This window comes from Bombina bombina, chromosome 4 (genome assembly GCF_027579735.1).
Source record: "Bombina bombina isolate aBomBom1 chromosome 4, aBomBom1.pri, whole genome shotgun sequence".
Taxonomy (NCBI): Eukaryota; Metazoa; Chordata; class Amphibia; order Anura; family Bombinatoridae; genus Bombina; species Bombina bombina.
Genome location: NC_069502.1, coordinates 368,696,824 through 368,768,912, shown reverse-complemented (window position 1 = coordinate 368,768,912; position 72,089 = coordinate 368,696,824). Strand labels below are relative to the sequence as shown.

Here is a 72,089-nt window from a genome sequence, read left to right as displayed (position 1 = left end):
GAAATTCAGCTCTTTTGCCTGTAAAAAAAAAACATACAATACCCCCCCAACATTACAACCCACCACCCACATACCCCTAATCTAACCCAAACCCCCCTTAAATAAACCTAACACTAAGCCCCTGAAGATCATCCTAACTTGTCTTCACCTCACCGGGTATCACACCGATCCGTCCAGAAGAGCTCCTCCGATGTCCTGATCCAAGCCCAAGCGGGGGGCTGAAGAGGTCCATGATCCGGCTGAAGTCTTCATCCAAGCGGGGCAGAAGAGGTCTTCCATCCGATTGAAGTCTTCATCCAAGCGGCATCCATCTGGAGCGAAGCGGCAGCATCCTGAAGACCTCCGACGCGGAACATCCATCCTGGCCGACGACTGAACGACGAATGACGGTTCCTTTAAATGACGTCATCCAAGATGGCGTCCCTCGAATTCCGATTGGCTGATAGGATTCTATCAGCCAATCGGAATTAAGGTAGGAATATTCTGATTGGCTGATGGAATCAGCCAATCAGAATCAAGTTCAATCCGATTGGCTGATCCAATCAGCCAATCAGATTGAGCTTGCATTCTATTGGCTGTTCCGATCAGCCAATAGAATGCAAGCTCAATCTGATTGGCTTTTTTATTTTTTGTACTTTAGCTAGTTTATTTAATTGTATTTATTTTTAGGAATTGTATTTAATTAATTTATTGATAGTGTAGTGTTAGGTTAATTGTAGGTAATTGTAGGTAGTTTATTTAATTAATTTATTGATAGTGTAGTGTTAGGTTTAATTGTAACTTAGGCTAGGATTTATTTTACAGGTAATTTTGTAATTATTTTAACTATTTTAGCTATTAAATAGTTCTTAACTATTTAATAGCTATTGTACCTGGTTAAAATAAATACAAAGTTACCTGTAAAATAAATATTAATCCTAAAATAGCTATAATATAATTATAATTTATATTGTAGCTATATTAGGATTTATTTTACAGGTAAGTATTTAGCTTTAAATAGGAATAATTTATTTAATAAGAGTTAATTAATTTCGTTAGATTTAAATTATATTTAACTTAGGGGGTTGTTAGTGTTAGGGTTAGACTTAGCTTTAGGGGTTAATACATTTATTAGAATAGCGGTGAGCTCCAGTCGGCAGATTAGGGGTTAATAATTGAAGTTAGGTGTCGGCGATGTTAGGGAGGGCAGATTAGGGGTTAATACTATTTATTATAGGGTTAGTGAGGCGGATTAGGGGTTAATAACTTTATAATAATAGCGGTGCGGTCCGCTCGGCAGATTAGGGGTTAATAAGTGTAGGCAGGTGGAGGCGACGTTGAGGGGGGCAGATTAGGGGTTAATAAATATAATATAGGGGTCGGCGGTGTTAGGGGCAGCAGATTAGGGGTACATAAGTATAACGTAGGTGGCGGCGCTTTGCGGTCGGCAGATTAGGGGTTAATTATTGTAGGTAGCTGGCTGCGACGTTGTGGGGGGCAGGTTAGGGGTTAATAAATATAATATAGGGGTCGGCGGTGTTAGGGGCAGCAGATTAGGGGTACATAAGTATAACGTAGGTGGCGGCGCTTTGCGGTCGGCAGATTAGGGGTTAATTATTGTAGGTAGCTGGCTGCGACGTTGTGGGGGGCAGGTTAGGGGTTAATAAATATAATATAGGGGTCGGCGGTGTTAGGGGCAGCAGATTAGGGGTACATAAGTATAACGTAGGTGGCGGTCGGCAGATTAGGGGTTAAAAAAATTTAATCGAGTGTTGGCGATGTGGGGGGACCTCGGTTTAGGGGTACATAGGTAGTTTATGGGTGTTAGTGTACTTTAGAGTACAGTAGTTAAGAGCTTTATAAACCGGCGTTAGCCCAGAAAGCTCTTAACTACTGACTTTTTTCCTGCGGCTGGAGTTTTGTCGTTAGATGTCTAACGCTCACTTCAGACACGACTCTAAATACCGGAGTTAGAAAGATCCCATTGAAAAGATAGGATACGCAATTGACGTAAGGGGATCTGCGGTATGGAAAAGTCGCGGCTGAAAAGTGAGCGTTAGACCCTATTTTGAGTGACTCCAAATACCGGAGGTAGCCTAAAACCAGCGTTAGGAGCCTCTAACGCTGGTTTTCACGGCTAACGCCAAACTCCAAATCTAGGCCTTAGTGAATGCATGGACATTATAATATGTATATACTGTAGATATACACACACATACTTTGAAGTTTTGTTAAGGCAATTAACTTTTCCAGAGGAAAAACTGTGTATAACGCAATGCTTTCTCAACTGGTTCTGAACACAGACACTTTTTTAAAATGAAAGGGGTAAAAGGATTCATATAAAACACATATCTGAAGTAGGAGAGTAAAGTGACAGACACACACTCTACCTGTCATTGTGCCTAGCTGTTGCCTTTTGCAATGAGCTTTCAACCAAACATGTAGTGTAGGGGGAGGGGCGTGGCACCTGTAAAGAAGGCAGTTATCTCTCATAACATGAGTTGATCTCTCCCAACCCCTGCTGCATCTTTACAGCTAGGTTCGACAGGGGTGTTATTTAGTAGACGTGTATTTGTTTAATTGACAGTAAAATTAATACTGAATATAAACGCTGCCATCTTCATTCAAAGATCTGAATTTGCAGCATCTACATTCAGCATTTGTTTTAGTACAGATAAAACTAATGCACATGCCTATTATTCAGCAAGAACGCTGGAAGTGCAAATTATCAGCAGTTGTCATTGTTAGACACTGCAGGGAAAAGAGAAGCTGTGAGCCCTGCACCTCTCTTCAGCAAATGTGTGCCTTGCATTTTACCTTAGGGCAAATTCCAGAGGGGGCAATTGCCCCTCCTTGTTCCCCCTCCAGAAGCCCCATGCCCAGCATCTCATACCTTTGCTTTACCTTTGAACATTATATTTAATATCATTCCTCACATTTATCATTTTGTTTTATTAATCCCTTTAAACCACTATTTCAGATATTTAAACAATAATTTTTTCCACATCACAATTATATCAAATTTGTTAAAGGGGCAGTCAAAGTTACATAACACTTTGGGGTATATTTATCAAGCTCTGTATAAGCTCGCGGAAACAGAAGTTATGAAGCAGCGGTCTAAAGACCGCTGCTCCATAACCTGTCCGCCTGCTCTGAGGCATTGGACAGAAATCAACCCGATCGAATACGATCGGGTGGATTGACACCCACTGCGTGAATCTGCAGAGGGCGGCATTGCACCAGCAGTTCACAAGAACTGCTGATGCAATGATAAATGTCGACAGCGTATGCTGTTGGCATTTATCAGAGTGCAGTGGCTATGATCAGCTATATCGGATCATGTCCGCTTGCACCATAGTAAATAGGCCCTTTTGTATTAATGCAATCCTCAGGGAGAAGAAGCTGTAATAAAACTGTTTACACATTTTTAATTTGGAATTTGTTCAACTAAAATTCACCTTTGAAATTGTATTTTAGATGGTGCTCCTGGCCTCTGCTTTTTTTAATTGTAAATTAGCAGTGAGTTGTTCTATTAATCTAAAGTTAAATCATTCCCCATCATTACACTCTGTTTACAATATGCCATGTCATGTGACAGGTTGAGTGAAGCTGCTGCGCATGATCACATGATCAGCTGCACTGTCTCTCTCTTTTAGCTCACTACAGGGAAAAGACTGAAGTATATATATATATATATATATATATATATATATATATATATATATAAGTTCCACATAGGAGCCACTCACCAGGATTTAGTAAACATATTTAAATATATAAACATATTTATTATTTATTTACTTTGAGAATGGAAACTGATCGATCATTCAGTTTCGAGACCAGCAGCCTTGTCACATCACCTTACTACTGTACTAGAGACTGAGTCACTTTGTGGGACATTTTATATTATTTTATGGACACTTCCCAATATTTTTTAGGCATCACCAGTATGTGTTGAGATTTTTTTATTTTTATGCCATTAAGGTTTTTTATTATGTTGTTTATCCATTAATTTTTGATTCACTTTTTTGTTGTATAATTTCAACTAGGCTTGCAGCTACATTGGCAAATATTGTTCATCAACACCATCATATTACCACTATTATTCTTGACCATTATATCATTATATTACACCATTATATTACCATCATTATTTTTTTATATATCTATATAGGAAACAATTGTCACAGATTACGCACATATTTTCACCATCAATGAGTTATATCAAATGATTGGTGGTTAAATAATTGTATCTCCACGTATATAACACGGTATTACACTCACATTTTACGATGCATTAGTGGCGCACTCTATTACTATACTTTCAGTATAGCTTTTCATTCATTTATTTACTTTGACCTCTCAGGGTCCTATCCCATTTTCAGATGTCTGAAGAGGGGGTTGGACCTCGAAACATCACAGTAAATAAATATAAATGTTTAGTAAATCCTGGTGAGTGCCTCCTACATGGAACTTTTTGTATTATTATTACATGGAAAAGCACATTAGTTACAGATACCTTAGGCGGTAATCCTAGTGTCTTAAAGACCTTAAAATCACATTTTACAACACAGTTCCACAAAGGAAACACTCACACATATTTTTGCTTATTTACTTTGACAAGTCCTACCCCATCTTCAGATCACAGATGCCATTTAGTAACTAAGACAAAAAATGTCAGGATTCTCTCCCCAAAGAGCAGATAAACCAAAATGACGTCCCTATAGCAAAGTTATCTCTTTCCAAATGAGTCTGTGTAAGTCAGTATAACTTATACAACCATATCCTAATATCATAATTTACAGACACTTTGCTATGAGGTCTTCTCAACTACACCAACCTCAAAAGCCTCTTTAGCTTCTGCAGTTCTTATAGTAGGAAATTCACTAAAGAGCAGAGAGATGAATCAACTTTAGGGAATCAGGTCATAGAACAACATAGGAAATAGAGATGCAGGAGAGACTGGTGAAGCTGGCGAAGTTCGAAAGACATCTTAGATGTTTTGCTTTTTCTTCTGGGCAAAATTGACTACAAGTCAAGTTAATAAGTGTAATAGTGTATATGATTTCAAATGCTATAGAATTTTGAATGAGTTTGACCCTTTAAACCTGGAATATCTCACAGTGTAATACACTGGAATGCCTACCATGAATTTAGGAAAATAATCTGTAATAGAGCTTCATGTTTGTACAGATGTTTCCAGTTTCTCATGTGAAACCAAATCTAGCTCTATTGACTTCTTGCAAGGAGACTGTTGTTCTCATTAAATGACACCAATCCACCCAGGCCTGATACTGTGAAATCAAACATCAAGCATGGAAAAGCACGTTAGTTACAGATACTTTAGTCAGTAAACCTGTATCTTAAAGACCTTAAAATCACATTTTTCCACACGATTATAACAGACCTTTTTGGTTGTAATGGTTCAAATATCATGCTGCATCATTTACTACTAGCTTAAAACAACAATGTTTTCCTTTAAAACATAAGCCATGTGAGTCACATTTTTTTAATAGCTACTGAAATCTGGCAGAAGGGAAGTCTAAAATTAAGAAAATGTATCTGGCAGTGACATGAAGTTATGTTTTTTCTTTGCAAGCAAATATTATGGAAGCATTTTGATATGTCATGTACATTTGTTGCAGTTAAAGTCCTGTCGATGATAAATTTTAATGTATCAAAGTAGGTTTACACTGTACTGAACAGGTTTACTTCTAATATTGTGGCCATACTGTAATTAATACAGAACACGTTTGGCACCGTGCGGTCGCAATATTTTTTTTTTTTTTTTTATTGAGGTAAAGTTTGGTATACAAATAAGATATGTAAAACATTCCATAATTGCCATCACAAGTAACATAGTGCAAGGTTCATCATATAGTAAAAATGCTGCAAAGTGTTAACAGTGATATAAACTGGTATAACAACAAAGTAAATAAGGTTAGAAAAATAAAAAAGTTTTGTAAGAACACGATACAGTCTTGCCTGTGATTATTTAAGCCTCTCCTCTTATAAAAAGGGCCACTCTTGGACCCCTGACTAAGTGTGAGTTTTACCATGGTAGGGGGCTACAAACTATGTAGGAGATCACTCATGGATCTTATGCTATTTACCTCAGTTTTATTTATTTTTTAAAGTTATAGTAATTTTATATTTCTACATATTTAAATGCGAAACAATCAAACTATCCTGCTAAATTAGAAAAAAAAGAAGGATAAATGTTGAATTCAGTTATGTAGCAGGGCATACTTATAGAGAGTTTGGGGGTGCGGTATAGGTTAGAGAAACCGCTTATTTAGTCCTCCTACTACAGGAGGCACATTAAGTAAAAAAGGGAGGGAGGGGGTGGGGGAGGAGGTGGTAATTCAAGTTTAATGGTCTAGGTGGGAGACTCGTGAGTGCATAAATTGTCAGCTGTTATATGCGATAGTTAGCTGATTGTATACTGGATTGTGATTGCACTCAATTTAGAGAGGTCTAAGGACTGAACTACACCAATTGTAATGGGTAACATGAGTCGCGGAGGGTATTATGGCTAGGAGATAGTAGGGCTTTGGCAGGTCCAGCCCGCGCTAGACATCTAAGGGGCGTTTTGATACAAGACTGCATGTCCCATTTTAGTACCTGTAGGACTAGAAAATGAGCTGTGGTGCCAATATTTAATTGATTTAATCCTCCTGCTAAGGGATGCTTATTATGTGGGGTGGGGGGGTAGGAGGTGATGAGTTGCATATGTTAAGCAGATAAGATGTCTGACTATCATCCGTGTGCACCAAATATTTATACATGTAAGAAAGTTTGGTTAGGACAGCTAATACAATATCAATAATCTTCTACAGCTGTTTGACATGACTGTCTAAAATCAATTTGCAAGGTGGGTTAAACTGAGTAAGGTATTATAGATGATCTACTGTACAGACTCTAAATTTTAGGAGTAGAATGCTGAAAATATAGTGCTCAAATCATTAAACCTGGGTATGTGATAACCTAATGCTATCTGGTAAACAAGAAGGGTATGTAAAATACAGGTAACAGTTCCCAGTATAAATAAGCAGTGTTTGGCATTATTGAGGGGCAGGGTACTGAACAGACTATAGGAGATCGGAACCAGGTAAAAATAAATGGGTGTCACTTAAACCATTAAATAGCTCCTCCTAAAGAACCAAAATACTCTAACTCCCGGATGTGGGCCCACCATCCAGGAACAGAAGGTCATATATGAACAGCACCTAGGGAAAGGAGGCTATAACAACCCATAATATGCTATAGTAAAGGATTAATACTTGTATGTGACACCCTAACTAGTATGTCCAGAGCTGTAAAGTGGGCATATCCTCAGACCTCACTGCAACCTTCAAGGCTTAACAAGGGAACTGGCAGTGTATTATAGAGATGATCTCAGGTTACAAACTCCATAAATTTAATGTTATGAAAAATAAGCACGATGTGGAGGTTTTAAATAACAGAATATGACAGCTTATTAAACAGGATATTAACATATTCACTCAAACAACTACATTAAGGATCAAAATTAAATTCAAACTGATAAGTATGTACCAGAGGATCCCATGTCCCCTAACACAAAACTTAGGCTGACATGCACAACATAACCGATAACTTTAACCAAACTTGTGAGTGTAAAGTATAGAGATAAAAGAGTTGGCTGAATTAAGTGCACTGTCCATTAACTCATGAAACAACATATGCAGTCAACTTAGCCTACTTCATGATAGGACAAGCACAGCGTTAACATACTGTCATCTTCGCTACAGAGACACAATAACATAGCATGTAAAGGATCGTGTACAGTCCATAGAGTCACTTTAGCAGTATTGTATATACTCCACATAGGTATAACTTTGATAGATTATGGCTAAATATTAGTGAGGCAGTTCCGTATAGCCAGGGCAGGCTGTCCATGTTAAAAGACATGCTATATTAAATTTCAGGCTGGGTGAGAGGGGTACTGTGATGTGGAATGTCAATGTGAGAGCTCTCTTACCCCACACCAGACCGGGAAGCTGAGCAGCGTTTCTGTGCCACCAGGCTGGAACTCTGAATTGTGGCCGTTAAGCCAGACCAAGATAGGCAGACCGGAGGCAAATAAGATTCCAGTAGTAGACTGGAGAAGTTTTGGGAAATATAAGCCAAGTTGTCACACTCTGACTCTCATCTGATAACATCCATGAGATAGGAAATATATAAAATGGTGCCATATATAGAAAAAAGAGAAAAAAAAAAAGAAAATCTAAGCAGTAATGGTTCATGCATACGGTGAAGGGTCAGGTAACTAAAGAGAGACCCGGTACTGTGCTCAGCATCTGTTTTAGCCTGCCTCAAAATAGGTCAGAGACAGCTTGCGACCAAGCGACACTCTGTCACACCAAGTTATGTAATTTGTATCGCCAAACGTGGTGAATCCGATGGTAGCCTTAGGAATAAGCCCATACATGGTGTTGAAAGTCAGATCCTTAGTATATAGGCGATGTTGAGGAAGACCCCCTGGTGAAAAGGACAACTCTGAGCATATTAGGTAAGCATCGTTCCATGTTACTGCTCGGCTGGTCCGACCTTCCCGCAACTGATCTCCACTGCGGATTGCAACACATGTTTGGCATCTCTTTGGGGCACATCGGTCTGCTGCATCGGATGGTAAGTAGGTGCCCACCTCGTTCATGCGGGTCGCTACTTTAACATATTTCACGCCCAAAGAGTTCTGTATATGATGCCAAGTAGGTGATGGACTCTGTGATCCCCCGACTCTCCTATTCTCTGGAGCGGTTAGAGGAATGAGTGAGTGGACGGCGTGTGCTGCAAACACCGATGCTGTCAGCTGGGGTTCCCTTGCAATTTGGTGTTCGAGCGCAACTTTGCACCTGTCCAAAAAGATATGCATCTTTTCCACAATGCGATCTGCAGCCTCCATGATCGGATAGAGAAGTAAGCCCCTAGTTGAGGGTTGCAAGGAATAGTTTTTGGGTAATCTTGCTCTCTGCTGGAATTGCCGCCTAGGCCGCAAGATGGTTGCCTCCGAATTTGTATTCGATGCTGAACGCACCAGGCTTGTGGGTGTCCGTTTAGGTAGGATCACTCTCCTCAAAATTAGCTGTTAAGAACGGCTGTGCATTTTAGTCTTCAATAGTAGCTAAATAGAGGAGTAAATGAACACAGACGGTCGCCAAAGTTGTTTTTTATATGTAATATAATCAGAGCTGCTGAGATGTGCGACCGTCTGGTTTCAGAGTTGGCTCCGCCCCCCCGGTCGCAATATTTTAACTTAACATGTACAGTACTTTGAAAACTTATAGCTGCTATAAAAATATAATATTAAAAAACCTGTCTATTTTTAAAAACATTTTTTTATAGTGAAAGCTTTAAAAAAATGCTCTGTTGTATCTGCAACTACTGTCTGCTATGGCATATTAATAACCTCTTCACAAAATCTTCTTACTAAAAAGAAAAGAAATAGAGTTAAATTTAAAGGGACACTGAACCTAATTTTTTTTCTTTCGTGATTCAGATACAACATGCAATTTTAAGCAACTTTCTAATTTACTCCTATTATCATTTTTCTTCATTCTCTTGCTTTCTTTATTTGAAAAAGAAGGCATCTAAGCTTTTTTTTGGATCAGAACTCTGGACAGCACTTTTTTATTGGTGGATTAATGTATCCACCAATCAGCAAGGACAACCCAGGTTGTTCACAAAAAATGGGCCGGCATTTAAACTTACATTCTTGAATTTCAAATAAAGATACCAAGAGAATGAATAAAATTTGATAATAGGAGTAAATTAGAAAGTTGCTTAAAATGTCATGCTCTATCTGAATCATGACGGAAAAATTTGGGTTCAGTCTCCCTTTAAGTAATGAGTTAACCCCTTAACCTAAAAGGACGTATATTTCCGTCATGAGGTATGTGCCTATTGTAACTTGAGATTGAAGATGATGGCACCACTTACTGACAATATCATAGGATAGGGTCTATAACCGTTCGAATAAAATCGAATGGCCTCCGATTACAACTTGTGTTGAGTGGTATAGGTGCTTAGTATCAATAACACTCCATTACAAAAATTGTTAGTTAAAGGAACTAAACAAAAAAGATACTATATAAGCACTCAAATAAGACACTTAAATAACTTGGAATAGGAAAAAGTCACAACTGTTAAAAAATAAATCTTTATTAGAACATTTTAAAATCAGGGTATATTAAAACTAAAATGCTGGCACTATTCCAGTTAAAAAAACTGGTTATTGAGGGGAGAACAATTGTATGGTCCTAGATAAACCTGTTATACAGGTAGTGATATATTCATAAGCCTCAAATGAGAGACAATATAAAGATTATAAGGGCAGATAATCAGTATTATCAATTATACTCATAAAAAATGATTGTATGGGCACCAGGGGTTAGTATGATACTCAACTACTATAACAGTTCGAATTCACTGAGATGTAAGGCTATAAGGCCATTGGCAAATATAATAAACCGCCCCTTACTCAGATAATATCAAATATAACACTTACTATTCACTGTGTTCAAAAATACCAACTGTTGAGTTACCACTACTCAAATGTAAGTTTATTACTTATGAGAGTAGATATAATAATAGCAGAAAACAACTGCCAACCACAGTCTTCCTTATGGAGATTATAACATTTTCAAGATGAAAAGTATAGTTATAGTTGTATAATATGTGATGTGTCTAGTGGCTGAATATTGTTTCACACATACATTGTATAAGGCTGTTAGCCTAAATGTATAATAGTCCCCCTAAAAGTTGGTGTAAATGTGATATTCCCAGTGAGTTATTAGGACTGTAACTTATCATATAACCATAGACCTGGATTCACATCTTAGATTTATACTGAGTTAATTTTAACATCACAAAATCAATAAACATACTATGTGGACCGACTTGTATATCGGTGTATATCACTTTAATTGAACTTGCTATAAAATTACTCCGAATAAATATGTCATGTTGCTATTTCTGATATTTAGATTTGTTTGCGTCTGTGTGCTTGCTTCCTAAGTGGTCATGTTAAGGATAGTGGGGCTATATGTTTGCCCACAAAAGCATTAATATATTAGCATTAAATTATATAGGAGCGCATACCGCCCCAAGTAGAATACTTAAAGTATAAAGGTTTAAATGGTAATAGTCCCCCTGAAAATTGGCGTAATTGCGATATTCCCAGTTAGTTATTGTAGTTGTAACTTATAGTATAATCATATACTTGGATTCACACCTCAGATATATACTGAGTTTATTTTAGCAACAGATATACCACACAAGCCAGCTTGTATATCGGTGTATATCACTTTAATTGTGTTTACATTAATAGGAGGGCACCAGGTTCATATAAAGATACTTAGAATAAATGTATCAAGTTGCTGTTTCTAGCATTTATGTATGTTTACGTCTATGCGCTTGCTTCCTAAGTGGTCAGGCTGAAAATAATGGGGCTAAATGTTTGCCCGCAATACCATCAATATATTAGCATTAGCAACAACTTAAGGTATAGAGGTTGAAATGGTAATCAATCAAAGTTCTGTTGTATGATATTAAATTAAATTATCAGCAGTTACCAAAATGTTGCTTGCACTAATGCATCTAATGTATGTGCCTATTGTACCTCATGATGTATAATTACATCCGAGCTGCAGGAAGCTCCAGCAGTCTCGGCTGTAAAGTTACAGCGGAGAGTTGGAGTTCCTGAGCTCTAGGCAATAGCCTGCATATAGAACCGGAGCACAATCGTTTCTCAGGCTACATATGAAGGCAGGTGCCGGATCATTAAAGACGGTGACACTGTGCTTGTCACTGTTTGAAATGATCATCTGCTGGAGCCGCCCAAAGGTGTGAGAGGGAAACTGGGAGGCTGGTGGGCAGTCCAGCAGTGGAGGAAGGAGAGGGAGGGAGTGGGAAGGCCCTACACCGCAGAAAAAAAATAAAGGGAGAGTGAGGGATGGTGAGCTACACTACAGACAAAAAGATGGGATGGTGGGCCATAGATAACAAATGCCAGATGGGGGTGGGAACCACTACACTACAGAAAATTAAAAAAAAAAATATATATATATATATATAAAAGAATAATAAAAACAATATTGAGGGTTGAGAATACACTGCAGAAGAAAAATAATAATAATAAAAGAAAAACTGAACTGCATATTGGCAAACTGTCTGCCAGTACCAAAGATGGTGGTGACCAGTGGGGGGGGGGGGGGTGAGGGAGGGAAGAGAGCTGTTTGGGAGGGATCAGGTAGGGATCAGTGGGAGGGTAATCTCTACACTACAGCTAAAATTAACCTTACAAGCTAACTGATTAACCCCTTTACTCCTGGGAACAATAGAAGTGTGGTGTGCAGCTGCAATTAGTGGCATTCTATTTACCAAAACCATGCATGTCTGCTGTTTTTGAGCAAAGCGGATCCCAGAGAAGCTTTTACAACCATTTTTGTCATTATTTTGCAAGTGGTATGTAAATAATTTCAGTGAGAAACCCCAAGTTTGTGAAAAAATTGACAATTTTTTTTATATTTCATGATACCAAAATGGGCTTAGATCAATATCTTGGGTTGTCTACTTAAAAAATATATAAAGTTCAGAACCCTGGATATTGCTTGCTTTATTGGTGGCTACATTTAGGAGTAATTTAGAAAGCTGCTTAAAAATGCATCATCTATCTGAATCATTAACAAAAAAAATTGGGTTTAGTATCCCTTTAATTGTAATAGCAATATTATGTAATGTAATAGCTGCCATTTTATATTATAAAGATCATCTAATACAACAGAGACCCTCAAAGTAAAGAAAGTTACATTTACATGTCACCGTGAGATGATTACATTAATATACTTGTATAAAGCAAAGATGATTTAATTTAAAAGTCAGCCAACATTCTGTTGTTTTTTGTGTGTGTGTGTTTGTGTGTAAAATGAATTGGTTCATATATACAACCATTTAGCCTCACCCTTGGAACTAATAGTCAGTTAACCCAAAGAGATATTTAATTGCCACCCACCCAAAATACTGATGTTAGAAGGTAGGTCTGACACACACATATGTATGATAAGAGATAATTAATGGTTTATTAGTTTTGCTACCACTGCATACATGGCCATTGTTTATTCTTCCTTGTAAGGAGCTCATTCAACTTTCACTATGCAAACAGATCCCAGCCTTTCTAAAAAAAAAAAAAAATATCCTTCTGTATAAGAGTAATTCGATCTGTCCTTGGCAAAGCATTTGAGAAGAGAGTGTTATGCAGCGTATGCTCACATACAGCTGTGTGCTGGCTTCTGGAAGTGTGCTTGTATGACTCCAGATGCTGAAGACATGTCCTTCCTGTAATATAAAAATAAACATAACTTGGTTGCTAAAGGGAATGAAAACACAGTTGGTTTTTTATGATATTATAAATATGAGCTTAAATTTCACGAAACCTAAGCAAGTAAAATAGTTTAGCATTTCTGTTAATAGTTTGAATAATGGTATTTTTGATTGAGAACTTGCAATGTAATTCAGTTAAAATGTTGTCAATAGACCAATAGTTTACTGAGCAAAATTGTCCAGTTTTTATCAGAAATCATTCATTAGAAAAGTTGTCAAAGCTTTAAAGGCACTGTAAAGTTACAATCTGACGGTAGTAACATACACTGGAATTGATATAGCAGACACTTAGCTAAAGCTCAAATAATCTATTAGACAGTTTTTCTGTGAAAATGGAAGAACTGGCACAGAGCACTGGTGTTTTCTAAATGCTTTGTAAAAAAAGATACATTCTTGACCTGAACTACTTCCAATTCATTGTGTTGTTTCCAAAAATGAATGCCTGCAAGGGTTTCACAGGCAGAATGCGCTAATTATTTCTGTGTAATTAATATATGTGTAATCATAAGTCATTTTATTTCATAAGTCTGCTAAAATGTAATCAACCGTATCCAAAGCGTAGACATGTTATTGTGATGTAAATCATGTAATTAAACATGACAAAGCTATACAGTTAATGATCCATTTTAGCTCCTGTTCCTGACATAGATTTAGCTATTGTGATACTACATTGTGCAAGGTATTTTGTTAGACTCAAACCAGCTGTGACAGATATGGTATAGCTTCATAGCTTCAGTGTTTTTTTATTTTGAAGATGAGTTTTTTTGGGTTCTTTCCAATGAAGCTGTAAAAAAAAAAAAAAAAAAAAAATATTGTTTCAATTTAAAGCTTTATTCTCTGTGAATTTATTAAAATGGGACATTTAAAATATCTTCACGAATATCGATAAACCTTTCTAATGTACTGTCTCCCGTTCTTATAATTTAACTCTTTGATCTCTATTTATCAAATGTCGAGCAGGCATAAGTTGTCCACATTTATCATTGCACAAGCATTTCATCAGAAATACTTGTGTAATGCCGCTCCCTGGGCTGTCAATCATCCTGATTGTGGGACAGATTATGAGAGGAGTGCAAAGGTTTGCGCATGAGTGATAAGAGGTTTATCGCGAGAGTTTGCGTTTGTCTGGCTTATCACCTGTATTAAAAGTTTAAAGTAGTATTGAATTATGAGTTGAAAGTAAACGCGACCGCTTGTGAACAATCGCGATTTACACTAGAATTAGTACCACGACTTCAGAGCTCTGGTTAACTGCTTTGCAAAACTAAAAAGTTTCACAAAACACATACAAATACATTACAGAGTACAGTCACACTCATAATAACACCATCTAATAAAAATGATTAAGAAAAAATATTGCACACAAAAGTTATAAAGGCTCAAAGATATGAGATCTCAGATGTTAGAAAAAAGTCAGTACAAAGGGCTTTAACATAAAGATATATATATATATATATATATATATATATATATATATATATATACAGTATGTCTTTATATGTGTACATATGTTTTTATGTATTTATTTGTGTATATATGTGTTTACAGACATATATACATATATAAACACTTAAATATATATGTACACATACACACACACACACACACACACACATATATATACAGTATGTCTTTATATGTGTACATATGTATTTATGTATTTATTTGTGTATATATGTGTTTACAGACATATATACATATATAAACACTTAAATATATATGTACACATACACACACACACACACACATATATATATATATATATATATATGTGCTTTGAAGCCATATTTAATAAAGTGTTTAACTACATATTTACTGTAAATAGTTCACATTCCATTGTTCTGCACATAACAGAATATGTTTTAAGTATTTATATATACATATTCCTATATAAAACTGTATATATCTATACCTATATATATTCATGTATATATTTATAGGTATAGATATATATAGTACAAAAAAAATCAGCTACATGTAGAAATATGTATCTATGAATAAATAGAACATATTCTTGTATTTGAGGAGCATTGTAATGTTGGGTTAGCGCAACACGATGAATGCAAAAATCTTCTAGCCCAATCAACGCTCGAGCAGGATCTTTAATTAGCGCTCCACTTGTAATCTGACCCTGTATTAGATTGAGATGATTTCAATCCACAACCTTTTAGGTGGTGGAAAAGATAAGGAGCAACAATCTAATGAGCCTGAAAAGAGGGGCCTCAGACTTCGCAACTGCTGCTTGATAAATGGAGCCAGGGTCGGCTCCAAGGGGGGGGGGGGGGCATTGGAGGGCAATGCCCCCTCAAATGGAATGCTGTGTCCCCTCAAAAAATATTGATATGATCATACGCTTTAAAAATAATAAATAAAATAATGAATTGTTATGTAATTCTACATGCTGGGGGCGGAGTTAGCTGCCGAACTGTGAGGTCGCATCACGCATCTGCACGGAGCTCCGTGTCTTAACCTCTTATTTGGGATTGGAAGTTAATTAGAGACTTTTTGGACTTGTCTTTAACCCTATTAATTTTACCTAACTACCGTGAGTTACTCATTTTCTTAAACAATAGACCATTATAAGAATATGATTGTACCATATAAATATAAGTATTTAAATGACTACCAGCTTCTATCGACGCCTCAAAAGTGCACTGTGATCTTAGGCCCGGCCAAAGATCACAGTGCACTTTTGAGGCATTGATAGAAGCCGGTAGCCATTTATAGACATATTTATATGATACAATCATATTCGTATAGGTTCACAGTACATAGGTTGTATTAAGTAGCCTGATATCCATTAGTTATTGCGGGCCTAAGATCACAGTGCACTTTTGAGGCATTGATAGAAGCCGGTAGCCATTTATAGACTTATATTTATATGATACAATCATATTCGTATAGGTTCACAGTACATAGGTTGTATTAAGTAGCCTGATATCCATTAGTTATTGCAAAACAGGTATAGCTAAATCTAATCTACAAAATTACCAGTACCTGAAAACCTAGTATCCTCACTGCTATTGCAAACAAAGGGGTTAATTGCATTGGGGGGTTTGGGGTGCATGGCTGTTTAGGGGACATGATTGAGAATGAGTTTAAGGGTTTTGGATCATGGTTATTAAGGAGTGAATTGTTTTTAAGGGGCCATTGCTCTGGGGGTCTCAAGTTTAATGGCTCTGTTTTAGTGCACTGCATAGGATTTAGACTTCATTCTTTTACCTAGTGATTTAGCACATATATAGTTTGTGTGCCAAAAGAGAAAAGTTGTCCAGACTCAACTATTTCCATCTCCTCTACAATATATTCCTTTAATACTGGCATTGGCTATAAATTAAATATCAAGATGGCTACACTTTCTTGCAGAATATGTAGATCTGCTCTTATTTTGACTCTCATACATGCTTTGTAAATGCGTGCCCCCTCGTGAAAAAAAATGCCTCCCATTTCATTCATTCTGGAGCCAACCCTGAATGGAGCCCTTAATGTTAAGTTTCTTCCCTCCTTCCCCATATATGCTGCTGCATCCTGCAGGGCTCAGATTTATAGCCCTAAAATATTCTACATAGTGACTGCTTGACAACTGATGGAGCACATTCAAGAGAAAACATAAACAATACTCACATTACTGCAGGACAATGTACATTTTAAAAAAGAAGATTAACCTTTTAAATGTTTCTGAATTTTTTTCTGTGTACATTTAATTTTTTTTGTAAAGGTCTCTTAAAGGGACATCAATCTTTTTTTAGAGCAAATTTAGGGGTTGATAACACTCTTAACCCTTTCAGTACCCAAGATTTCAGAGAAAAACTTGTCCAAAGGACCAACATTTTTTTTAGTATTTTTGCTATCACTCTATTTAAACAGAAATAGAGCCTCGGTTTTTGTATTTACCTATCAAAACTATATATATTTTTTTAAGTAGACAACCCAAGGTTTTGATCTAGGCCCATTTTGATATATTGCATGCCACCATTTTGCCTCAAAATTTGATCATATAAAAAAATCATTAACTTATTCACAAACTTTAGGTTTCTCACTGAAATTATTTACATAATGCTTGTGCAATCATGACACAAATTATTCTAAATGCTCAAGTTACTGGAGATCTCTGGGATCTCCTTTATTCGGAAATAGCAGACATGCATGTCTTTGACATTGCTTTTTGGTAATTAAAAGGCTGTGCACAAAACACTTCTAATATTCCTGGCAGTGAAGGGATTAATCAGGTAGCTTGCAAGGTTAATATTTGCTCTAGTGAAAATATTACCCTCACACCTGATACTTCTCACCTCTGACCCATAGCTTATCCCTCCCAAACATCTCTTTACCACCCACACTCCTAACCAACATCTTAGGTACTGGCAGACAGTGTGCCAGTATGCATTTTAGGGCTTTTTATTTTTATTTATTCTTTTATTTTATTTTCTTCTGTGTAGTTAATAATTACTAAACCCTCCCACCATGCTGATCCCCCCCAGAAGCTCTCCAACCCTTACCCATCCTAGTAGCTGCAGCCATCTTAAGTACTGGCAGCTGTCTGCCAGTACCCAGTTTTGAGTATTTCTTGAGTATTTTTTAATGTTATTTATTTACCTTTTTTTTTGCTACAGTGTAGTGGTACCACCTCACCCCCCCCTCCCCATGATCAGTTTGTTGCCCCCCCCCCAATTTATTTTTTTCTGAAGTATAGCTTCCCAGACCTCCCTTTCCTTTCCAAATTGTATTTCTGCAGGTTGGGGTCCCACCCCTCCATCCCTTCTCTTCTCCCGCTAATCTGAATGCATTTTGACCACTAGAGGGCATTAGTTCATGTGCTTCATATAGATAACATTGAGCTTAGGCATGTGAAGTGACCTAGGAGTGAGCATTGATTGGCTAAAATGCAAGTCATTATTATTATTATTATTATTATCGGTTATTTGTAGAGCGCCAACAGATTCCGCAGCGCAACGCAGCAAGTCTGTCAAAAGAAATGAAATAAGGGGGCAGTTTGCAGAGGCTTAGATACAAGGTAATTACAGAGGTAAAACGTGTATTATTATAACTGGGTTGGTTATGCAAAACTGTGGAATGGGTAATAAAGGGATTATCTTTCTTTTTAAACAACAAAAATTCTGGTGTTGACTGTCCCTTTAACCACTGCTAAAAAATTTTTACATTTTGACTTTAAATGTGAATAAAGTTTAGTAGTTTACAAACGTTATTCTTATAAACAAAAGTAATTACTAGCAATATCCAGTGCTTACATAAAATAAATATTATATTTGTACTATGTTGCTCAGGTTATGCAGACGTCCTCTTCACAGTATGAGTGGGAAACATAACATACACAGCTTGTAACTGATATCAGCATTGTGCCATCTTGATACGAACAAATGAAAGGTGATAATCAGGTTATATGTGACCTCATTAGTGTATATTTCCTAAGTCAACTAAGGTGCATGTTGCAGCAAAGTAATGGATACTGGTTTCATGTTGGTAGATGCAATCCGTTCCCCAAAATGATACTTATAATATTAAGATAACATACCCAGCAAGACAGCTCTATATGGTTACATGCCCGTAAATTCATAGCTGAAAGAAAAAAACTAAATGTATTATAAATTTCTAATTTTAGTCTCACACAATTTTACAATAGATGTAAGAATGTGTATGAAATCACATATAAGTAATAGAGTCCCCTTGTCTCTCCCTGTCCTTTGTGGCAATATATGGTAAACACTTTGTTTTGCCTCTGCACAATGTCATGCAATTGGAAGCTCTGATGTGCCAGTTTTTAAAGTTGAACTAATTGCTGATCTGTGATTCACCATCACATCCTATAGTTCTACACAGAATAGACCACAAATGCTGTGATAACATTACACCATGTATTGTGTTGTGTCAAACTGTTTAATCCTCTTTTTTTGTTGGCATGAGAATGGCATAAATATTTTTTGAGAATTAGACTTTTATTTAACAAATTATGTCATGCACCAGTGAGTTTTCTCAGCTGGTTCGTGAAAGAGGATTCTTAACACCATGGGCTCCATTTATTAAGCAGCGGATTCTGCTTCGCAGCCCCATCGTTTCAGGCTCGCTGCTCCTTAATTTTTAGGTGGCGGATTGAACTCATCCTAATCCGACCGGGATAATTGACAGCCCCTGCTAGCGGCCAATTGGGCGCCAGTGAGCCAGAGGCGGCATTGCACACGCATTTTACTAGAAATGCTTGTGCAATGTTAAATGCAGACAGCGGACATGATTCCATACTAAAAAAAATAATAAAACAAAGTTGCTATTAGAATATTGCTGGAAAAAAATTACCAAAAGAAAACACCCAAAAAAAATCTTATACTAAGAGGGTCTTACAGTAACATTGAGTTTAACAGTCTTACATTAGGAGGCTATTGTCATTTGGGGTTGTAGTGGTTAAGGGGTTATTTTTTTTAGGGGGCATTTTTTTTATCTGTTAGGATTGTCATGCCTTAAAGATTAAGAGCGTGGGAGGTTGTTTAAATTGGGGTTTTAGCAGTTAATGGATTAATAGTGTAAGGGATTTGTTTGAGTTGGGTGTTGTGGCAGCTAGGGGTTAGGGGGTTAATATCAGAAAGGGGGTTTACGCATTGGGGTTTTCAGGGGGTTAACAGCAGAGGAAGATTTTGGATTGGGCTTATGCATTGGGGTTTTGGCAGTTAGACGGTTAATAGTGCTATGGTGCGTTTTGGATTTTGTGCAAGGGGTATTAGCATTCCATATCACTTCTTTGCCCTTGACTTTTAATTCGGCCCTTTATGTATACAAATACATCAATATCTATTTGAATACATGTAATTTATTGATATCTTTTTTATAATCTAATTTCTGAAAATACTTTAATTCAGATTTCAATTTTTCACTGGACCCTATTCTAATATGTTTGAACTTGCACACAAAAACATCTTACAGCCGCTTGAATGTTTTATGAAAGAAAAATATGATCAGTACACTGATTTGCTTGTTTTTTAACACTTTAACACAGTTACGCACACAGCTAAATGTCATTTGTTATACTTATATTGTATTTGTCTTATGTTATATTTGTCTTTTGTGCATTTCCGCTCATGTACTTCAGATATGATTCAAGCATTCTGCCATCAAGATCTCTAAAAACATTCAAAGAACCCAAAAACCTGCAGTTAAAAATACTGACAGATAGTTCATCCCATCAGAGGGCCCAAATCCTATCGTATCACAGCAAAAGATAACATTTAACAAATATGCTATGCTACAAGAGCAACAGGATCTGAGCCAATGCACAGCTCAACACTGCAGACTTACAGAATGACAATCAACTGAAAAGAGCAAAACGTATTTCAGATAGTAAAGAGATTGTACATGTAAACCCAACATTACATAAATCAGACTCAGAATTTCAACATCTGCAAAATGACTGCAGACATAACATCTATTTTGTAATGCAAACCTTTGCATAAAAGAACCTCTATCATGTGTAGTTCAGTTAGTAAACTGACTGATAAGACAAACCATATTATTTTCATATTTACATGAAGAATTGAGAAACATGAGGTCCAAAAACAACAGCCCAATGCCACAACAAATGTGGTACACAAAAACAATATCCTCAATCCTAGTCTTGTAATATCCTCATTAGAAATGTACTACACCAGGGCCTTCAACTTGCTAGCGACATTCCCAGCTCCCATGCACTTGTATTATTCTCAGAAGGTGGGAACCTGTTAGAGAGTCTGTGGGGAAAAAAGGCTTAATAAAATCCTGGCTGTACAATTAAAACAGACTTAGGACATAATAAACATATTTCAGATCCTGAAACGTAATCCCTTAATGGTATGTTTGGGCTGTAGGGGCACGGGTCTTGCTTAGAGTGGTGGGACTGCACTATTTATGTAGACCTCACTGTCTGCCATAGAGATCTGTGCTCCTACAGCCCTGGAAGTACTGCAGATGGCTGACTTACAGGGTTCTTAAGGGGTTAAATAGGCCACACTTGACATTAGGTTTAATACATTTTACAACTTTAACACATCAGCTACAAAATGAAACTATTAAAACTATATTAAATTATGTAACTAAACATATCCTCTCTCTCATACCCTCATAGTGGCATATTCATGACTGTTGGGGTATACTCTTTCTTGCCTTCTTACAGCACGTAGAAACTTTTCCAGGGGGCTTCAATGATCCTATTCTTTTTATAGAACACCCCTCTAAATAAGTTACATTTCTAATTATTTAGTGTAATGTAGTAGTTAGTGGCTGCAGCTCTGCTCAGAGTTAAGACTACACAGGTCAACAAAGTAGATAGTGAGTCTTCTCAATACAGTTTAAAAATTCAAATTCAAGTGTTCTCAAAAGGTTTCATCATACAGGTTCCCCAACATATTCCCTTGTTTACCAGCTATAGGGGCCAATTTATTAAGCTTGATGGAGCTGGATGCCCCTGTTTCCGCGCGAGCCTTCAAAAGACCGCTGCTCCATAACTTGTCCGCCTGCTCTGAGGCCGCGGACAGAAATCAGCCCGATCCTATACTATCGGGTTTATTGACACCCCCTGCTAGCGGCCGATTGGCCGTGAATCTGCAGGGGGCGGCATTGCACCAGCAGTTCACAAGAACTGCTGGTGCAATGATAAATGCCGACAGCCTATGCTGACGGCATTTATTGATGTGCAGTGGACATTATACGCTACATTGTATCATGTCCGCTCGCACTATGATAAATTTACCCCATACGCTTAAGTGTTTTTTTTACTACCCTCTTCCAAAACACTTAGGGATGCAGGTGAGGACAATGTAACGGTTAATCCAGCATTTAAATAATCACAAGATCGTTCAATGATTCTGTACCCTACTGTGTCCTGTTTTCACAAGGTGAGGCCCTGCTAAAAAATGCAAACCCAGCATGATCAGACAGCTCAGGCTGCATGTTCATTAGTGTCTTATATGGGTCAGCTTACTGCACTGATATCCATATGAATCATTTGTTTGATGGCCTGTGTATTCTTATAAGAATAGAATACCTATTTGCATCACAGATTTAGGGACTTTGTACACCACAGTGCTTAAAAGCTCACATTCCATGTAGTTTTGTTTTCTGTCCCTGCACTATTATTTTCTGTGTACAGTATTTTGCTGCAATTACATTGTGTAGCTATTTGCTTTTTTCCTAAACAGCCATTTAGCATTTGGTTAATGCTCAGGGTAAAACAAATCTTTATTTGAACAATTATTTAAAAAATTAATATGGATAACATTTTCCCATAATTCTCCATGCACCATTTAACCTTTCAAATACAGTCAGAACACAAGTTTTCAGACATCCCACAGAGGCAAACAAATGCGCATTTACATAGCTAGATGTTTTGGAGCTGTATAAAAAAATGAGCATCAGGCTGCACTGGAAATAAGCATACTGTTGTATATTCACAGACTTTTAAAGGGGTATGGTGGTAGGAAGTACCTGAGTAAGCAATCAGTGTGTAGCATTGCCACACGTCTGGTTTTCCCAAAATCCATTGTTGCTGATGCCCTTCATTGATAAAAAGCAGATAGTTCCACAACAGTCAATCTGCACTTTGTAAGACTTAGGGCTTGATTTTCTAAAGCTCTCTGGTCTGGCAAGGCTCTATTATATGCCTTGTCAGTATTAAGAGGCCCCTCATTAATTTAAAGGCAACATTTTACCTTGTGAACTGTGTCTCTCATAAGGAAAGTGTATCAATATTCTTTATGTGAAGGAGAAATACTTACTTTACAACACTCAGTAAAATAAGCTGATGATTTCTCTCCATGTCTGCAGGTTTTTGAGAATCGTGCCCTATGTTCCTTATATGTGATGCCCTACAACCAACAGTGCACCTTTTCACACTGTAAAGTCTAGCTATGCCTTGTTTGTGGAGCAGGACATCTAAATGCTGGATTGGCCAGACTAAAAACTATAAGTTATTCCAATTGAACATCTGTGGGAGAAGCTGAGATGCTTAATCTGATCTCTTTCTGTAAGTCCTTCATCCTACAGCAGCTCTGGTCACCTTTGCGGGAGGAATGGAGGTAAATTCTGGCACAGACCTACTTGCATTTCATAGAAATCATGCCTCAAATGATCACTGCAGTCAGTATGGCCAAAAAGGGCCTTTGTTATGAGTTTTACATAATAATCATATTGTTTTCATTTGATCTAGGTTTCCAAATACTTGTGTCCACTAATGGGCTAGATTTATCAAGTTCCCGAACTTCTGATCACTTGCAGACTCACTTAATTGAGCCTGCAACTGATATTTATGATGCAGCAGTTTAAACAGCTGCTTCATAAACCCTGCTGCTTCAGATATTGGCAAATTAAAATCACCATGCACTCATTTGACCGGGATGATTGACAAGCCCTTCTCTTGCATGAGGGCAAGGGGTGGCATTGCTCAAGCATTCACTCATGCAATGGTAAATACGAGGAACAAATGCACCCCACAATTTATGATGAAATGAGGACAAGTTCACAAAATGTGAACCCTGTCCATACACAATTTGATAAATCTAGCCCATAGTGTATATGAACATAAGACACCTCATTCGAAAGAGGTAAACAACCTGGCATATGATTACCATGGAATCGGGAATTACAATCACTACTAGACAACATAAAGTGATATATTAGGGAAGATAGGTCAGAGGAGTCATAGTCTTAAAGAGCACACACAAAAGAATGCCACATAGGGGTTGATTTATCAAGCTTAGGGGGACAGGGGCACACATACACGCCCCAGTCCACCGCAGCCTGCCTCTGGCGGGCTGAATTCTGCTTCCGGAATTCAGCATTGCACACAAGCGATATTTTGAGCTCATGTGCAATGCCGCCCCTGCCCGCGCACAGGCAAACACTCGCAGGCAGGAGCTGTCAATCTCCCCGGTCGGATGAGACTGGGGTGATTGAAATACACCACCTGAGAGGTGGCGAAAGGGTAGGAAAGCAGCAGTCTTATGATCGCTGCTTGTTAAATACGGAGTGCAGGTTCTCTTGTGAGAACCTGCAGCTGTAGATGGGCGAAGGGCCTTGATTAATCGACCCCATAGCATAGTATCTTATTAATGATAAGTCATATAAGATAAGATATATTCAAATTAAAAGTGTGAATAACCTCCAGTTGCTAAAAATAACATACTGGACCTTCTTAGTCCCCCAGCTAGAGTGAACCCTCCGTCTTTCTGTGCCCTGCCTCAGGTACTTCAGCTGAAAACTCACATAAAAACTGGTGAGAAGGCTCAACCATAGGTAATTCTAATGATCAAAATGTATTTAAAATTATCAAAAGACTAAAAACAAGCAATGCTTTTCTCTGCCCTATTTGTTGGTTGTTTTATTACATTTATCTGAACATTTGAGAAAGTGTAGTGCCTCTGCCATCCATAAAATGCAAGTATCAGCAAATAAGCAGCAGAGAAATGCACATGCATCTTATACCCCCAGCAATTATACTGGAGGTGAAACTCTGTAAAAGCAGTGATAGCACTTCCCAATTCAAACACATATTTGTATATACATACACTCCCTATTTGATGCCAGAGAATTTTATAACAATTATTGTTTGTCCTCAAATAGTTTATGCAGCAGCTCTGCAGGTTGAGTGGACCCTCTTTATTAAGCAGTCCATTTGCTTAGAGACCTGCTGTTGCCACCTACACAGAATCAGATAACAGAACACATTCATTTCCTATAAACACAGCAGCTTCCTGCTTGCCAGCATATGTTTTTATTGTTCCAGTTACATACGACAACACCCCGATCATCTGACAGCTGATTCCAGAGATTGCTTCTCCAGCACCAACCCAAAGGCTTAATTGTTGCAGAACTCTAAAAACAAACAATGTCATCAATATGCTATTACTGAGCAGCAAAAAGTAATGTAATCACTGTGTCAACCTGTGCAAAATAAAGAAACTAAAAACACATTATCAAATAATGAGGGATCCTAAACTTTTCTAGTCTAAAAATGAAAGTTGCAGTTTTGTTTAAACAACCACTGCCCACTACAAGCAATGATTAAAAACATACCAAAGAAAGATGTCAGAGATTGATCCGACCTAGTTATCAAAGCTTACAGACTGGCAAAAGTTTACATTTAGGACGTAACCGATCCGCCGATCTCAATCCAACGCAGATCGATGCTTACGTCATTACAGATGTTCCGAATACACATTTGGCTCTATCTGACACTTTTTCCAAGTTATCAAACTTTTAACAGGTACGCTCGCGGCTATTCGGACGCATCGTACCTGGTTTTCAATCCGCCACACTGGAGGCCGCGGATGCCCTAGAAATCAATGGGAGTCTGAAAGCAGCGAAAGCAAGAAATATAACCCATTGATTTCTATGGTAGAAAACAAGTAACGTTTACACCTAACACCCTAACATATCCCTGAGTCTAAACACCCCTATTCTGCCGCCCCCAACATCCAACACCTAAATAAATGTATTAACCCCTATTCCGACGCTCCCCAACATCACAGCAACCTAAATAAAGTTATTAACCCCTATCCTGCCGTTCCTCGCCACCAACGCCACTAAATAAACGTATTAACCCCTAAACGTCTGGCCTCCCACATCACTACCACTAACTAAACCTATTAACCCCTAAACCGTCAGCCCCCCACATCACCATAAACTAAATTAAGCTATTAACCCCTAAACGTAACAAGCCGCTAACTTTAGATTAAAATTACAACATCCCTATCTTCAAATAAATTTAAACTTGCCTGTAGAATTAAAATAAACTATTTTAAACTATTAATTAACCTACCCTAACTATTATCCTACAAGTAAATTAAACTACCAATTAAATAAAATAAATTACATATTAAAAAACCTAACCCTACTCAAATTATTTAAATATACATTTAAACATTATTAAAAGTACTAAATTACAGAAAAAAACAAACACTAAGTTACAACAAAACCCCCCACTAAATTATGAAAAATAAAATACCCAATTATCAAAAATAAAAAATAATTACACCTAATCTAATAGCCCTATCAAAATAAAAAAGCCCCCAAAATAAAAAAAAACCCTAGCCTACAATAAACTACCAATGGCCCTTAAAAGGGCCTTTTGTGGGGCATTGCCCCAAAGATAACAGCTCCTTAAAAACCTAACACTAACCCCCGACGATCCACTTACAGTTCTTGAAGTCCCGCTTGAAGGATCCATCCAGCCGGAGAAGTCCTTATCCAGGCGGCAAGAAGTCTTCATCCAGACGGCATCAAATGCCCTTTTCAGGGCAATGGGGAGCTTAGGTTATTTTAGGTTTTTTATTTGGGGGGGTTGGTTGTGTGGGTGGTGGGTTTAACTGTTGGGGGGGTTGTATTTTTTTTTACAGGTAAAAGAGCTGATATTTTTGGGGCAATGCCCTACAGCGAGGTCGGGGAGCGGTGGGATAGGGGTTAATAACTTTATTTAGGTTGCAGCGATGTCGGGGAGCGGCGGTATAGGGGTTAAACATTTTAGTATAATGGCGTAGTTTAATGACAGGGTATGAATAAAGTTGGGAAAAAGCCGAATAGATGCGAGATCGATGACTGCTAGTTAACACAAGTCCGATGCTCATTGCCCGTACTTGGTGCACGTCTTTTTGCCGGCTTTTTTCATAAACAAGGAGAGCGTATTGAGATACGCGGCTGCAATGTTAGGGGATGTTAGGTGAGCATATTGATGCCGGCGAATGCAACATAGTTACAAACTTTGAGTCACCAGCACTTTGTTAATTTGTTAACCTTTAATAGGAATTGTTTTAAACAGCAACGTTTTGGGGTTTTAACCCCTTAGTCATGCTACGTTGTTTTAAACAATTCCTATTAAAGGTTAACAAATTAACAAAGTGCTGGTGACTCAAAGTTTGTGATTATCTACACAGGGGTACTGCAGTTATACCCTGTCACTCGTGCACTATCCAGTAACAGCTGTGCTGATATCCCATTCACATTAAAGAATGCAACATAGTTGGCAGCTTGATACATATCCCCCCAAACCTTTACTGACATTCATTTCAAAATGTAAAAAGTAAAAGTTACAGTAATAGTTAAATTTCAAATACCAATGTCAATAAACTATAATATATAAATACATTGGACAAACAAAAGGCATAGTTTATTAACGGGATATGAAACCCCAAAAAATGCTTTTATGTTTCAGATACAGCCTACAATTTTAAACAACTTTCCCATGTACTTCTATTATTTAATGTGCTTTATTCTCCTGGTATTCTTTGTTGAAAAGCATACCTATTTAGGCTCAGAAGTTGTGAACTAGTTGCTGATTGGTGGCTGCACATATGTATATACTGCTTCTCATTGGCTTGCCAATGTGTATAGCTATCTCCCAGACTAGTGAATTGCAACTCATTCAATAAATACCAAGAGAACAAAGCAAATTTAATAACAGAAGTAAATTAAAAAGTTGTTTAAAACGGTATGCTCAATTTGAATCATGAAAGAAAAACATTTGGGTTTCATGTCCCTTTAAAGAGAAATTTTCATCTTTCCAAGTCAGTCGCCCCTTCCTCAGATACTACAGAACCAGTGCAAACACAGTGGGATTTTAAAATCCCTTAAACCAATCACAAACCACATAAAAGTATGCCCAAATAGTTGCCTAGCAACAGTGTTGATATAAAACTAACCCACAACATTTAAAAGATCAATACAACCATAAAGGCAAATAAGTCAAGAGCAGAAAAAAATATAAAAAATGGTATGCTGTAAAATATCAAAATGCCCTCTTGAATCAGCACCATGTATACTGTACAATGTATAGTGACAGGGAATGTTCAAAATTCTGTTAGAAACATGTAACACAAGATAACATCAATTTGACATCTGTGTTCAAATTTATACAAATGCAAAAAGTTTACAGTTATACACTTTTCAATTGTGATACAGCAATGTCCTTGTCAGTTAATTGATTCTTTTGTCAGCCAGTAAACATGTAAGCTTCACTTGAGTATCCTGATCTCATTAAAAAATAAATATGTAAATAAATATATATTAAAAGAAGAGCTGTTGCTGGCTTGTAGAAGTAGCACTAGGTACTATTTTAACTTTTTTATGCTTAAGCTGCTGTCCAGCTGCTTGTCAGCTGTGCTGAAGATGTTCCCCCATTCAAAATATATAAATAGCTGATGAAAAAAATGTAATTAATAAACAAACTAAAGAAAACAATTTGGGGACCAACAAATAATACAAAACTAATTTTATGTCTGTGCATATCTCAAATCCATATATAGTCAACAATTGCTTTACTATACGAACTGCCATTAGAAGGGTACATCTAATCATATTGACTGTGAGGGTATTTACAGAGGTTGGACATATCATTACACAATGCAGGGCTTATTAATCACATAGGAGTGATGATCATAACAAGGAGCTTTTGTAATGTGAAACTCCGGATTTATAAATTAAATAGCAAAGTACCCAATAACCTTGCTCAATTTATTCCTCATTTGATGTCCCCCTGTATCATGTGACAGCTATTAGCCAATCATAGACTAGTATATGTATACACTGTGAACCTGTACACATGCTCAGTAGGAGCCAAGGCCTAAGAAAATGTGCATATAAAGAGGCTGTGCAAGATTTGATAATGGAAGTAAGTTGAAAAGTCTCTTAAAATTGCATGACTTCTGAATTGTGATCATTTAATTTTGGCTTTTATGGGGATTTTTAACAAAGGTCTGGCGGACCTAATCCGACAGTGCGGATCAGGTCCGCTAGACCTAGCTGAATGTGGAGAGCAATACGCTCTCCATATTCAGCATTGCACCAGCAGCTCTTATGAGCTGCTGGTGCAACGCCGCCCCTTACTCGATCAGGTTGAATTGCAGCGATGGCTGTCCGCCTGCTCAGAGCAGGTTATGGAGAAGCGGTCTTTAGACCGTTGCTTCATAACTGGTGTTTTTGGTGAGCATGGCCCTCAAGCTCCATCCGGAGCTTGATAAATGGGCCCCTAAGTATCCCTTTAGGTTTTTGAACAAATTAACTTGAAATGTGTTATCAATGGTTCTTAATCCCTTAACATCTTGTGCCTAAATTATGTAGATCTAAGTCATGCTGTACATAGCCCATCGTGCCACATAACGTAGATCTATGTCACAGCTTCACAAAGCTCCAGAAGTCTCAGATGTCAAGTAACAGCCTAGAGCTGCTGTTTCTGAGCGGCAGGCATCTGCCTTCATATGATAAAGGAGCATGATCAGTGCTCTGTTACTATATGAAGGCAGATTGCCCGATCGTTACAGACAGTGACACGGTCTGTGCCACTGTAATGATCTCAGATGGTGCCAGTGGGAGGTGTGGGAGGGAAGGCGGGAGGCTGGTGGTTGGCTCTGTGGTGGAGTGGGTGAGAGGGGCCTCTACACTGCAGAAAAAAAGGAGGGTTGGAGCACTGCACTACAGAAAAAGGTTGGGATAGGGAAGTGGGAGCCCCTAAAAAATAGCTAATTTTAAAATATAACAATTAAATATATAAATTGGCTACTGGTAGATAGCTGTCAGTACCAAAGATGACCACCATTAGTGGGAAGGGGAGGGTTAGAGAGCTGTTGGGAGGGATCATGGAGGTGGGAGGATAAAGCCTTATTTTTTTTTATTTATCTATCAAAACCATTTATTTTGTTTTAGCAGACAACCCAATGTATTGATCTAGGCCCATTTTGGTATATTTCATGCCAGCTAAATGCAATGATATTAAAGGGACACTGAACCCAATTTTTTTTTCTTTCATGATTCAGATAGAGCATGACATTTTAAGCAACTTTCTAATTTACTCCTATAATCAAATTTTCTTCATTGTCTTGGTATCTTTATTTGAAATGCAAGAATGTAAGTTTAGATGCCGGCCTATTTTTGGTGAACAACCCGGGTTGTTCTTGCTGATTGGTGGATAAATTCATCCACCAATAAAAAAGTGCTGAGAGAACCAAAAAAAAGCTTAGATGCCTTCTTTTTCAAATAAATATAGCAAGAGAATGAAGACAAATTGATAATAGGAGTAAACTAGAAAGTTGCTTAAAATTGCATGCTCTATCTGAATCACGTAAGAAAAAAATTTGGTTTCAGTGTCCCTTTAAATCATATTCACAGCTAAATACGATCATATTTTAAAAATACTGAAATTATTAACATACTGCTTGTGCAGTCATAACAGAAATGGTTACAAAAACATCTCTGGGATTCTTTATGTTCAGAAATAGCAGACATGCATGGCTTTGCAATTCGCTTTTGGCAATTAGAAGGCCCGCATTGCAGCTGTGCACCACACTTGACATTCCTGGCAGTGAAGGGGTTAATTAGTTAGCTTGTAAGGTTAATTTTTGCTCTAGTAAAGAGATTACCCTCCCACCTGACACCCCCCACACCGCCTCCCTTCCTACCGATCACTCCCATCTTAAGTACTGGCAGACAGTTTGCCAGTATGCAGTTTAGAGCTTTTTTTAAATTAACTAATTTATATATTTATATATATATATATATATATATATATATATATTATATACATAAAATGTATACATATTTATATATATTATTTATTTATGTATTTCTGTAGTGTAGGGGTCCCTCCTCACTCTCCCACCTCCCTGATCCCCTCCCAACAGCTCTCTTACTCTCTCCCCTCCAGCATCATGTCACCATATTTGTTACTGGCAACCAGTCTGCTAGTAACAAATAACACTTTTTTGTATTTTTTTATTTTATTTTTCTGTAGTGTAGCAGCCCCCCTCCAAGATAGTTTTTTCCATAGCGTAGGGTCCCCCTCCAACATTATGTGCAATAGTGTAGAGCTGTGAGGCTCCATCCCTCCCTCTCCGCTGACTCATATTTTTTTCTGTGGGTAGGGAACCCTGCACCATCCCTCCCAGCATCCACAATCACCACCTGCCCACCCGCCAAGAACACCTTACACCCGCTTTGATCTCAGCCCTCCAACAACGGCATAATCCAATACCAGCAGTGTCATTGCCTGTATCAGATCTGTCTTCATATGGTAATGGAGCATGATCAGCTTATCATATGAAGGCAGATGCCTTCTGCCCCCTGGTTGTGGCGCCCGCTGTCAAAGCTGACAGCAGGGCCGTAACTTGCTCCAGAGTGTTGGCCATAGGTACCTATGTCCATTTGGAGCAAGGGGTTAATTATATGGCCTGATGCCTTTCCACTCATATGCTTTCCAAATGTTTACGCATGGAATTTATTACAAATAAATATTTCTGGATGTCAAGTGAGGATGATTGATCCATCTGTGTGTCCCCGCTTTCTATTGTAAGTCTTATGAGACAAATAAGAGCTAAAAGTTTTGGTAGTGAGGTAATGGAGGCAGCATATTATCCATTGTCTAGGGCAGTATAAAATGTTATTACAAAAAGCTATAAACCAACCTGTGCTTAGTGATCCCTCCTTTGGAATGGGTAGCCATAAAGGAGCTTGGAAAGTTCAGGCTTATAAGTCAGCCCTACCCACAGGGAGCATCAGTTAATGATGGGAATGTATTTGTTGACTCATTGGTGGAGTAGTAATTGCAGCAGTTACCCAGGTTTTCAGGAAAGGTTGCAGTTATGTTACGGGAGTGCTGTATGGGTGTCACAAGGGGCAGGGTGCAGCTGCAGTGACAGACTTCTCTAAGACTACTTGCACAGTTTGTTGAGGAAATAGGTAGTGGTGCAGGATGGCGTAAGCTACTACTCTGTTCTATGCAAGCATTGTAGGTAAGAATATTGCCAGTAGTAGTAAAGTTATTTTATTCATTCTAAATTTGTTGTTGGATGATTATTTGGTTAAGATAGTCTTTTAGATATAATTGTAATAGAGACCTTATGATCTTTTTTGTTCATCTTTTATTGGTCTTTAAGGTTGTATAGCTCTTTTAATTGTTGATTTTAAACTGATTTTATATCTGTGTACAATTTAAGTAATCTGGGCTAATTTATACACTGCTTACACTGTGTGAAGTCATTTTACATTCCAGTAGTCGCTAGGCAACTACTTGGATGCAGTGTTAACTGTTTTTTTATTGGTTAAGATTGAAAAGGAGGAGAGTGTTGATGCTGGCTGCTACGTTGATTTGTGTAAGCAGAGTAGATATGGACCTGACCCCAGCCCAGCTCATGTGTTGAGCCAAAGAGCTAGGCATTTTACCAGACACAGGGCTAATTTTGCATGCTCCATATCATCTGTTATTTTCAGTCTCTGTCTTCAAGAAACACAGTTAAATCATAAACATTAAAACCACTTCTTATAATTCTATACTATTACAATGGAGTATGTGTGTGCAACTGCATTAGAACCACTTTATTCCTTCTCTTGTGTTGTATGAAAGTCTAAGGGCAGTAATTGAGGATAGTTGTAAACACAGTAGAAGTTCTTTCCTTGGCTGACATCAAGACAGAAGGACAGCAGCAATCACATTTTAAGTATATGAAGCATTCTCTATAATATCAATACAAGACGATCAATAAATAAGTAAAGAACTCCAGATGGGAATATTGTGTTTTGTTGCTATTTTATTTTTTTAACAAAAAAAATTCAAAAAAGAAAAGAGTATATAGAAAATACTACACATTAAAGTATGATCAAGTCTGCAGTGCACCACACATTCAATATTTATAGGACAGGACATAACTATTAAATATATATATCAATAAAGCATATCAAACATGCTAAAAGGGGTGCTGACACCTGTTGTTTCAGGAAAAAAGACCAATTAGTAAGTCTTAAAACAGACTCAGGTATATCCACTGGAACTTTGTGTGTATTAACATACTACGTCCAAATTAGTTATACTTTACAAACCGGGAGAAACATTGGCATTTTGCCTAAATATGTTGCCCGGAAAGCTCCAAGCAAGAGATGGAATGTTTTCTCTTTTACCCATTTACATCTTCGCTTCATTCTTAGCAATTCATTTTTTATCTTTGGTGCTCACCCTTAAAGGGACATGAAACTTAAGATTTTTATTTCATGATTTGGAAAGAGCATGCAATATTAAACAACTTTCTAATTTACTTCTATTATAAAATTTGCTTCATTCTCTTGATATCCTTCGCTGAAAAGCATATCTAGATAGGCTTAGTAGCTGCTGATTTGTGGCTGCACATAGATGCCTCATGTGATTGGCTCACCCATGTGTATTCTTCAACAAAGAATATCTAAAGAATAGAGCAAATTAGATAATCAAACTAATTGTGTAGCAGAGAGGCAGTAGGATCTGTAATATATTTTGGGTAGGCAGAGACAAGCAAGTAACTACTCTTGGTAATTGTAGCAGAGAGGCAGTAGGATCTGTAATATCTTTTTGGTAAGCAGAGACAAGCAAATAACTACTCTTGGTAATTGTAGCAGAGAGGTAGTCGGATCTGTAATATCTTTTGGGTAAGCAGAGACAAGCAAGTAACTACTCTTGGTAATTGTAATAATAACCACTCTCCATCAAGAACTAGACGACACATAGCTTGGGAGTCAACAACAACTATTTCTTCAACAGAAAAAACAAACAAACACTTTTGAAGAACAGTCTCCCCTACAAGGGGTTTCCCAACTGAAACAGCAGGGAGTTTAAACAGTAACATACAGTTTAACATACAGTTTAACCATTAGCCTAAATAACAATTCCTCCTGCATAGTTCATAAGTGGCGAGGTTTGCCACAATTTGGAATGTTGTTTAAAATGACATTCTCTATCACATAACAGAGGTGAGACTGTATCATTCTATTTATATATCTGCATTTCCTGCATCACGCACCACTACCTTTTTGCCTGAACTTTATCTCGACACCTGTCCACTACCTGAGACTGTTTAGAAAGAGCGGAATACAGGGTGAACCGAAATACACATAACAGAGGTGAGACTGTATCATTCTATTTATATATCTGCATTTCCTGCATCACGCACCACTACCTTTTTGCCTGAACTTTATCTCGACACCTGTCCACTACCTGAGACTGTTTAGAAAGAGCGGAATACAGGGTGAACCGAAATACACATAACAGAGGTGAGACTGTATCATTCTATTTATATATCTGCATTTCCTGCATCACGCACCACTACCTTTTTGCCTGAACTTTATCTCGACACCTGTCCACTACCTGAGACTGTTTGCTTAAATTGCTCCTGTTCTGTGCAGTACATTTTGAGATGGGACGTTGTTTAATTCTTGTTGGGTACTAGGTTTTCTCACTTTGTGTCTTTGGTATATCTCTATCTGAATCATGACAGAAAATGTTTGGGTTTAATGTCCCTTTAATGTGGAAACAGAAAGGATAGATCAGGGGTCAAGTCGGGCGGAAACGCATGGGAATGAAGTTCCTGCACTATTTTTGCAGGGGGAACTAAGTTGCCCCTGGACTGAGAACAGGAGCACTTCAGTAAACACTGCTGCTGCTGCTGGGAGGAGCTGGAGCACAGTCTGGTTAGAGGGATAGTGAGATCCTTTAGTAATAGGCAGCAACACTTCCTACAATACACTAAATGCAAGTTCGTCAGCAGTCCTGCTGTGTGATCACCCTGCACAGTGTGAAACATATGGTGCTTACATTTCTGTGTGGCTTGCTTTGTGGTTATTTAGCTCACCTCAGCAGAAATAGGACTGTTGCACCTTAAGTGGTGAGACTCTGTGACAGAGGAGGAGTCTCAGGCCCAAAGGCAACCAATCAACCCTTCATTGGTTTTAATTTGCTTTCATTAACCAAAGTGTATAGATTATATACATATAAATACAGCGTGCGTGTATGTAGGGTTGCCAGGTGTCCGTTACTGCCCGGTAATATTACTCAAAAAAAATAAAAAAATAGACATAGTTCTAAGCTGTGTTTTTTTTTTTTTTTTCATCCATAGACCGTGGCTGGAGTCCAGGTCACATCCAGCTGTACCCAACTTACTAATTCCCAGGCCCAGCCCGTGTGAAGTTCCAGTACACCGGCACCCCTTATATAGTAACCTGCTACTCTCTCAGCTGGAGGCTGGAGCACGACTACTAGCTTGGGCACAGCTTGCTTCCTAATGTGCGCTGCAGTGCGTGGCCGTGTGAGACTGTCGGACGTCACGTGATCACGCGCATAACATCACAACAGAAAGAAGAGATTACTTTGCAGCGCCAACTATTGAATTTGTCTCTTGTTGTCAGTGTGTGAGATGATCACTCGCTAGTACAATTACCTTACAATACAAACAATGAGGTATGTCTCTCATTTCGTTTAAATAATTGGTATATTTTGATATTAACCAAACAAAATATATATATATGTATATATATGTGTATATATATATATATATATATATGTGTGTGTAAATATATATATATATATATATATATATATATACAGTATATATATATATATATATATATATGTGTGTGTGTGTGTGTGTGTGTGTATATATATACAGGGAGTGCAGAATTATTAGGCAAATGAGTATTTTGACCACATCATCCTCTTTATGCATGTTGTCTTACTCCAAGCTGTATAGGCTCGAAAGCCTACTACCAATTAAGCATATTAGGTGATGTGCATCTCTGTAATGAGAAGGGGTGTGGTCTAATGACATCAACACCCTATATCAGGTGTGCATAATTATTAGGCAACTTCCTTTCCTTTGGCAAAATGGGTCAAAAGAAGGACTTGACAGGCTCAGAAAAGTCAAAAATAGTGAGATATCTTGCAGAGGGATGCAGCACTCTTAAAATTGCAAAGCTTCTGAAGCGTGATCATCGAACAATCAAGCGTTTCATTCAAAATAGTCAACAGGGTCGCAAGAAGCGTGTGGAAAAACCAAGGTGCAAAATAACTGCCCATGAACTGAGAAAAGTCAAGCGTGCAGCTGCCAAGATGCCACTTGCCATCAGTTTGGCCATATTTCAGAGCTGCAACATCACTGGAGTGCCCAAAAGCACAAGGTGTGCAATACTCAGAGACATGGCCAAGGTAAGAAAGGCTGAAAGACGACCACCACTGAACAAGACACACAAGCTGAAACATCAAGACTGGGCCAAGAAATATCTCAAGACTGATTTTTCTAAGGTTTTATGGACTGATGAAATGAGAGTGAGTCTTGATGGGCCAGATGGATGGGCCCGTGGCTGGATTGGTAAAGGGCAGAGAGCTCCAGTCCGACTCAGACGCCAGCAAGGTGGAGGTGGAGTACTGGTTTGGGCTGGTATCATCAAAGATGAGCTTGTGGGGCCTTTTCGGGTTGAGGATGGAATCAAGCTCAACTCCCAGTCCTACTGCCAGTTTCTGGAAGACACCTTCTTCAAGCAGTGGTACAGGAAGAAGTCTGCATCCTTCAAGAAAAACATGATTTTCATGCAGGACAATGCTCCATTACACGCGTCCAAGTACTCCACAGCGTGGCTGGCAAGAAAGGGTATAAAAGAAGAAGATCTAATGACATGGCCTCCTTGTTCACCTGATCTGAACCCCATTGAGAACCTGTGGTCCATCATCAAATGTGAGATTTACAAGGAGGGAAAACAGTACACCTCTCTGAACAGTGTCTGGGAGGCTGTGGTTGCTGCTGCACGCAATGTTGATGGTGAACAGATCAAAACACTGACAGAATCCATGGATGGCAGGCTTTTGAGTGTCCTTGCAAAGAAAGGTGGCTATATTGGTCACTGATTTGTTTTTGTTTTGTTTTTGAATGTCAGAAATGTATATTTGTGAATGTTGAGATGTTATATTGCTTTCACTGGTAAAAATAAATAATTGAAATGGGTATATATTTGTTTTTTGTTAAGTTGCCTAATAATTATGCACAGTAATAGTAACCTGCACACACAGATATCCCCCTAAAATAGCTATAACTAAAAACAAACTAAAAACTACTTCCAAAACTATTCAGCTTTGATATTAATGAGTTTTTTGGGTTCATTGAGAACATGGTTGTTGTTCAATAATAAAATTAATCCTCAAAAATACAACTTGCCTAATAATTCTGCACTCCCTGTATATAGATAGATATATATATATATGTGTGTGTATGTATATATGTATGTGTGTGTGTGTGTATATATATATATATATATATATATATATATACACACACACAAACACACATATATATATATATATATATATATATATATATATATATATATATAAATCTAAAAGAGAAAATAGTAACTCTTAGCCCAGCACATTGGGATGGATAAAAATTAATAGAATTACCAGGATTAGCACTATCCTCAAGAAAACACAGGCAGATAGCAGGTCATGTTGAAAATCAGATTTATCTTAAATCAAAATTATAGCAAAAAAACAGTGTACATATATATAAATTGTTGTGGCAACAAAATTAAATTAACTGAAAGTCCCATATAATTTTGTGAATCGTATTAAGGAACCCTATATAGAGGCCTCTATTCCAGGGTATATATGAAAACTTAGTCCTGGTTTACTTTTCGGGACAATAAGGTCCCATAAATTGGTCTCCAAAGGTGTAAAACATCCTGCAAATAGTGAAAGTCTATTTTGAAAGACAGGTAACGTGAACAGTTCCATTGTTATTAATCTCAATTTCCACAACAGCAGATATAGCAGCGTTCACAGTAAACCTAAGATCGACTTAGGATCAGATATAACAAGACAGGTAATTTCACACTGTTCTGTGGTAACGCTACTTACACAGCAGCTAATATGGCGGTCAGGTGGTTAACTTAAGTTCGACTTAAGACCCCGTATATATGCATCCGCTTCTGTTATTAGAATGATATTACCTGTTCTTTGAAATCCTTCTGTCTCATAGGTATCCTGAATGTGCAAGGCACTTAGTGGTGTATCCCACGCCTTACTTGTTTGCAGGACACTGTGCTTTGGTTCCTTATGTCTCCACAATGTAGTCGGGACTTCAGCGTGTGCTCGGTAGAGATCAGCTGTTACTCCACCGGCATCAGAAACAGCTACGCGCGTTTCACCCACAAAGCATTGGGCTTCTTCCGGCTGAGTTTGTAATTAGTTGCAGATCTGTGTTGCCTTAAGTCTGCCTGAAATCTCCTCCTTTTGCCTTCTTTTAGATTGCCAGGCGTATAATTTGTATCCACAAACAAATACTATGTTGCCACAATTGTTACCACAATGCTAATTTCACTAAAGCAGTATAATATTTCCAGAAACAGATTATATCTTACATCAAATACAATCGTATATACAAAATCTTTGTAATCAAAACATTTCGAAACAACCTACTAAACTTGCAATTATAAAAGATGATTATTTGGCCCCAAATTTTTCCTATAATTTTTAAGCAAAAGTCATAAGATGTAAAAATTCACATTGATATTTATTTTCATAAAAATGGTGCATAATTAGACCTAGGGGTTTCAATGATTTTAAATTATATATCTATTTGCATTCCAATTGCAAAAGTTTTTTATCTAGATCCCCCCTCTACCTTTGAAATCTACTGCCTCCAAACCTCTAAATCTTAATTGTTTTTTATCACTTTGATGACATTCTAGAAAGTGTCTGGCTACTGCACTTGTTTTTATGTTCACATTTTTAATATCCCTTTTGTGTTCTTTTATGCGCTCACGTAATTCTCTGTAGGTTTTTCCTATATAGAACATGGGACATTTACAGAACAGCATGTATACAATTCCTTCACTGCCACAAGATATATGCCCTTTGATTTTATGTTTTTTACCATCTTTGTCAGTAAATCTACTATCCGTTGCCATGTTCTGGCAAACTGAACAGTGGCTACATTTGTAGTTACCATCTTTATTTCTCCATTTTTCCAGCCAAGATGATTTGGGTTTATAGGTAAGGTGACTCCTTACTAGTTTATCCTTTAGATTATTTGCTTTTCTTGCTGTTAGAGATGGTTTATCTCCAATAATATCAGATAGGGAGGGTTTATCTTGTAGAATGTGCCAGACTGCCAGTGTCTTTCTAGAATCCTTCTTATTGTTTGCCATTTATTATTATAGTTCGTTATAAATCTTATAGGGCCTGAATTTAATGATTCTTTTTCATTACACATATATAATAGATTGTCCCTAGTTTTAAGTTTTGAACGATTATAGGCTATTTTTAGAGTTTTATCCGGGTATCCTCTCTCTCTGAATCTATGTTTGAGGTCCCTGGCTTCCAATCTAAATTTCTCCTCTTCAGAGCAATTTCGCTTTAGTCTTAAATATTGACCATAAGGTATATTATTTATTAATGCTTGCGGATGATGACGGTTGTAGGCTAGCAGTGTATTTCCTGCTGTTGGTTTCCTATATGTGGATGTTTCTATTTTATTTTGAAGTATCATTACATTTAAATCTAAGAATGAAATAACTGATTTATCCTGTGAAAATGTAAATTTAAGATTCCAAGTATTGGAATTCAATTTATTCATAAATTTTATTAGATTTTCTTCAGTATTCTCCCAGATAACTAGAATGTCATCTAGAAATCTTAACCATAGGCCTATACTGTTGTTCTGGTTAAATTCATTATCCAGGACACAATCCTGTTCCCATTTACCTGAGAGAATTAAGTGAGGATACTTCCATCACAATTAAGCCATCGGATAAAGGTGGGAATGTAGTGGTACTGAATACCAAAGATTATATTGAGGAATGTGAAAGGCAGTTAAAAGTTAAGAAACAATATAAACTCTTAAAATCTGATCCAACACAAAAATATAATGAACAGCTAAAATCTATACTTTCTAAGGCTATGGAAGATAATTTAATCACTAAAAAAGAATTCCAATATCTTTATGTAAAACACCCTATAGTACCGACTTTTTATACCATCCCAAAACTCCATAAAGGCAAAATACCTCCTCCAGGGAGACCAATAGTTTCAGGCCAAGGCTCAATTACAGAAAACATCTCCCAATATGTTGATTTTTGTCTACGACCATATTTACAAAATTTACCATCATATATAAAAGACACATTGGATGTCCTTAAAAAGTTAGATGATATTACAGTCAATTGATGTAGAAATGCTATATTCCTCAATTCCACATAATCAAGGAATAGAAGCATGCAAATTTTATTTGCAACAGAGGATCAGCATATGAGAAGCATACAACATTTGTCTTAGAATTACTCAAATTTATTCTAGAACATAACTTTTTTATATTTAATGATAAATATTATGAACAGATACTTGGAACAGCGATGGGGACATGTTGTGCCCCAACTTATGCCTGTTTATACCTAGGTAAATGGGAACAGGATTGTGTCCTGGATAATGAATTTAACCAGAACAACAGTATAGGCCTATGGTTAAGATTTCTAGATGACATTCTAGTTATCTGGGAGAATACTGAAGAAAATCTAATAAAATGTATGAATAAATTGAATTCCAGTACTTGGAATCTTAAATTTACATTTTCACAGGATAAATCATTATTTCATTCTTAGATTTAAATGTAATGATACTTCAAAATAAAATAGAAACATCCACATATAGGAAACCAACAGCAGGAAATACACTGCTAGCCTACAACAGTCATCATCCGCAAGCATTAATAAATAATATATCTTATGGTCAATATTTAAGACTAAAGCGAAATTGCTCTGAAGAGGAGAAATTTAGATTGGAAGCCAGGGACCTCAAAAATAGATTCAGAGAGAGAGGATACCCGGATAAAACTCTAAAAATAGCCTATAATCGTTCAAAACTTAAAACTAGGGACAATCTATTATATATGTGTAATGAAAAAGAATCATTAAATTCAGGCCCTGTAAGATTTATAACGAACTATAATAATAAATGGCAAACAATAAGAAGGATTCTAGAAAGACACTGGCACATTCTACAAGCTGAACCCTCCCTATCTGATATTATTGGAGATAAATAAAAAGAGAGGCACTCAACCTGAGAACGAACAATAGCATAATAGCTTGTTCTATGGCTAGTTACCACCCAAGAAGCAGCCTCTTTTTGCTCAACATGTGCCTTTCACAGAGAAGAACTTTCCTGAAGCATATCAGTCTGATCCTGACTTCACAGTACAGTCCAGCCCCGAAATACCAGGCAATCCTTCTCTGAACGAGAGAAACAGCAAAACCCCAGACGTATGTTTCGGCCTATTGTGGGCCTCGTCAGTGAGGTGCAGCTATATCCCTCTAGGCACACTGAGCAACGGGTCCACGTCTGGCTTCCGGCATCACACTTAGGGAGACTTCCCTAAATGTCATAATTTGCATAAATAAAAATTATTGGAGATAAACCATCTCTAACAGCAAGAAAAGCAAATAATCTAAAGGATAAACTAGTAAGGAGTCACCTTACCTATAAACCCAAATCATCTTGGCTGGAAAAATGGAGAAATAAAGATGGTAACTACAAATGTAGTGGGGAAACAGGAAGGCGCCAATAGGGTGATAACGCAAAAGACCCTGACAAGTAGGTTAGAAGGATAATGGTACTCACAAGCAGGGCGGCACTTGAACGTGCCTAACAAAGCAGACCGGGACCTCAGCGTCGCCCGGAAGACTCACAACGGCAGCAACCAATCCTCGAGCCGGACCAAGTTCCGTGTCGCCAATCAGGATCGCTGGATACTCACACACCCTCCTCTTCGTATGCCGAAATCCAAACACTGGCAGAGGGATAAGAGGATAGTGATACACCGTGTGTGACGCTCCCGATTGCCGAGAGCTAAATAACAAAGTCCAAAAGCTGGAAAGAGGAAGGAGCAAACTCCAGCAAAGTAGATTAAAACAATTTATTAAAATGTTTTAAAAACAATGCATAAAAGCAACGCGTTTCTCGGCTACACAGAGCCGTTTCATCAGGCTGTTATACACATTCTAAGAAGCCTACTGCTTAAAACACCTCCTCTAACCAATCAAAACACTTAAAATTTTACACCCCCCCCCCCACCTCGCAGCGTGCGTGTCAAACACAGCTGATATGGAGAGTGCAAAAATACATATGCGTTCCACTTGGAATCCACAAATTGATATCATATCATATTTTAGTGTCTAATTTAATTCATATTATATTATTGCTCACATCACACATGGGATCAGTTACGGTAGTTACGATTTTTTTATATATGTCTTACCCCTAAAGTTTAATAAACGTAATAGATACTCATAAATGGACATTCATTTCAGGCCTTAAATACACCATTGATCTTAAACATTAACAATTAATCGGAACTAGACTAATATGATATTCTTATTTGGCCAAATAAATAAATACATAGATAAATATTGCTACTTATTAAAAACTAACTGATTGTACAGAACCGCCAATATAAAAGACAATAAATATTCGAATCATAATAGAAAAATCAATCCAAAACCAAAACACAAAATAATTACTTAATCTCTAAACTGATAATAATAGACCATGAAATAGAGATATAATATCTCTACAAAACTTCAAATACTCATATCCCCAAAAAGTAACTAAATAAAATATACTTGATATATTAAAAACGTGACAAATTAACTATGAAAAGCTGCAAGATCAATATTGGCATTGAGACCTGATGGATGTAAAGTCTGAAGCCTATAGATCCAAAAGGTCTCTCTCTGTCTGAGTCTATAGAACCGGTTATAAAAGTCTGATCTTGGAATGTGTTCAATAGGAGTTATTTGTAGACAATGTAAGTTCCCAGTATGTTTGGTGTTACAATGTCGTGGTACACTATGTGATTTGAAATTCTTTTTGATGTTTCTAAAGTGTTCTGACCACCTAATGCTCAAGCGTCTGCAGGTGCGCCCTACGTATTGAAACCCACAAATGCAGGACAATAAGTAAATCACATAATTCGACGCGCATGTCATCCGACTACTCATTTTATAAGTTTTGGATGTTGTATTTGATTTAAAAGTATCTACATTATGTGTTATAAAGTCACACATTTTGCATTTTTTGTGATTACATTTGAAACTACCTTTTCTTTGTATTTTACAGATAGTGTCATTGGCCTTATTGGTATTTCTGCTAGTTATGTTGTTCCTATTTTTTTTTTTTTTTTTTTTTAATTTTTCTTTTTATTGAAAATTTAAATATTCACAATAACAAATATCAGCATAGAAATGATTTTACATTATCAAGTGTTGCCAATTAGGGCTGTATGTTCATGAGTTTCGTTGCTGCCTCATGAGCTGTGGTCAATCAGTCCATGTAGGTTAGATAACATGTGAACAGGTAAACAAACAAACTAATCAATAAAATAAATATAATAACTTACATCTGCATGTCTTTATCCGGATCGTCACTGGCTCTTAGATTATATGTTTATCGAGGTGTTGTATGATCTGTTCATGTCACAAAGAAAATTTGTACCCTTTCTGTTTGGTGATAGTTGGTTGAATTCACTAGGGGGGAGGGATGGCATTCCTAGGGGTATTTGAGAGAATTGCTGTGTGTAGGGATTCTTGCCAGAGAAATTTGGCATCTAGTAGGGTGTTTACTTTGTTACGGCAGAGGTAACCGTATTGTTCCAGTGTGAATTGTTCATCTACTTCTTCAAGCCACATTTCCTTAGTTATGGTTATATGTTTCTTCCAATTACGGGCTATTAATTTTCTCGCGCTGTTAAGGCCTATTTGGAGCATTAAAAGTCGCAAGCGACATGGTATATTAGGGAGATCATTGAGTAATGCTATTTGTGGGTTTAGTATAAATTCAGTTGAAAGACTTTGCCTGAAATGTTGCTCTACCGCTTTCCATAGGGGGCGTACTTTGGGGCATCGCCACCACATGTGAAGTAGGCTACCATGTCTCTTACCGCAGCGCCAACATTTATCTGGTAGGTTTGGGTAAATACTACTTAGTTTTGACGGGGTTAAATACCACCTCGTTACAATCTTATAGTTGAGCTCTAATATTACTGGAGAGGTTGAGGATTTTTTGATGAACTTAAATATATTGGCCCAGTTATCCTCTGGTACGTGATTACCTATATCTGCATTCCATTTAGCTGAGTATGGAGGTAGGGTGTCTCTGGTGTTTTTGGTTAATAGTTTACGGGAGAGCGAAAGTGTTCCTCTTGGTATAATCCCTCTATGGCACAATGTTTCGAATGTGGTGGGTGTTCTTAACAAGTCTGTTTTGAATGGGGAGGTTTGAACGAAGTGTTGTAGTTGTGCGTATTTTAGCCAATTGTTGTATTTGCCTTGTGCTATGTTGGTTAATTTGTCTCTTTCTAGTAGTTTGCCTGCTTCCGTGAAGTTTAGTAAAGGGATGGTATAGTCCCATTCAGAGAGCCTCTGAAACCCTTTGTCAAGACCACCCACCATCTCAATATTTAGAACAATCGGAAAAAGGGGAGATCTAGAAGTCGAAATGTATGGTCTGGAGGATAAGATTTGATCCCAGGTCTGAAATAAGTGTTTGTGAATTTCCAGGTGTCTACATTGGGGTGGTCTTAAGTTGTTAGGTACCCAACACAACGCATATACCAGTGGAGCTTTGAGTATGTGAGAATCTAATGCAACACGTGCCCTACATTCCTGTTTCCCGTGCCAATCAAGTATTCTTTGTAATGTGACCGCTAGGTAGTACTCTTCAATTTTTGGTAGTCCTAACCCTCCATCAGTAGTTGACCTATACATTGTGTCCCTGTTGACTCTAGGCTTAGTTTTCCCCCACACAAAGGAATTAAGGCTGTTTTGAAGACGGTTCAGATACCAACGGGGTAAGTGCATAGGTAATGTCTGTAGTATATATGTAATCCTAGGGAGTGTGGTCATTTTTAGGGCTTGGATTCGACCCCACCATGAGAGAGGTTTACTCGCCCATGTCTGAAGATCTTGTTGAGTATTGTTCAGTAAATTTATATAATTTTTGTCAAAGAGTGTTTTTTGTTTGGGGGCTAGGTGTATTCCTAAGTATTTTATAGAATCTTTTTTTAATTTTAATGGGCATATCTTCGATAGTGATTGAAATTTAGCTTCTGATAAGCTAACATTCAAGATCTCTGACTTTTGTTTGTTAACTAAAAAGTTTGAATACCGCCCATATCTGTCTAATTCTGTTAAGAGTTCTGGAATAGTTGTTAGGGGTGAGGTAACTGAGAATAGTAAGTCATCTGCAAATGCTGCGATTTTATAGGATTGGTTATTGAACGTTATTCCTTTGATGTTTTGGTTTTTACGAACATGGGAAGTGAGGACCTCCATCGTTAAAACGAATAAGATCGGGGATAGGGGGCAGCCCTGGCGTGTGCCATTGTGTATGGGGAAAGTATCCGACAGTATACCATTAGCTTTTATTTTTGCATTTGGGTGGGAATATAGATTAAATATTCTGTTAATTATTTTTGGGCCAAATCCAATATTTTTAAGTGTTTCTAGAAGGAACTGCCAATCTGTTCGATCGAATGCCTTTTCGGCATCGATGGCTATCATTACAGATTCTATTTTGTGGGTCTTAGCATATTCTATGAGAGTTAGGGCTCTGATAGTATTGTCCCTGGCTTCACGGCCAGGGACAAATCCTACTTGATCTGTGTGGACTATATCAGTAAGAATGGAGTTTATACGGTTCGCTATGATTTTCCCTAAAATTTTAAGATCTGTGTTTAGTAGCGATATAGGTTGATAACTACCTGGGTCCTCTTGTGGTTTTTCTGGTTTCAGAATTACAGATATATGAGCTGTTAGAGATTCTATAGAGAGTTGTGTGCCTTCGTCTAAGGATTTAAAAAGATTTAGTAAATGTGGGGCTAAGAGAGGACAATGTGTTTTGTAGTATTGATTGGTTAGTCCGTCAGGTCCTGGACTCTTGCCTGTTGGAAGGCTTCGAATAGCTTTCACTATTTCTGCTAATGTTATATCTGCCTCTAAGTCATTTACCTGGGTTTGTGATAATTTGTTTAAGTCTGCTGAAGTTATGTACGCTTTCATGTTTTGTGCGTGGTCGAGTGGGGTAATTTTTGTCAGGTTATATAATTGTTGATAGAAGCTACGAAAGTGAGCTGCTATCTCCTTGCTGTCAACTGCATAGTCTCCTTGTTTAGTTCTGAGCTTGTGAATATGTGTAGTGGAGTTCTTATCTTTCAGGGTGTTAGCAAGGATTTTGCCTGGGCGGTTTCCTTCATAGTAGTATTTCTTTCGCAGGTTTAACATTTTTCTTTGGGTTTCAGTGTACAGTAATGCATTGAGTTCCTTTCGTGTGGCTGTCAGTGTTGTTAGAAGGGTTCTATCTGAGGGGGATTGCTTGTGTTGAGTTTCTAGGTCGGTGAGTCTGTCGGTAAGAGTTTTTAACTGGGTGTTGTATTGTTTTGTGGTGTATGCTTTGTGTTTTATACATTCTCCGCGTATTACTGCTTTATGTGCTTCCCATACAAACATCGGGTGAGTTTCTAGGTCAGCGTTTAGGTGGAAGTATTCTGTCAGTGTTGTCTTGAGTTTTTGGGCTGTTGGTGGGTGGTGTAGAAGATAAGGGTCAAGTCGCCATGTGTACGGGTAGAGCGGAGTGTCGGGCCAGTTTAAATCCAGGGTTACCATAGAATGATCTGACCATGCCGTTGGTAATATGTCAGTATTGGATAAGAGGGATAGGCTAGATTGGTCTAGAAATAGATAGTCTAACCTTGAGTACATGGTCCAAGGATGAGAGTAAAAGGAATAACCGCGTTGAGTGGGGTGTTGTAGTCTCCAAGTGTCTATGAGGCCTAGTTGTTTAAGGCATGAGTAAGTAGCATTAGGGGGGCGTGATGTGTTGTTTGTATTTAAGGAGGTAGAGTCAAGTAGGGGGTCTAAGGTAACGTTTAGGTCTCCACCCATTACTACTGTGCCTTTACGTGATTCATGTATCATGCGGTTGAGAGTATTGAAAAATCTGCTCTTATTAGTATTGGGAGCATATACATTAACTAGAGTTATTGGTCTATTGTATAGTAGGCCTACTAAGATTAATATCCTCCCTTCCTTGTCTGATGTGTTATGAAGCAATTGAAAGGGTAAGGATGAGTGGAGAAGGATTCCCACACCATTTATTTTCCTTTCGTGGGAGTTGAAAAAACTGAGAGGGAAGTGTTTGCTCGAGTATTTGGGTTCGTTTGCTCGGGGGAAATGAGTCTCCTGTAGAAATATAATGGAGCCTTTTTGTTTGGCGAACCAATGTATTGCGACTGACCTTTTTGTAGGTGAATTCAAACCTTTAGCGTTTTGAGATATTATTGTAAGGGATCTAGGGGACATGTGTAATGTTTGTGCGAGCATCTGCTATTAAGTTTTCCAGATTTGTCTTACCATATGGGGAGATTATGTGCTTCTTGGAGGTGTAGTATACTGAGGAGGTCTTTGTAAAGATGTAATGCTTACTATGGACATGGGATGAGTAGAATGTGAGCCAGTGAATCGATCCGGATTCTGCAGAGAATCTGAAATACAAAAACATGCATTGAGAAACGTAACATAAAAAGGGGACCCCCAGCGATATGGGATTTGGTGGTCTTGTAAGTGGGCAGTCAGGAACTTGATATCTCGCCTTCTAGTGAGAGTTATTGGGCTGAGATCTGCAAAGATTTGTATTGTATCTCCGTCTTTATAAATTGGTGCTTTTTTTTTTTTTTTTTTTTTTTTTTTTTGCTGCATTCAGTAGCTTTTCTTTGTCTTTGAAGTTATGGCAGCTTAAAATAATGTCTCTTGGTGGAGCTTTGGGTGAGGGCTTAGGTTTCAGCGCCCTGTGTACTCTGTCTAACGAAATATCTGTATCTTCCTCGCTATCAAGAAGGAAGTTAAATAGGCCTTGTAAGTATTTCTGGAGTTCAGTGTTTAAGATTTTTTCTGTTACCCCTCTAATACGTAAGTTTTGGCGTCTGCCACGATTGTCTAAATCTTCAATCTGCATCTGCATTTGTCTTATCTCCTCTGCTTGTTGTTGGAGTTGCATAGAATGTAGGTTAATTGGTTCTGAGATTTCTTCTGCATGGTTTTCCAAGTCATGCACTCTGTTACCCAAATCTGTGATTTCTTTTTTAACATCAGAGAGTCCTTCTTTTATAAGCAAGCTAACTTGGGTCATGAATGTTGTAAAGTCCACCTTGGTTGGCAGAAATTTTAAGTCAGCTTTAGTTATAGGAGTGAGAAGGTCTGTTGGAGAGTTATCTATTTCTTCTTCGTGTGTGCTATCAGAGCTGTGTGGGGAGCTTGGAGTGTTATTTATTTTTGCATCCATTGTTTTAAAAAAGGAGTTTAGTTTAGCAGTTGGTTGTATAGTTGCTTTGTTAGCTTTGTCTCCCTTAGGCACACGTTTAGATGTCATTTTAAAGCAGCGTGTTTTGTGGAGTGGAATAATGCTGTTTGCTGCAATTATGAGTCCCGGTCCTCACACTCTTTTTGTCGTATGAGCAAGTCAGCCTGTGGCTGTGGCTGTGGATTATAACTGGTTGTTCTATTGCGGTTGTATCGCTTGGTAATCCTTTTTATCGTTCATTACAGTCTGATCCCTTGTCTGTATTACTTATGTTGTTGTCCTGAGTTGTAATGTAAGGGAGTCTCAGCTTGTTCTATTTGCAGCACCGCTAGTAGGCTATTTGTTAGCTGTATGGTCACCCGATTACAGGTTCATGTTTGGGCTGGTAACGGCATTTTAGTGTGTGGGCCTACTGTTTTCCGGAGCTTGGGAGCCGGAGTGTGGAGTAACGCTCGTGTTATAAGTTGCGGCGTCTGATATGTGCGTAGTCGGGAGGTATACTTATCTCCGATTAGGGTTTTTTCTTTCTGTCAGCAGCTTCTGCTCTTCGGTCAGATCTTATTGTATTGCGGCGTGGGAGCGGTGGGCCTAAAATGGCGCTTCACTTTACCATGCTGGTAGCTGCGGTCGGCGGTTGAATCTCTAAGTGAAGTCTGGTCGTTCTCCACTTTTAAACAGTTTGATGCTCCTGGGTATTGGGAGACTGCCCGGACATTTTGTGGGGTGTTTTGAGCGGTGGGAACCCCTGTTTATAAGCCCTTATGGGGAACTTCACTCGGAGCTACACTTATTTGCGGCCATGCTGGTCCTTGGCTCGGCTCCGCCCCCATGTTGTTCCTATTTTTAACCACTTTACTAGGTGCCAAAATCCTTTTTAAGTTGGGTGCTCTTTTGTAAACAATAGTGGGTTTATTATCCAACAGTGGACCTAAAATAGGATCTTTTAATAAAATTTTCCAGTGTTTCCTAATACTCTTTTTAATTATACTGTGATTACAATTGTATTCAGTAATAAACATGGTCCGATTGCCCAGACCAACCTGAGTTTACGTATTTACTACCTTTTTCTCAAAATATTTATTTCTGTCATCATTTTTTGCGTTTATGTGAGGTCTTTTTCCTTTGTATGAAGGAGTAAGGCTGACTACCGGCTCTAGATAGCTCACAATCTTTTTTTGTTTCCAGACAGGTTGTCTGGGGCGTTGATCTAAAAAATGTTGCTGTGAAGTTGTGGATTGTGGTATACTGTTAGCTTCACTATTGTCAAAATGTCTAATGTCATATTTATTCGAATCTGGATTATTGAGGGCTTGAAACCTATTAGAGGTACTAGCCTCAATAAAGCTGTAATCTCTCCTATCTCGAGGAGAATCAGAGTTCATCTCCCCTAATGTGGATCTTACATAGGTTTGCTGATTTTTGGGAGTAGATTTCATGTTATACCATTGCTCATTCTCATGGGGTTTGTACCGGTTAGATTGCTCAGAAGGGTTATTTACCCTATTAGAATGTTGTTGATAATGTCTTGTGTCCCTATTATGCCCATATGGGGCAGAAAATGAGGGTCCATTCTGGGACCAACTTCGATGGTATGCCTGGTGATAATGATCAGGGAATCTTTGTTGGTGATGTTGGATTTGCCTATAATCCCTATCATGGTGGGGCATTGGTTGTCTGTTGTTGTTATGCCAATTGTTGGAATTGTTTTTGTAATTATTTTTATTTTTATTTTTATTTCTATTTTTATGGTGGTTAACTACCGTCCACCTATCTTCCTGTTGTATATTAGATGTAAGTGGGGATGTACCTACATCCTCTGTCCCTCATCTATACGATTTGTCATGTCAGGGGTTTCTATCTGTGCTTTCTTTTTGTTGTATGTATATACTTCCCCTTTCAGATAGTCTTCGTTGTCCCTAGCTAATTTGCGATTTTTAATCTCCATCAATTCTTTTTGATAGTTCTCAGTTTTTTGTAAAACTATATAATTAAGTTCTTCATATTGCTTTGTGTTTTTAAATTTATCAAGGCTTTGTTGAACAATCTCTATTTCTTTAGAAATAGTATCCACTAAAGACGATATGTGATCAAAATTTTCATGAGAGTCACAGAACACGTGGTGAGAGTTTCCTCCCACTTTGTATTGAGGGACTGATCATCCTTAAAAGAACAACTTTTGAAGACTCTAAGGCCTCTAGGGACTAAATTGGAATCAACAGATTTTTGGAGCATTTCTGCATCCAACCAGTGTCTACATTCGTCATTAGTCAGATCCTCTAATTTAGCAAACAAGGTGTGAATGGGCATATTTTCAATTGCAACATCTTCACTAGGGGCCACCACAGTGGATCCCACATGTGAAACTAATAATAGCCTCTTATTTTGTCTTTCATTAATAGACAACATAATGAGGTTAAAAGTCGAAGCTAATACCAAAAAAGTGATTATAATAAAGTGATAAGCAAACCAAATTAAAATAAGAATAATTGTGAGTACTAAATATCAAAAAATAAGAAAGTATATATAATATGACCTAAGAAAGGGAATATTATGAAAATCGTGATCGAAAGATGATATTAAAACAAATAAGAAGTGTCAAACCCCTTTCGGTAAGATATAATAAAGTGTTTATGTGTCAAGTGTATAGATAATACCTATGCAGAAAAACTTTTTTATAATTAAGAGATGTGCCTCAAAATTTTGTAAGTGATATGTGCTTGCTAATATATAGTCACAAACAATTCAACGATGGAAGAATTCATAAAAACAATCTACTATACCACAAAATATTTCGCAAAGTAGATCTGTAGTAGTAGATCTGTAGCTATGGTCATCTATAGTAAATCTAATGTCTTGCTTAACTATTAATGCACCTTGTTTGTTAGTATAATTACGGTGAATAGGTAAATCGTACTAAACAAAAATGGAAACCAGTGCTGTAACCATGGAAACCACGTTTAGAATGAATATGCGTTAGATTTTTCTAATTCAAGTATATAAATATTACTAAAGCATGTGCATACAAAAATGACCCCAAGTGAGTGCTAGAAGCTCAAACAAAAACAAGCCCAAATAAGCTAGTACAGTTAGGCAAGTGGTCGATAACACTGGTAAAAAACTTTTGAAGACAAATAAATACTTAGCAAATATAAAGTCCTTGATAGGGAACCCGGCAGCAACCTCAAGCTGAAAACAATGGCACTTAATAGGAAAAAAATCAAAAACGGAGAGTTCTTGACAGAGGTACGCCCACGGTGATGGAAGTGGAGGTCAGTCCAAATATTCCAATGAAAGGCCGCTCTTCTGTAGCGTGTGTCAACGATGAGAAAATCTGTAGTGGGGAAACAGGAAGGCGCCAATAGGGTGATAACGCAAAAGACCCTGACAAGTAGGTTAGAAGGATAATGGTACTCACAAGCAGGGCGGCACTTGAACGTGCCTAACAAAGCAGGCCGGGACCTCAGCGTCGCCCGGAAGACTCACAACGGCAGCAACCAATCCTCGAGCCGGACCAAGTTCCGTTGATGGAGATTAAAAATCGCAAATTAGCTAGGGACAACGAAGACTATCTGAAAGGGGAAGTATATACATACAACAAAAAGAAAGCACAGATAGAAACCCCTGACATGACAAATCGTATAGATGAGGGACAGAGGATGACTGTAGGTACATCCCCACTTACATCTAATATACAACAGGAAGATAGGTGGACGGTAGTTAACCACCATAAAAATAGAAATAAAAATAAAAATAATTACAAAAACAATTCCAACAATTGGCATAACAACAACAGACAACCAATGCCCCACCATGATAGGGATTATAGGCAAATCCAACATCACCAACAAAGATTCCCTGATCATTATCACCAGGCATACCATCGAAGTTGGTCCAAGAATGGACCCTCATTTTCTGCCCCATATGGGCATAATAGGGACACAAGACATTATCAACAACATTCTAATAGGGTAAATAACCCTTCTGAGCAATCTAACCGGTACAAACCCCATGAGAATGAGCAATGGTATAACATGAAATCTACTCCCAAAAATCAGCAAACCTATGTAAGATCCACATTAGGGGAGATGAACTCTGATTCTCCTCGAGATAGGAGAGATTACAGCTTTATTGACGCTAGTACCTCTAATAGGTTTCAAGCCCTCAATAATCCAGATTCGCATGAATATGACATTAGACATTTTGACAATAGTGAAGCTAACAGTATACCACAATCCACAACTTCACAGCAACATTTTTTAGATCAACGCCCCAGACAACCTGTCTGGAAACAAAAAAAGATTGCAAGCTATCTAGAGCCGGTAGTCAGCCTTACTCCTTCATACAAAGGAAAAAGACCTCACATAAACGAGGATGTAGAGGAAGAAATACAGCCCTCAAAAAGGCACGACTACAGGCCCTGAGTAGTGGGATCTTTAATTTGTCTTCTCATCCTTTGACCAATGATGAGATCAGGGTCTTAGGAAAGGGGCTTTCTTTTAGCCCGTCCAATTCACATAATATGTTTTCACTTTTTGTAGATCTTAATAGATTCACACAAAAACTTTCGATGCAGAAATATTTTGCAGAAAAGAAAATCAAAGACGATGGTAATAGACCAATTTTGACAGATTCAATGGACTCTAGGCTTAATAATCAAACAACTCCGGTGTATGAACCTGAATCCTTACTTGATCACTTATGTGAAGGTTTTGTACATACATGTTTGAGGAACAAATCCAACTTCACCCCTAAATTAGCAAATAATGCCCATATAGAGATTTTCAGGCAGCTGGTTAGCGATGAATTTAATCAATTGCCGAAGGGTATCAATGGAAAAGGGAACCTGTTCGGGAACGAGAAACGTGCTTTAGAAATGTTAAAAAATAATAAATCTATAGTGATCAGACAAGCCGATAAAGGCGGAGGGATTGTCATTCAGGATCTTGGGGACTACCTTTTGGAGTCCGATAGGATCCTGAATGACAGGAACTATTATACCAAAATGACTTTCGATCCTACCTCCAAATTTTTGGCGATCTTAAGGGATTTAGTGGAGGGTGCGTTTAAAGAAGGAATTGTCACTAAAAAAGAAAAAGATTACCTTATCCCTATAGAGCCAAATCGTGCATTTTATTACCATTTACCGAAGCTGCACAAAGATCCCAGATGTCCCCCTGGCCGCCCGATAATATCGGGAATAGGCAGCTTAACAGATAATGCATCTTCATATGTCGACTTCTTCCTGCAGAAATATGTCGTCGGTCTCGAATCTTATATACGAGATTCTTCAGACCTAATAAATAAACTAGAACAGATTAATATCACACAGGACTTAATTTGGATCACGTGTGATGTCCAAGCCTTATATTCTAATATATCACACAGCCTTGGACTACAAGCGGTTTCCAGTTTTTTGGAAACAGACATTTATTTACCAGACACTCAGAAACACTTTATCTTGTCATTAATATCATTTATCTTACACCACAACTATTTCGTCTATCAGGATGAATACTACCTCCAAATCAAGGGGACGGCCATGGGTAACAGGTTCGCCCCCAGTTACGCTAACCTTTTTATGGGGTCATTTGAACAACAATACATCTATGACTCTGCGTTTGGGGCGAACCTGGTATACTATGGCCGGTATATAGACGATCTGGTTGTGGTGTGGAGGGGCGATAGACTGCTAGCCGAAGACTTTGTGAAACATCTGAATAGCAACAACAAGGGCTTAAAGTTCACCAGTACAATAGACTCTAATACTGTTGTATTTCTGGACTTAGAGCTAAGTTTTATTGAGGGTAGGATTTCTACCAGTACTCATTTCAAGCAGGTTGATTGCAACAGTTATTTGGACTTTAGAAGCAATCACCACCTACCTTGGAAAAGAAATGTACCATATGGGCAGTTCAAGCGAGTTCGCAGGAACTGCAGCAGTCTAACAGATTATGAGATATAGAGTAAAATCCTTAAAGATAGATTTAAAGAGAAAAAATATCCAGAACACATCATCAATAGTGCCTATGATAGGGCAAAAAATGATGACAGAAATAAATATTTTGAGAAAAAGGTAGTAAATACGCAAACTCAGGTTGGTCTGGGCAATCGGACCATGTTTATTACTGAATACAATTGTAATCACAGTATAATTAAAAAGAGTATTAGGAAACACTGGAAAATTTTATTAAAAGATCCTATTTTAGGTCCACTGTTGGATAATAAACCCGCTATTGTTTACAAAAGAGCACCCAACTTAAAAAGGATTTTGGCACCTAGTAAAGTGGTTAAAAATAGGAACAACATAACTAGCAGAAATACCAATAAGGCCAATGACACTATCTGTAAAATACAAAGAAAAGGTAGTTTCAAATGTAATCACAAAAAATGCAAAATGTGTGACTTTATAACACATAATGTAGATACTTTTAAATCAAATACAACATCCAAAACTTATAAAATGAGTAGTCGGATGACATGCGCGTCGAATTATGTGATTTACTTATTGTCCTGCATTTGTGGGTTTCAATACGTAGGGCGCACCTGCAGACGCTTGAGCATTAGGTGGTCAGAACACTTTAGAAACATCAAAAAGAATTTCAAATCACATAGTGTACCACGACATTGTAACACCAAACATACTGGGAACTTACATTGTCTACAAATAACTCCTATTGAACACATTCCAAGATCAGACTTTTATAACCGGTTCTATAGACTCAGACAGAGAGAGACCTTTTGGATCTATAGGCTTCAGACTTTACATCCATCAGGTCTCAATGCCAATATTGATCTTGCAGCTTTTCATAGTTAATTTGTCACGTTTTTAATATATCAAGTATATTTTATTTAGTTACTTTTTGGGGATATGAGTATTTGAAGTTTTGTAGAGATATTATATCTCTATTTCATGGTCTATTATTATCAGTTTAGAGATTAAGTAATTATTTTGTGTTTTGGTTTTGGATTGATTTTTCTATTATGATTCGAATATTTATTGTCTTTTATATTGGCGGTTCTGTACAATCAGTTAGTTTTTAATAAGTAGCAATATTTATCTATGTATTTATTTATTTGGCCAAATAAGAATATCATATTAGTCTAGTTCCGATTAATTGTTAATGTTTAAGATCAATGGTGTATTTAAGGCCTGAAATGAATGTCCATTTATGAGTATCTATTACGTTTATTAAACTTTAGGGGTAAGACATATATAAAAAAATCGTAACTACCGTAACTGATCCCATGTGTGATGTGAGCAATAATATAATATGAATTAAATTAGACACTAAAATATGATATGATATCAATTTGTGGATTCCAAGTGGAACGCATATGTATTTTTGCACTCTCCATATCAGCTGTGTTTGACACGCACGCTGCGAGGTGGGGGGGGGTGTGTGTAAAATTTTAAGTGTTTTGATTGGTTAGAGGAGGTGTTTTAAGCAGTAGGCTTCTTAGAATGTGTATAACAGCCTGATGAAACGGCTCTGTGTAGCCGAGAAACGCGTTGCTTTTATGCATTGTTTTTAAAACATTTTAATAAATTGTTTTAATCTACTTTGCTGGAGTTTGCTCCTTCCTCTTTCCAGCTTTTGGACTTTGTTATTTAGCTCTCGGCAATCGGGAGCGTCACACACGGTGTATCACTATCCTCTTATCCCTCTGCCAGTGTTTGGATTTCGGCATACGAAGAGGAGGGTGTGTGAGTATCCAGCGATCCTGATTGGCCACACGGAACTTGGTCCGGCTCGAGGATTGGTTGCTGCCGTTGTGAGTCTTCCGGGCGACGCTGAGGTCCCGGCCTGCTTTGTTAGGCACGTTCAAGTGCCGCCCTGCTTGTGAGTACCATTATCCTTCTAACCTACTTGTCAGGGTCTTTTGCGTTATCACCCTATTGGCGCCTTCCTGTTTCCCCACTACAGATTTTCTCATCGTTGACACACGCTACAGAAGAGCGGCCTTTCATTGGAATATTTGGACTGACCTCCACTTCCATCACCGTGGGCGCACCTCTGTCAAGAACTCTCTGTTTTTGATTTTTTTAACTACAAATGTAGCCACTGTTCAGTTTGCCAGAATATTGCAACGGATAGTAGATTTACTGACAAAGATGGTAAAAAAACATAAAATCAAAGGGCATATATCTTGTGGCAGTGAAGGAATTGTATACATGCTGTTCTGTAAATGTCCCATGTTCTATATAGGAAAAACCTACAGAGAATTACGTGAGCGCATAAAAGAACACAAAAGGGATATTAAAAATTTGAACATAAAAACAAGTGCAATAGCCAGACTTTCTAGAATGTCATCAAAGTGATAAAAAACAATTAAGATTTAGAGGTTTGGAGGCAGTAGATTTCAAAGGTAGAGGGGGGGATCTAGATAAAAAAAACTTTTGCAATTGGAATGCAAATGGATATATAATTTAAAATCATTGAAACCCCTAGGTCTAAATGAAGAAATCAATTATGCACCATTTTTATGAAAATAAATATCAATGTGAATTTTTACATCTTATGACATTTGCTTAAAAATTATAGGAAAAATTTGGGGCCAAATAATTATCTTTTATAATTGCAAGTTTAGTAGGTTGTTTCGAAATGCTTTGATTACGAAGATTTTGTATCTAAGATTGTATTTGCTGTAAGATATAATCTGTTTCTGGAAATATTATACTGCTTTAGTGAAATTAGCATTGTGGTAACAATTGTGGCAACATAGTATTTGTTTGTGGATACAAATTATACACCTGGCAATCTAAAAGAAGGAAAAAGGAGGAGATTTCAGGCAGACTTAAAGGGACAGTCTACACCAAAAATGTTCTTATTTAAAAAGATAGATAATCCCTTTATTACCCATTCCCTGTTTTTGCATAACCAACACAGTTATATTAATATACTTTTTACCTCTGTGATTACCTTGTATCTAAGCCTTTGCAGACAGCCTCCTTATCTAAGTGCCTTTGACAGACATGCAGTGTAGTCAATCAGTGAAGACTCCTAAATAACTTCACGGGAGTGAGCACAATGTTATCTATATGACACATGTGAACTAGCACAGTCTAACTGTGAAAAACTTTCAAAATGCTCTGAGCTAGGAGGCGGTTTTCAACTGTCTAGAAATCAGTTTGAGCCTAGCTAGGTTTAGCTTTTCAAAAATACCACCAAGGGAACAAAGCAAATTTGATGATAAAAGTAAATAGGAAAGTTGTTTAAAATTGCATGCCCTATCTGAATCATGAAAGTTTAGTTTTGACTAGACTGTCCCTTTAAGGCAACACAGATCTGCAACTAATTACAAACTCAGCCGGAAGAAGCCCAATGCTTTGTGGGTGAAACGCGCGTAGCTGTTTCTGATGCCGGTGGAGTAACAGCTGATCTCTACCGAGCACACGCTGAAGTCCCGACTACATTGTGGAGACATAAGGAACCAAAGCACAGTGTCCTGCAAACAAGTAAGGCGTGGGATACACCACTAAGTGCCTTGCACATTCAGGATACCTATGAGACAGAAGGATTTCAAAGAACAGGTAATATCATTCTAATAACAGAAGCGGATGCATATATATGGGGTCTTAAGTCGATCTTAAGTTAACCACCTGACCGCCATATTAGCTGCTGTGTAAGTAGCGATACCACAGAACACTGTGAAATTACCTGTCTTGTTATATCTGATCCTAAGTCGATCTTAGGTTTACTGTGAACGCTGCTATATCTGCTGTTGTGGAAATTGAGATTAATAACAACGGAACTGTTCACGTTACCTGTCTTTCAAAATAGACTTTCACTATTTGCAGGATGTTTTACACCTTTGGAGACCTATTTATGGGACCTTATTGTCCCGAAAAGTAAACCAGGACTAAGTTTTCATATATACCCTGGAATAGAGGCCTCTATATAGGGTTCCTTAATACGATTCACAGAATTATATGGGACTTTCAGTTAATTTAATTTTGTTGCCACAACAATTTATATATATGTACACTGTTTTTTTGCTATAATTTTGATTTAAGATAAATCTGATTTTCAACATGACCTGCTATCTGCCTGTGTTTTCTTGAGGATAGTGGTAATTCTATTAATTTTTATCTATCCCAATGTGCTGGGCTAAGAGTTACTATTTTCTCTTTTCGATTTATAACCAATTATTTAACTCTCCGTGCAAAGGTGAAGGGGGAGATTTGGGGGTTTTACCCCATTAATCCTTTCATTTTTGGGGAGAAATTATATATAAATGGAGTGCTGATATATTATATTTTATATATATATATATATATATATATATATATACACACACATTTTGTATATCTTTATTTAAATCTCTCAAGTTTCAAAATTATTACATTGTACTTATATTATTAAATGATACTTATATATTGTCTATGAGTATATATATATATATATATATATATACTATATATATACACACACACACACACACACACACTCGCACATAATGAAATATATAGGTGTGTGCATATATTACATTATATATATATATATATATATATATATATGTGTGTGTTTGTGTATACATACAGTGTATACATAAATAAATATATATATATAAAATATACACACTATGCAGCTGTAAGTAAATTATAAATACATTTAAAAAAAATTACTAGCCCCATAGAATGTGATATATACTGTGTGTATGTATATGTATGTATATATATATATATATATATATATATATATATATATATATATATATATATATATATATATATACACGGAGTGCAGAATTATTAGGCAAATGAGTATTTTGACCACATCATCCTCTTTATGCATGTTGTCTTACTCCAAGCTGTATAGGCTCGAAAGCCTACTACCAATTAAGCATATTAGGTGATGTGCATCTCTGTAATGAGAAGGGGTGTGGTCTAATGACATCAACACCCTATATCAGGTGTGCATAATTATTAGGCAACTTCCTTTCCTTTGGCAAAATGGGTCAAAAGAAGGACTTGACAGGCTCAGAAAAGTAAAAAATAGTGAGATATCTTGCAGAGGGATGCAGCACTCTTAAAATTGCAAAGCTTCTGAAGCGTGATCATCGAACAATCAAGCGTTTCATTCAAAATAGTCAACAGTGTTGCAAGAAGCGTATGGAAAAACCAAGGCGCAAAATAACTGCCCATGAACTGAGAAAAGTCAAGCGTGCAGCTGCCAAGATGCCACTTGCCACCAGTTTGGCCATATTTCAGAGCTACAACATCACTGGAGTGCCCAAAAGCACAAGGTGTGCAATACTCAGAGACATGGCCAAGGTAAGAAAGGCTGAAAGACGACCACCACTGAACAAGACACACAAGCTGAAACGTCAAGACTGGGCCAAGAAATATCTCAAGACTGATTTTTCTAAGGTTTTATGGACTGATGAAATGAGAGTGAGTCTTGATGGGCCAGATGGATGGGCCCGTGGCTGGATTGGTAAAGGGCAGAGAGCTCCAGTCCGACTCAGACGCCAGCAAGGTGGAGGTGGAGTACTGGTTTGGGCTGGTATCATCAAAGATGAGCTTGTGGGGCCTTTTCGGGTTGAGGATGGAGTCAAGCTCAACTCCTAGTCCTACTGCCAGTTTCTGGAAGACACCTTCTTCAAGCAGTGGTACAGGAAGAAGTCTGCATCCTTCAAGAAAAACATGATTTTCATGCAGGACAATGCTCCATCACACGCGTCCAAGTACTCCACAGCGTGGCTGGCAAGAAAGGGTATAAAAGAAGAAAATCTAATGACATGGCCTCCTTGTTCACCTGATCTGAACCCCATTGAGAACCTGTGGTCCATCATCAAATGTGAGATTTACAAGGAGGGAAAACAGTACACCTCTCTGAACAGTGTCTGGGAGGCTGTGGTTGCTGCTGCACGCAATGTTGATGGTGAACAGATCAAAACACTGACAGAATCCATGGATGGCAGGATTTTGAGTGTCCTTGCAAAGAAAGGTGGCTATATTGGTCACTGATTTGTTTTTGTTTTGTTTTTGAATATCAGAAATGTATATTTGTGAATGTTGAGATGTTATATTGGTTTCACTGGTAAAAATAAATAATTGAAATGGGTATATATTTGTTTTTTGTTAAGTTGCCTAATAATTATGCACAGTAATAGTCACCTGCACACACAGATATCCCCCTAAAATAGCTATAACTAAAAACAAACTAAAAACTACTTCCAAAACTATTCAGCTTTGATATTAATGAGTTTTTTGGGTTCATTGAGAACATGGTTGTTGTTCAATAATAAAATTAATCCTCAAAAATACAACTTGCCTAATATTTCTGCACTCCCTGTATATATATATATATATATATATATATATATATATATATATATAATACAATGGTGTGTGAAAGCCTGGGTTCGGCCACAAGACCGCCTACCACACTTCTTTCCAATGCCCCCCCTTTATCTGCTGATTGTCCAGTATTTTTTTTGACTGACTGACAACCCTACATCTATGTGTGTTTGTTTATGTATGTATGTATTTATAAAACAATATTAATTGTGAGCGGGTTGGAAGTCTTACGGCTAGATTTGGAGTTTGGCGGTAAAAGGGCTGTTAACGCTCCGCGGGTTTTTTTCTGGCCGCACCATAAATTTAACTCTGGTATCGAGAGTTCAAACAAATGCTGCGTTAGGCTCCAAAAAAGGAGAGTAGAGCATTTTTACCGCAAATACAACTCTCGATACCAGAGTTGCTTACGGACGCGGCCGGCCTCAAAAACGTGCTCGTGCACGATTCTCCCATAGGAAACAATGGGACTGTTTGAGCTGAAAAAAAACCTAACACCTGCAAAAAAGCAGCGTTCAGCTCCTAACGCAGCCCCATTGTTTCCTATGGGGAAACACTTCCTACGTCTGCACCTAACACTCTAACATGTACCCCGAGTCTAAACACCCCTAGCCTTACACTTATTAACCCCTAATCTGCCGCCCCCGCTATCGCTGACCCCTGCATTACACTTTTAACCCCTAATCTGCCGCTCCGTAAACCGCCGCCACCTACGTTATCCCTATGTACCCCTAATCTGCTGCCCTAACATCGCCGACCCCTATGTTATATTTATTAACCCCTAATCTGCCCCCCACAACGTCGCCGACACCTACCTACACTTATTAACCCCTAATCTGCCGACCGGACCTGAGCGCTACTATAATAAAGTTATTAACCCCTAATCCGCCTCACTAACCCTATCATAAATAGTATTAACCCCTAATCTGCCCTCCCTAACATCGCCGACACCTACCTTCAATTATTAACCCCTAATCTGCCGACCGGAGCTCACCGCTATTCTAATAAATGTATTAACCCCTAAAGCTAAGTCTAACCCTAACACTAACACCCCCCTAACTTAAATATAATTTACATCTAACGAAATAAATTAACTCTTATTAAATAAATGATTCCTATTTAAAGCTAAATACTTACCTGTAAAATAAATCCTAATATAGCTACAATATATATTACATTTATATTATAGCTATTTTAGGATTAATATTTATTTTACAGGTAACTTTGTATTTATTTTAACCAGGTACAATAGCTATTAAATAGTTAACAACTATTTAATAGTTACCTAGTTAAAATAATTACAAATTTACCTGTAAAATAAATCCTAACCTAAGATATAATTAAACCTAACACTACCCTATCAATAAAATAATTAAATAAACTACCTACAATTACCTACAATTAACCTAACACTACACTAGCAATAAATTAATTAAACACAATTCCTACAAATAAATACAATTAAATAAACTATCTAAAGTACAAAAAATAAAAAAGAACTAAGTTACAGAAAATAAAAAAATATTTACAAACATAAGAAAAATATTACAACAATTTTAAACTAATTACACCTACTCTAAGCCCCCTAATAAAATAACAAAGACCCCCAAAATAAAAAATTCCCTACCCTATTCTAAAATACAAAAATTACAAGCTCTTTTACCTTACCAGCCCTGAACAGGGCCCTTTGCGGGGCATGCCCCAAGAATTTCAGCTCTTTTGCCTGTAAAAAAAAACATACAATACCCCCCCCCCAACATTACAACCCACCACCCACATACCCCTAATCTAACCCAAACCCCCCTTAAATAAACCTAACACTAAGCCCCTGATGATCTTCCTACCTACCTTGTCTTCACCATGCCAGGTTCACCGATCCGTCCTGGCTCCAAGATCTTCATCCAACCCAAGCGGGGGTTGGCGATCCATAATCCGGTGCTCCAAAGTCTTCCTCCTATCCGGCAAGAAGAGGACATCCGGACCGGCAAACATCTTCTCCAAGCGGCATCTTCTATGTTCTTCCATCCGATGACGACCGGCTCCATCTTGAAGACCTCCAGCGCGGATCCATCCTCTTCTTCCGACGACTAGACGACGAATGACGGTTCCTTTAAGGGACGTCATCCAAGATGGCGTCCCTCGAATTCCGATTGGCTGATAGGATTCTATCAGCCAATCGGAATTAAGGTAGGAATTTTCTGATTGGCTGATGGAATCAGCCAATCAGAATCAAGTTCAATCCGATTGGCTGATCCAATCAGCCAATCAGATTGAGCTCGCATTGTATTGGCTGATCGGAACAGCCAATAGAATGCGAGCTCAATCTGATTGGCTGATTGGATCAGCCAATCGGATTGAACTTGATTCTGATTGGCTGATTCCATCAGCCAATCAGAAAATTCCTACCTTAATTCCGATTGGCTGATAGAATCCTATCAGCCAATCGGAATTCGAGGGACGCCATCTTGGATGACGTCCCTTAAAGGAACCGTCATTCGTCGTCTAGTCGTCGGAAGAAGAGGATGGATCCGCGCTGGAGGTCTTCAAGATGGAGCCGGTCGTCATCGGATGGAAGAACATAGAAGATGCCGCTTGGAGAAGATGTTTGCCGGTCCGGATGTCCTCTTCTTGCCGGATAGGAGGAAGACTTTGGAGCACCGGATTATGGATCGCCAACCCCCGCTTGGGTTGGATGAAGATCTTGGAGCCAGGACGGATCGGTGAACCTGGCATGGTGAAGACAAGGTAGGAAGATCATCAGGGGCTTAGTGTTAGGTTTATTTAAGGGGGGTTTGGGTTAGATTAGGGGTATGTGGGTGGTGGGTTGTATTGTTGGGGGGGGGGGTATTGTATGTTTTTTTTTACAGGCAAAAGAGCTGAAATTCTTGGGGCATGCCCCGCAAAGGGCCCTGTTCAGGGCTGGTAAGGTAAAAGAGCTTGTAATTTTTTTATTTTAGAATAGGGTAGGGAATTTTTTATTTTGGGGGTCTTTGTTATTTTATTAGGGGGCTTAGAGTAGGTGTAATTAGTTTAAAATTGTTGTAATATTTTTCTTATGTTTGTAAATATTTTTTTATTTTCTGTAACTTAGTTCTTTTTTATTTTTTGTACTTTAGATAGTTTATTTAATTGTATTTATTTGTAGCAATTGTGTTTAATTAATTTATTGATAGTGTAGTGTTAGGTTAATTGTAGGTAATTGTAGGTAGTTTATTTAATTATTTTATTGATAGGGTAGTGTTAGGTTTAATTATATCTTAGGTTAGGATTTATTTTACAGGTAAATTTGTAATTATTTTAACTAGGTAACTATTAAATAGTTCTTAACTATTTAATAGCTATTGTACCTGGTTAAAATAAATACAAAGTTACCTGTAAAATAAATATTAATCCTAAAATAGCTATAATATAAATGTAATTTATATTGTAGCTATATTAGGATTTATTTTACAGGTAAGTATTTAGCTTTAAATAGGAATCATTTATTTAATAAGAGTTAATTTATTTCGTTAGATAAAAATTATATTTAACTTAGGGGGGTGTTAGTGTTAGGGTTAGACTTAGCTTTAGGGGTTAATACATTTATTAGAATAGCGGTGAGCTCCGGTCGGCAGATTAGGGGTTAATAATTGAAGGTAGGTGTCGGCGATGTTAGGGAGGGCAGATTAGGGGTTAATACTATTTATGATAGGGTTAGTGAGGCGGATTAGGGGTTAATAACTTTATTATAGTAGCGCTCAGGTCCGCTCGGCAGATTAGGGGTTAATAAGTGTAGGTAGGTGTCGGCGACGTTGTGGGGGGCAGATTAGGGGTTAATAAATATAACATAGGGGTCGGCGATGTTAGGGGCAGAAGATTAGGGGTACATAGGGATAACGTAGGTGGCGGCGATTTGCGGTCGGAAGATTAGGGGTTAATTATTTTAAGTAGCTTGCGGCGACGTTGTGTGGGGCAAGTTAGGGGTTAATAAATATAATATAGGGGTCGGCGGGGTTAGGGGCAGCAGATTAGGGGTACATAAGTATAACGTAGGTGGCGGTCGGCAGATTAGGGGTTAAAAATTTTAATCGAGTGGCGGCGATGTGGGGGGAGCTCGGTTTAGGGGTACATAGGTAGTTTATGGGTGTTAGTGTAGTTTAGGGTACAGTAGTTAAGAGCTTTATGAACCGGCGTTAGCCAGAAAGCTCTTAACTCCTGCTTTTTTCAGGCGGCTGGAATCTTGTCGTTAGAGCTCTAACGCTCACTGCAGAAACGACTCTAAATACCGGCGTTAGAAAGATCCCATTGAAAAGATAGGCTACGCAAATGCGTAGGGGGATCTGCGGTATGGAAAAGTCGCGGCTGTAAAGTGAGCGTTAGACCCTTTAATCACTGACTCCAAATACCAGCGGGCGGCCAAAACCAGCGTTAGGAGCCTCTAACGCTGGTTTTGACGGCTACCGCCGAACTCTAAATCTAGGCCTTAGTGAGTTCCCACACTTTTTTTTTTTGTAGGACTTGACCCCTGGTATAGATGTAAAAACAAATGTCCATTTAAACTGTTGTGATAATAAAAAAGGATTTGTAAAAGGGAAGATCAAATTGTACACCAGAGAAAATCACTGTTGATCAACAGGTAGACTCAATGGCCAGCATTTATCAACTGCTGGATGGACATTGTTTAGTCATGCAAACCTGTCCGCCTGGGACAGGGAGTTGTCAATCATCACTGGCGTACGAGTAGGGGTTGTCAATCACCCTGGGGCGTGCATACCCAAGGTGATTTAATCCACCAGCTAATAGCTGTCATACTGATTAGAAAGCTGCGGTCTGATGACCGTTGCTTCATAACTTTTGGCTGCAGGCTTGCTCATGCATATGCAGCTTGATAAATGGGCGCCAATGTGTTAGCTACTTCTAGAAGGGCTCTTGCCATTCATATTATTAATGCTTAATTACCTTACACCTAAATTACAAGTTTTGCGTTGCGGCTTTTAACACTGAAAAAATGGTAATTTCAGCGTAAAAGCAGTAACGCACTATTGGGAGTTGTGTCGGTATAGCTATATCGCAAGCATTTTAGCCTGTAACGCAATGTCAATCCCTCACTCAAAAAAGGACATTTTTGTGTGTGATTTCCATACCGCCGGTATTACAGGTTGTGCGGTCCGGCTAAAAAGCACGATCCATACCGCCATCTGAAAGCAGTAGTTACGGATTTTGTGTAACAAAAATGTTTCACAAAACTCATAACTAAAATGTTACTAAGTACACTAACACTCATAAACTACCTATTAACCCTTAAACCGAGGCCCTCCCGCATAGCAAACACTATTTAAAACTTATTAACCCCTAATCTTCTGCCCACCCACATCACGGCTATTAAATAAACCTATTAACCCCTAATCTGCTGCTTACCCACATCGCCAACACTATTTAAATATATTAACCCCTAAACCGCCGCTCCCCAACACCGCCGCCACTATTATTAAGTTATTAACTCCTATTCCGCCGCTCCCCGAGATCACCACCACTAAATAAAGTTATTAAGCCCTAAACCTCCGGCCTCCCACATCTCCGCCACTAAATAAACCTATTAACTCCTAAACTTCCGGCCCCCCACATCGCAAAACACTAAATTAAACTATTAACCCTTAAACCTGTCACCCCCATAACTTTAAATTAAAATTACAATATAACTATGTTTAAGTACATAAAAACTTACCTGTGAAATAAATATAAACCTAACATTAAACTATAAATTAACCTAACATTACTATTCTAATTAAAAAAAAAACTACTAATTACCAATATCTAAATTACAAATTTAAAAAACCTAACACTACAAAAAAATTTAAAAAATCAAAATTACAACTAAAAAAAAAACAAATCCTACGAAAAATTTAAAAAATCTAAGTTTACCAAAAATAATAAACACTAAAATCACGAAAAATAAAAACACTAAGATTACAAAAAAAAATGAATTTATCCAAAATAAAAACAATTACACCTAATCTAATAGCCCTATAAAAATAAAAAGCCCCCCAAAATAAAAACACCCCCTAGCCTACAATAAACTACCAATAGCCCTTAAAAGGGCCTTTTGTAGGGCATTGCCCAAAAGAAATCAGCTCTTTTACCTGTAAAAAAAAATACAAAGTCCCCCCAACAGTAAAACCCACCACCCAACCAACCCCCCAAAATAAAAAACCTAACTCTAAATGCCTAAGTAAAGGGGCATTTGTATGGGCATTGCCCTTAAAAGCGCATTTAGCTCCTTTGCATTGCCCTTAAAAGGGCATTTAGCTCTTTTTCCAAGCCCAAACCCTAACCTAAAAAAAACCCCACCCAAAACAAAAAACCTAACACTAACCCCAGATCTACTCCGGTCATCCAGGCGGCGAGAAGTCTTCATCCAGTCGGCGAGGTCTTCATCCATCCAGGGGGCATCTTCTATCTTCATCCCGGTGGCATGGAGTGGAGCCATCCTGGAAGCTGATCCCATCTTGCGCGGAGCGTCCTCTTCATACGGTCGCCTCCGTACACTGAATTTGAATGCAAGGTAGCCGTTTTTAAAATGGCTTCCCTTGCATTCCTATTGGCTGATTTGATTCTTCAAATTCAAATCAGCCAATAGGATGAGAGCTACTGAAATTCTATTGACTGACTTGAACAGCCAATAGGATTTCCGAAGCTCTCATCCTATTGGTTGATTTGAATTTGAAGAATTTTCACAAATCACAGCACTCTCCGGTCTTATCCTGTAAACTCTTTGTTTATTCGAGACATTTCAGGGTTTCCCCCTTTATCAAACCACAAAAAAATGAATACAATAACATACCACTTAAACCCAGCTATATGCACACCTCATGTCCATTGATTTGCCATACAGGAACAACACCGTCGTCCTCCTCGCGCAACTGTGCATGCGTGAATTGAACTACGGAGGCCCCGGCAGGCCAACAACCTATTAAAAGCAAACAAAATGAAAAATATAATTCAGTCTATTCACAATTAAGATCAAGCATCAAACATGTCAGAATAATGTTCTTTACATATCAGTGTAATCATATTCATAAATCCTGATCAAACTACCACATATTGCAATACGCTCATCAGCAAACCAACGGTATCAAATATCAGATCAACCCTGCTACATATCTGCATTAAACCGTTCTGTACCAAAGACATCAACTAATCCTGTTATTATCTGTTCTATCTAACACGCCTTATATTTAGGATTAGACTTCACAGAAAAGCTAACATATTTAAAGGACACTCAGCATATACTTGTATTATATTCTAGATTTATTACATTTTAGATTTATATTGCCCACATTGGTGTACTCCACACTTTTCCTTAGGACATGCCAATTAATGTACATCCTACTTAGACCAATGTGGGCAAGACAAATCATTTAACACACGGCTGACCCTGATGCATATCTACCTTATAAGTACTATATAGTGCTAAGATAAATGTATTCATATTCATGCTGATAATATTTGTGCATTCCTATCCCTCTACTTTTCAACAAGAAATACAAAATTATTGGCCTATCTACCTCAGACTACGAAAGCAAAATTTGAACTACTATAAAGCAAGACTATCATCCTATTATAATGTACTACCAATAAAATGTTACAGTCCAGTAATCAATATAAAAGAATAAGAAATAACTTAACAACTGGAGAGAGAACAACCTTACAAGGTTTAATAAAAAAAAACATATAGTGATACGTGAAGCCGATAAGGGGGGTGCATTAGTGTTGCAAGATTAAGCAAACTATCAAGCAAAAATAATGGGACAATTAAACGTTGAGGTTACTTATAAGAAACTTACTAAAGATCCCACAAAGGAGTTTAAAGAACAAATTGATGGATACATCAAGGAACAAAATGAAAATGAGTTTATAACAAAGAATTGTATATATATGATTTAGTATGTTTTACATTACTCGAATATTTGGATTTTAGAAAATTATAATATAGGGAAAGGGGCTATCACGGTTGATAAATGTCTGTCCAAGTATGGACCCAGAGGTGGAGAAGTGGTAAATAGCAGACACTGTCTTAACACACTGGATAGGACCCAGGATGAGACCACTAGGTGATATGAAGATCTTGTCACAGTTCAGGAAATCAGAAGTAGCCTGAGAGCAAACCTACTTGCAGAAGAAATCCAAATCAGAATCCAGGAAGAGTAATCAGGCAGGCCAAAGGTCAGCAGGAAAAGGGCAGATGACAGATCAGAATCAGCAGGCAAAAGCATAATCTCCAGAACATTTAAAGTTCAGTAACAGCAAAAATTTTGTTAGAAGACTTATAATCATGGAGGTAGGCTTTTAGATTTTGATTGATTCGCTCTGTCTGCCCATTAGACTGAGGATGATGAGCTGAAGAAAGAGAGATAGTGACCCCCAAAGATGAACAAACTACTTTACAGAACTTGGAGACAAACTGGGTTCCATGATCTGAGACAATGTTGTGGGGTAAACCATGAAGTCGGACAATATGGTTGAGGAACAAATTGGACAATTCTTAAACCCTTGAGGGGAACAAAGTGATACATTTTCAAGAACCGATCCACAACCACCAAAATCACATTGTTACCCTTGGATAGTGGAAGACCTGTGATAAAATCCATAGACAAGTGAGTCCAAGGTCTCTTGGGAGTAGACAGAGGCAATAGTGAGCGAGGAACTTCATTCTGAGCACATTGAGTGCAGACAGAAAGACAAATGCAGACACATAAGTGTTCATAGTGGGCCAGCAAACATATCTTTGGAGATTAGAAAGAGTCCCTTTAAGACCTGGATGACCAACTAATACATTAGAATTAGTTTATTGTAAAAGTTCAGTTCTTAATGATTTGGAAATAAAGAGACATCCAGAAGGTGGAGAGGAATCAGAAGGAAGATGTTCTTGAGCTGACCTTAGGCGTTGTAGAAGGGCAGTGGACAACACACTTATGATGCAACCTTCTGGAATAATTAAAGAAGGTTGTTCAGAATTAATTCCTTCAAGGTCATGTTGTCGGGATAAGGCATCTGCTTTGACATTCTTGGAGCCAAGAATGTAGGAAAGGACAAAATTGAATCTTGAAAATAATAAAGATCACCTGGCCTGCCTGGAGTTCAGTCGTCCAGCAGATTGCAAGTACAATAAATTGTTATGATCTGTAAGGATCAGAAAAGGTTCCTGGGTACCCTCCAATAGGGCACTCTTATGGTGCCAGCTTAATTGCTAGCAGTTCTTTGTTAGCAACTTCATAGTTGAATTCTGCAGGAGAGAACTTCTTAGAAAAGTAGCCCACAGAATGCATCTTGTTGGTAGAAGGATTGCGCTGAGACAGGATGGCTCCAGCACCAACTTGAGAAGCGTCTGCTTGAGGAAGCAAGGTTTACTTGCGAAACACATCCAGCTTTTATTTGGTTTTAACCATATTTTAAATAAATTTTATATCCAAGTCAAGCTTCATCTGTTTATCCAGCCTGTCACTAATCCTGTATGGTATATGGTGTTTGCTGTGGGATTTGGTGATAGATTGACTGCTGACAATGACCGGTGGGAGCTAGCTGGGGAGCTCTTAAGGATCCAGACTGCACTATTTTGCACTTTGCGATAAGTGCTGCTACTCTGTGAGTATTCTGCACAAAAGGGGGTTTATCATCTGTTGGATTTTACCCTCAGTTACTATGCCATTGGAGCGCCTTCTTTTTTTCTTTTTGTTTCTAGCATCCAGATATCTGGCAATCTCTGAAGAGCTAAACGTGGCATCTGATCATCCTGGATTTTTAACCTGCCTGACAGTGGCGCCTCTGTGACACTTGTTATCATTATTCTTATAGTGGGACTGAGTATTCTTTCTTTGTTTTTTTCTTTGACGATAAACTACAACTCAGGATCAGGATGAGAGAGCAGTGGAGCATAAATTAAGGTCTTCTTGAGAAATTCAAAGACTAGAGGAACGGCCTCCTTCGGCCAACTCTTGAGATTAGAAATGTTTTTAATTAGGGCAGTAAGAGGTGCAGTAATAGTAACACATTCTTTAATAAACTTCCTGTAATAATTAGAGAATTCAAAGAAAACGTTGAAGTCCTTTAAAAGTGGTAGGTTGAGGCTACTGCTGGATAGCTTGGAGTTTGGCAGTATCCATTTTAAATCCTTTGGAGGAAATTATATAACCAAGTAAATTGACCATAGACAAATGAAAAGCATACTTCTCAAGCTTCGCAAAAAGATGGTTACTGCTGAGACGGTCTAGGACTAATCTTAGATGCTGTATGTTTTCTTGTATGGAGTTGAAAAACACAAGGATGTCATCCAGATAAATTATGACACAGTTATTTAGATAGTCCCAAAATATGTAGTTTACAAAGCATTGGAAGATGCTGGGGCATTGCAAAGGCCAAAGAGCATCACCAGATATTCATAGTCGCCAAAACAGGTGTTAAATGCTGTCTTCCATTCATCACCTTCCTTAATTATATTATATGCCCCTCAAAGATCTAACTTGGTGTAGATCATGGATTTCTGTAGGTTGTCAAATAGTTCTGAAATCAAAGGCAGGGGGTAATTATCTTTGATGGTAATTTCTACAAGTTCTCTGTAATACATGGCCATAAGCCTCCATCATTTTTATCCACAAAGAAAAATCCATCCCCTGCAGGGGAAGAAGTCGGTTTTATGAAGCCTCTTGCCAAATCTTCTTTAATATACTTCTCTAAGGTAGCCATCTCAGGGGCTGACAATTGGCAAGTTCCGCCTTTAGGAATAGGAAACCCAGGAAGAAGATTGATAGCAAAGTCATAAAGCCTATGAGGAGGTTGATTACTGGACTGTTGTTTGGAGAACACATCGGAATAGTCACAGTATTCTGGAGGAAAGGCACTGGCAGACTCTGCTACAGCTACAGACTTAGGAGGATTTGGATGACAGAGACATGAGTGAAAACAGTCAGGACTCCAGGAAACCAGTTCTCCACGAGACCAAGATATAATGGGTTCATGAAAATGGAGCCAGGGTTATCCCAGTATAAGAGGTGAAGAACGTGTAGGTACCAGATCGAATCTAATCATCTCTGAATGAAACACTCCTACAGAGCAGGAGAGAGGTACTGTTTGGTAATGTATAAGTCCATTTCCCAGCAGTTGACCGCTCATAGTGGAAACTCTTATAGATTGAGGTTTTTCAACAAAGGGTAACCCCAGCGAAGAAGCAAAAGAGATGTCCATGAATAACCCTGCAGCTCCAGAGTCGATCTGATTAGAGATAGA

General features: G+C 37.9%; 1 long non-coding RNA gene across 1 annotated transcript; it reads right to left on the bottom strand.

The window, feature by feature from the left end:
- Positions 1 to 13,055: 13,055 nt before the first annotated feature.
- On the bottom strand, positions 13,056 to 67,778 carry LOC128655393 (uncharacterized). The gene is made up of 2 exons (XR_008401775.1): positions 67,676 to 67,778; positions 13,056 to 13,335 (listed from the first exon to the last, which is right to left on the bottom strand). It is a non-coding gene; the product is annotated as an uncharacterized LOC128655393 (long non-coding RNA).
- Between the last annotated feature and the right edge of the window lie 4,311 nt (positions 67,779 to 72,089).